This window comes from Oncorhynchus mykiss, chromosome 18 (genome assembly GCF_013265735.2).
Source record: "Oncorhynchus mykiss isolate Arlee chromosome 18, USDA_OmykA_1.1, whole genome shotgun sequence".
Lineage (NCBI taxonomy): Eukaryota > Metazoa > Chordata > Actinopteri > Salmoniformes > Salmonidae > Oncorhynchus > Oncorhynchus mykiss.
Window position 1 is genome coordinate 13,655,833 of NC_048582.1, and position 72,089 is coordinate 13,727,921.

Genomic DNA, 72,089 nt, shown 5'->3' on the forward strand with positions numbered 1-72,089 from the left:
TGGTCTGCGCGAGGAGGTCCAGACAGACTTGGCATGTCGGGATGACAACATATCCTTGGACACTCACCTCGATGGCCATCCATCTGGATAACTTTGTTCGGGTGCCCAGATGTCCACCTCGCCACTCACCTCCATCCTTTGCCTGTCCTGAGGCAGAGGCTGAACCCAAGGAGTTAGGGGCCACACATCTCTCCGTGGCAGAGCGGCGTTGCCAGAGACAGCTTGGGCTTTGTCCCTATTGCGGCCAGGAGGGGAACCCGCTAGAGCAGAGGGGCGGCCCCATGATCTTCCGTCTCCCAGGGTTGACGTGAATATTCCATTATTATCGTTATCCTGCCAAACCCTTTCTGGTTCCTAATTCACTGGCTGGCTGTCCCTCAAGTGCTATCTATACAGCTCTAGTGGACTCCAGTGCTGCTGGGAACTTCATCAACCAGGCCCTCGCCTCCTCCTTGAACTTAAACTCATAACCGCTCTCCTCTTCTCCTTTTCCTGTCCAAGCCCTAGATACACGACCATTGGGATCCGGCACAATTATGCACATCACTGCAGCACTCATCCTCACCGTGGGACCCACGCACCAGGAAAGTCTTCCCTTATTCATCACCACCGCACCCCATACGTACACAAGTGTCGTGTCTTTGGCTATGCCGGATTAAGTGATATAACATGCTATTCTATCAAATAATTTATCCGTAATTAATATCACCTGATTGAGCTAATCATGTAAATGTAATTACCTAGAGAGTCGGGCACCACGAAATAATATTTCTAGAGCTGTTATCTTCCGAATAAACTCTTAAAGACCTAGTAATATTTTACATCAGTAGCAGTCAATATTAATCCTCATCTTAATTCAGTCTCATCTGAAAGTTGTAAATTCTTGGTTATCTGCACAAACCCTTGCTAATAATTTGAATCAGCAATACAAAATTGGGTTTAATTATTTATTTACTAAATATCTAACTAATCACACAGAACTACACATAATTAAATCATAACTTGATTACAAATTACGTCATAAAGGAAAACATCCCAAGCGGGCGGTACAGATATGACAGCTTGTTACACAAAGGAAAAGGGCTGGGCTTGAGTGAAAGAGTGGGAAGACTGAGGGACACAGGGAGAAGCTGTGCTATCGTAAATACAGTATCTGATGCATTCTAAATTACCGCCCATTTGGAAAAGGAAAATGCAATAAATATTTACTCTGAGCTGCGCTTCGGTAGGTTGGTAGTAGATGGAAGGTTGTGTTGCCAAACCGAGTCCTTTGAAGAATGTCTCTGGTTGTCAGTTGAATACGTTGTAGTAACGTCATTGGGTGATAGACGGGATACTCTGTCTGTTCCTTCCTAACCCTCGTTGCATCTGCTGTTGCTAACTCAACGGCTAGGAGGTATCACTTCTGTAGTGAATAAGAGTTCAAAGTTCATACCATACGCAACCAAGCTCACGCTGATGTTGGCTTCGTTCTGTAGTTATTATCTGAACCATTCTGACATTGGACCGTCGTCCTCACATCATTGGAACAGGAGGTTCTATTGTCATCAAGGGCTTATATAGGAAGGGAGAGGAGGGCGTGTTTGAAAAGTTTAATGGCCCATGTCCCTTCACAGGGGCGGGCCTCTGATTGAGCAGAGCCCTTGTCTTATGAAAACCCAAATCTCACATTTTAGAAGCTAAAATCACATTTCATCCCATCAGGAATAATTTCATATTCAAACATTTACATTGAACAACAATTCCATGTGAATCCGATAGCTCTGATGTGTAGACTTTCCACTGTAGAGTTTATGTCATCTTATCATTGATGAGAATGTCTCAGATGACAACCGATCTGACATCATATTCATTAAGTACCACCGCATATGTTCCATTTGTCGGATTACCAGAATAGAGTTAATTTCCCCCCACCTTCTGACGTTCCCAGAATCTCTATGTTAACCAAGGGTTTTGCAAATGTAACCTCATTAGGGTAGAGAGAGGAAAAAGGGGGGAAGAGGTATTTATGACTGTCATAAACCTACTCCCCAGGCCAACGTCATGGCACAAGGTAATCCTTGGCCTTCTGTGGACCCAACGTCACAACCCCACCATCTCATGGTCGAGGATGAAAATAACCACCTGGGGACCGGGATGTTGGAGGACCTGCTTCCCTCTTCCATGCCAGTTGAGAGTCCTGTATGTGCCCATCAATCGGACCTCCTGTATCGTTGGAAAGTAGATGTGGACATCTGTCAGGCTCTGCAGAGGGAACCTGCTCCTGCCACCTGCCCTCTAGAATGCATCTACGTCCCAACGGGGGTGAGAGAGTGGTTGTTGACCTGGGCACATATATCTTTCGCCACTGGACATCCAGGTATCACCCGCACCATCCAATCCTTCTCTGAGAAGTACTGGTGGCCCACCATGCCACTAGGTCTCTGCAGAGATGTTTGTAGTTGTTGAACGCTGTCAAACGCCGAAAGCTGAACTAAAGACTGTTTAAAAGCAGTGTTGAAAAAATCATATTTGATAGACTGTTTAAAAGCAGCGTTTTTATATGACAGTGTTTTTATATACTTTTATTTTATTTTGAATCCTGCGGCTCTGTTGGGCTAAATTGTTGTGAGCGCTGCTATCGGTCCCTGGATCAGGCCAGATTCCGTATAGGGGGAGAGAAGGCGAAAGCCCAGCTAGCCTAGCTGGCTCGGCGGCCTCAGGTGGAGGCCGCTATTGAACGTTTCCAGTGTTGCAGGAGCTGTGTTTACTTTGCTTCGGGACAATCTGGACCACGCTTACTTTCAATGTTGCAACCTACATATGCTACTGGGGAACCCACGCCCACCTACTTTTCTTATCTTCCACCCCAGTAGCTGGACGCCGCTCTGGTCTGGTGGAGGTTTCGCCGCTGTGTTGGCTCTCCACAGCCGACTGGCCGGTGCTAGGCAGGGTTTTATCCCCGAAGGGGTCGCCCCCTTCCCTGGAGAACATAGCTGTTCTCGACCCAACCAACCAGCCATGGGGCCACTGTGGAAGTTGAAGAAGGTGTCCTCTGGAAACGGGGGTCTCCATGGAGATGTTGAGCCCGGAACTCACACAGACCAAAAACAGCTTTGCCTCCCTGGATCCAGAGGTTCCGGCGCCTTGGTCCTTGGTGACTTCCCAATCAAGATCGGATCCAGAGGTACCTGCATCTTCGTTCCCGGTTCTCGGTAAATCTAGAATCGGCTTCCTATTTCGCAACAAAGCATCCTTCACTCATGCTGCTAAACATACCCTCGTAAAACTGACCATCCTACCGATCCTCGACTTTGGCGATGTCATTTACAAAATAGCCCCCAACACTCAACAAATTGGATGCAGTCTATCACAGTGCCATCCGTTTTGTAACCAAAGCCCCATATACTACCCACCACTGTGACCTGTACACTCTCGTTGGCTGGCCCTCGCTTCATACTTGTCGCCAAACCCACTGGCTTTAGGTCATCTACAAGTCTTTGATAGGTAAGGCCCCGCCTTATCTCAGCTCACTGGTCACCATAGCAGCACCCACCCGTAGCACGCGCTCCAGCAGGTATATCTCTCTAGACACCCCCAAAGCCAATTCCTCCTTTGGCTGCCTGTCCTTCCATTTCTCTGCTGCCAATGACTGGAATGAATTGCAAAAATCACTGAAGCTGGAGACTCGTTCAACTTTGTCTCCTAAACTATGTTATTTTCTCAAACTCAGAACCATAAACAAATCCTTATATCAACAGGCATATATCAATTCCACCTCCTTGACAAGATCACAGAGACACATTGACTGGCACACAGACATTGTGGAGCCAAGAGATACATGCTTGACCTCTCCCCTCTCTGCGGCCCAAATAACTTAGTCTTGACAGAGACCAGATAACTGCAAACCCCGCCACAGTATTGTACAAAAATAAACATTCTGATGAGAAGTAACTTACAAACATATGATGAATATACAGTGCCTTGCGAAAGTATTCGGCCCCCTTGAACTTTGCGACCTTTTGTCACATTTCAGGCTTCAAACATAAAGATATAAAACTGTATTTTTTTGTGAAGAATCAACAACAAGTGGGACACAATCATGAAGTTGAACGACATTTATTGGATATTTCAAACTTTTGAAACAAATCAAAAACTTAAAAATTGGGCGTGCAAAATTATTCAGCCCCCTTAAGTTAATACTTTGTAGCGCCACCTTTTGCTGCGATTACAGCTGTAAGTCGCTTGGGGTATGTCTCTATCAGTTTTGCACATCGAGAGACTGAAATTTTTTCCCATTCCTCCTTGCAAAACAGCTCGAGCTCAGTGAGGTTGGATGGAGAGCATTTGTGAACAGCAGTTTTCAGTTCTTTCCACAGATTCTCGATTGGATTCAGGTCTGGACTTTGACTTGGCCATTCTAACGCCTGGATATGTTTATTTTTGAACCATTCCATTGTAGAATTTGCTTTATGTTTTGGATCATTGTCTTATTGGAAGACAAATCTCCGTCCCAGTCTCAGGTCTTTTGCAGACTCCATCAGATTTTCTTCCAGAATGGTCCTGTATTTGGCTCCATCCATCTTCCCATCAATTTTAACCATCTTGCCTGTCCCTGCTGAAGAAAAGCAGGCCCAAACCATGATGCTGCCACCACCACGTTTGACAGTGGGGATGGTGTGTTCAGGGTGATGAGCTGTGTTGCTTTTACGCCAAACATAATGTTTTGCATTGTTGCCAAAAAGTTCAATTTTGGTTTCATCTGACCAGAGCACCTTCTTCCACATGTTTGGTGTGTCTCCCAGGTGGCTTGTGGCAAACTTTAAACGACACTTTTATGGATATCTTTAAGAAATGGCTTTCTTCTTGCCACTCTTCCAGAAAGGCCAGATTTGTGCAATATACGACGGATTGTTGTCCTATGGACAGAGTCTCCCACCTCAGCTGTAGATCTCTGCAGTTCATCCAGAGTGATCATGGGCCTCTTGGCTGCATCTCTGATCAGTCTTCTCCTTGTATGAGCTGAAAGTTTAGAGGGACGGCCAGGTCTTGGTAGATTTGCAGTGGTCTGATACTCCTTCCATTTCAATATTATCGCTTGCACAGTGCTCCTTGGGATGTTTAAAGCCTGGGAAATCTTTTTGTATCCAAATCCGGCTTTAAACTTCTTCACAACAGTATCTCGGACCTGCTTGGTGTGTTCCTTGTTCTTCATGATGCTCTCTGCGGTTTTAACGGACCTCTGAGACTATCACAGTGCAGGTGCATTTATACGGATACTTGATTACACACAGGTGGATTGTATTTATCATCATTAGTCATTTAGGTCAACATTGGATCATTCAGAGATCCTCACTGAACTTCTGGAGAGAGTTTGCTGCACTGAGGGTAAAGGGGCTGAATAATTTTGCTCGCCCAATTTTTCAGTTTTTGATTTGTTAAAAAAGTTTGAAATATCCAATAAATGTCGTTCCACTTCATGATTGTGTCCCACTTGTTGTTGATTCTTCACAAAAAAATACAGTTTTATATCTTTATGTTTGAAGCCTGAAATGTGGCAAAAGGTCGCAAAGTTCAAGGGGGCCGAATACTTTCGCAAGGCACTGTATATTCTTCCCATTCTTGTTTTGTCACATAAACTGAAGTTAGGCGATCTAATAGAATTTTAGAAACCAGGAAATGGCAGAGAGCGATTTCTGCAGAGTGCATCTTTAACATTTCAGAATATGGATTAATGATGAAAATAACTGATTGAACCAACGTTGTTTCCACGCCATTTCAACCAAAAAATTAAATGTGATGACGTTGAATTAATGTGGAACACTGATTGGATTCGAAAAAAGTTATTTAATATTTTTTGCACCCAACCTTTAACCTTAATCCAATGACATGGCTAAATGTTTTGATTTCACATCAGTTGACAACTCAACTAAATGTAAATCAAAACTAGACGTTGAACTGACGTTTGTGCCTAGTAGGAAGGGTTCCAATCACAAGCGAAAACATTTATATGAAAGTACACACTGGTACGACATAATTTATTTAAATGCCAGACGAAACTGTAAATAAAGTGTGGTAGCCCTAACCATAATATAACCATTGTCTCATAACTGTCTGAAGATGACAACAAACCAAGACAAATTACCGCCGTCCCAGGAGTTCCTTGGCTAGGACAGTCCCTCCTCCGGGGTTAGGGTTAGGAGAGACAGACTCAGTCCTGGTGCCAAACCACAGGTCCCCGGCACACCGTCTCGCCAGGGAGCCTGGTGATTGATCCTGGAAGGGATGAGCTAGCATTCTAATTGGTGGATAGTACCGCGCCAGGCCAGACAACAGCAACGATGGGGGACGGACACACATGGAGTATTTAGGACCACACGGTGACAAACAGACTGGAAAGTAATAATGCTAGCAGCACAACACCTTGGAGATGCAGCCCAGTGCGGACAGTGGAAAGATGACTTCAGAGGGCTGAGTTCCACTAAGCCAGCCAGCACTGGAAGTGCTGGCTGGCTTAGTGGAACTCAGCTAAGTACTTCTATATGAGGATAGCTCTCCCTGAAAAGTCATCAGGATTACACCTCCAACTGGGTGTCATTGGCATAGTCTCTGCTACAGTTCTGCTCTCTCATCCTTAAGAAAATACTGTAGATCAGGCCTGGGCAATTATTTTCCATGGAGGGCCACATTAGAATATATTTTTGCCATCGCGGGACAGAATCATATTACAGGATTATACATTATGTGTATGACTGTTGACAGATATATCTACTGTAAATCACATCCAGATATGCTACTTATTTTACTGTTTTAACATGCACAGAAATAAACCACGTCCATGTTCTCCTTTGGTAGGAATTTTCATTATTTAACATGCAATGAACTACATGGAGGGAAAAGTACACTGTGCATTCAGCACCACGGACAGAACTCTTGTTAACGGGTATGCACAAAAACACAAGAAAAGAGAGAGAGCTCAACATTACATTTAAATTACTCAAATAAGTGTGAGGAGTGAAGTCTCTGAGGGGCATTGACTAGAGCAGTGAAGTCAGGTATAGTTTCTGACGTCGCTATGCGCAGGATTGCTGAGAGGTGAGAGTCAGTAAGAGATGATCTGTGCATTGACTTGTTATATTTCATCACTGAAAATGTCTGTTCACATACATAGGCTGACCCAAACAGTACAAACATCTTCTGAGCAGAACTCCTAATCTTTGAAAAGTTTTGTTAATCGAGATATGCATAGAACCTTGTCAGTGACATTGTTTTGAATAGTTCTCCAATCACTGCATCAGACTGAATATCGATAAGCTCAAGTTGCAGGTCAGTGGGAGAGTTATCCACATTGAAGGTGAAAGGAGAGGAAACCAACAGCGTGTAATTTTCCAACACTTTGAAATCCTCAAAACGATGAGAAAACTCACTATTCAAAGCACGCAGCAGCAGCGATGTATACTTCTCCCGCTGGTCATCTGATAGGGAACAGACTAGTAATGTCATCTGATAGGGAACAGACTAGTAGTGTCGGAAGGTGGGTGAGATTGTTGTCATCTGATAGGGGACAACTGGTAGTGTTGGAAGGTGGGTGAGATTGTTGTCATCTGATAGGGAACAGACTAGTAGTGTTGGAAGGTGGGTGAGATTGTTGTCATCTGATAGGGAACAGACTGGTAGTGTCGGAAGGTGGGTGAGATTGTTGTCATCTGATAGGGAACAGACTAGTAGTGTCGGAAGGTGGGTGAGATTGTTGTCATCTGATAGGGGACAACTGGTAGTGTTGGAAGGTGGGTGAGATTGTTGTCATCTGATAGGGAACAGACTAGTAGTGTAGGAAGGTGGGTGAGATTGTTGTCATCTGATAGGGAACAGACTGGTAGTGTCGGAAGGTGGGTGAGATTGTTGTCATCTGATAGGGAACAGACTGGTAGTGTCGGAAGGTGGGTGAGATTGTTGTCATCTGATAGGGAACAGACTAGTAGTGTCGGAAGGTGGGTGAGATTGTTGTCATCTGATAGGGGACAACTGGTAGTGTTGGAAGGTGGGTGAGATTGTTGTCATCTGATAGGGAACAGACTAGTAGTGTAGGAAGGTGGGTGAGATTGTTGTCATCTGATAGGGAACAGACTGGTAGTGTCGGAAGGTGGGTGAGATTGTTGTCATCTGATAGGGAACAGACTAGTAGTGTCGGAAGGTGGGTGAGATTGTTGTCATCTGATAGGGAACAGACTAGTAGTGTCGGAAGGTGGGTGAGATTGTTGTCATCTGATAGGGGACAACTGGTAGTGTTGGAAGGTGGGTGAGATTGTTGTCATCTGATAGGGAACAGACTAGTAGTGTTGGAAGGTGGGTGAGATTGTTGTCATCTGATAGGGAACAGACTAGAAGTGTTGGAAGGTGGGTGAGATTGTTGTCATCTGATAGGGGACAGACTAGTAGTGTCGGAAGGTAGGTGAGATTGTTGTCATCTGATAGGGAACAGACTAGTAGTGTAGGAAGGTGGGTGAGATTGTTGTCATCTGATAGGGAACAGACTGGTAGTGTCGGAAGGTGGGTGAGATTGTTGTCATCTGATAGGGAACAGACTAGTAGTGTTGGAAGGTGGGTGAGATTGTTGTCATCTGATAGGGGACAACTGGTAGTGTTGGAAGGTGGGTGAGATTGTTGTCATCTGATAGGGGACAACTGGTAGTGTTGGAAGGTGGGTGAGATTGTTGTCATCTGATAGGGGACAGACTGGTAGTGTAGGAAGGTGGGTGAGATTGTTGTCATCTGATAGGGAACAGACTAGTAGTGTTGGAAGGTGGGTGAGATTGTTGTCATCTGATAGGGAACAGACTAGTAGTGTTGGAAGGTGGGTGAGATTGTTGTCATCTGATAGGGAACAGACTAGTAGTGTTGGAAGGTGGGTGAGATTGTTGTCATCTGATAGGGGACAACTGGTAGTGTTGGAAGGTGGGTGAGATTGTTGTCATCTGATAGGGGACAACTGGTAGTGTAGGAAGGTGGGTGAGATTGTTGTCATCTGATAGGGAACAGACTAGAAGTGTTGGAAGGTGGGTGAGATTGTTGTCATCTGATGTGCAAAAAGGCCCTTCCCTTGTAGTTTGGAATTCAGTTAATTCATGAGGGCCATGATGTCCACGTTGATGACACAAACAGCCAACCATTCTTTATCTTGCAGTTGAGGGAAACCCACAAATTGTCCATTAATTTGCAAAAAATCTCCAACTCCATGTCCCACACCTTTTTAAGCATCTTCCCCAAACTCAGCCATCTCACGTTTTTGTGGTAGGGGAGATCTGCATGACCCGACTCTGTCTCTTCCAACAGTGAGACAAACTGGTTTAAAGATATTGCTCTTATGAAGTTTACCACTTTAGTGACTGTATCCACAACATGGCTCATTTTCAGAACACATATACAGAGCACCTCCTGGTGAATAATGCAATGCAGGAAAATTATTTTCTGATCTGGGTTCAGCTCAGCTACTTGATTTTGTCTCCTTTTCAAAAGGGGGGCACCCGTCAGCAGTCACACGGGATAACTTTCAAAACAGTCCCAGCTTTGCCACACACTTATTAAACTCCTCCAATAAATCTTTCCCTGTGGTTGTGCTCTTCGTTGACTCCACTGAAGCAAGTTCCTCTGTAATTTCAAAGTCTGGGGTTTTGCCTCGTAAGAATATCAACAACTGCGCCGTGTCACATGCATCACTGCTCTCATCCAGGGCCAAGGAGAATTAGGTGAATCCTGTACCTTGTCTTTCAACTGTTGTTCCATATTTTCTGCGATGTCCTCAACACGCCGTGTCACTGTTCGTCTTGACAGGGAAACATTTTCAAACAGCTCTTTCTTGTCGGGGCAAAGTATTGCTGCAGAGTCAATTAAACATTCTTTAATGAATTCACCCTCAGCGAATGGGGTGAGTACATAGCAATTTAGCAATTTTGTGGGACAGTAAATAGTTATCTCTTGCAATCTCATTGTTTGCTGAATGCAGTTTTGTGAAAAGTCCTTGCTGCTTTTGCAACTAAGAAAGCAACTCTTTCGATGCACTTGCCCTCTGCCCAGAAGACATATTCCTATATTTCTCTGCATGCTTCATCTAGTGTCGGGACAAGTTGTAGTCTTTCAAGACAACGATGCTCTCTTTGCACACTAAACACACAGCCTCCCCTGATACCTCAATAAAAACATATTTCAATGTCCACTCTTGCTGGAACACCCGACATTCATTATCTACTTTCCTTTTCTTTGAAATCTTTGAAGAACTCCTTTTTGCGCAATTTCTAGCTAGCTACTATTTGTAACTGTGACGTGTGTGTCAGTCACTGTCTGTCCTCGTGCAGTTGTTATTTATATGTACCTTCAAAATGAATGTCCAAACAAGCAGTGGGAGTAAATTCATTACACAAAGGCGAGTACTCATTGGGCTTTTCATTTGTGTAACAAATACGATTTTCAAAACTTTACTATCACAAAATATTTATGTGATCTGAGCATGATTCTGCTGGCCGTATTGAATCAGGTCGTGGGCTGCATACGGCCCCCGGGCCAGCCTTTGCCCAGCGCTGCTGTATATCATACCTTATTTGCACTCTGTCGCCAATAAGACTTAAATACATTACGACAACGCTGCATGGCAAATAATTGTGCAGAAGTACCAGAGATAGCCCAAAATAGAAATGACAGAAAGAAATGACAGAAATATTGCTATACAGTGGGGCAAAAAAGTATTTAGTCAGCCACCAATTGTGCAAGTTCTCCCACTTAAAAAGATGAGAGAGGCCTGTAATTTTCATCATAGGTACACTTCAACTATGACAGACAAAATGAGAAAAAAAATCAGAAAATCACATTGTAGGATTTTTAATTCATTTATTTGCAAATTATGGCAGAAAATAAGTATTTGGTCACCTACAAACAAGCACGATTTCTGGCTCTCACAGACCTGTAACTTCTTCTTTAAGAGGCTCCTCTGTCCTCCACTCGTTATCTGTATTAATGGCACCTGTTTGAACTTGTTATCAGTATAAAAGACACCTGTCCACAACCTCAAACAGTCACATTCCAAACTCCACTATGGCCAAGACCAAAGAGCTGTCAAAGGACACCAGAAACAAAATTGTAGACCTACACCAGGCTGGGAAGACTGAATATGCAATAGGTAAGCAGCTTGGTTTGAAGAAATCAACTGTGGGAGCAATTATTAGGAAATGGAAGACATACAAGACCACTGATAATCTCCCTCGATCTGGGGCTCCACGCAAGATCTCACCCCGTGGGGTCAAAATGATCACAAGAACGGTGAGCAAAAATCCCAGAACCACACGGGGGAACTAGTGAATGACCTGCAGAGAGCTGGGACCAAAGTAACAAAGCCTACCATCAGTAACACACTACGCCGCCAGGGACTCAAATCCTGCAGTGCCAGACGTGTCCAGGCCCGTCTGAAGTTTGCTAGATGGCATTTGGATGATCCAGAAGAAGATTGGGAGAATGTCATATGGTCAGATGAAACCAAAATATAACTTTTTGGTAAAAACTCAACTCGTCATGTTTGGAGGACAAAGAATGCTGAGTTGCATCCAAAGAACACCATACCTACTGTGAAGCATGGGGGTGGAAACATCATGCTTTGAGGCTGTTTTTCTGCAAAGGGACCAGGACGACTGATCCGTGTAAAGGAAATAATGAATGGGGCCATGTATCGTGAGATTTTGAGTGAAAACCTCCTTCCATCAGCAAGGGCATTGGAGATGAAACGTGGCTGGGTCTTTCAGCATGACAATGATCCCAAACACACCGCCCGGGCAACGAAGGAGTGGCTTCGTAAGAAGCATTTCAAGGTCCTGGAGTGGCCTAGCCAGTCTCCAGATCTCAACCTCATAGAAAATCTTTGGAGGGAGTTGAAAGTCCGTGTTGCCCAGCAACAGCCCCAAAACATCACTGCTCTAGAGGATATCTGCATGGAGGAATGGGCCAAAATAGCAGCAACAGTGTGTGAAGACTTACAGAAAACATTTGACCTCTGTCATTGCCAACAAAGGGTATAAAACAAAGTATTAAGATAAACTTTTGTTATTTACCAAATACTTATTTTCCACCATAATTTGCAAATAAATTCATTAAAGATCCTACAATGTGATTTTCTGGATTTTTTTTCTAATTTTGTCTGTCATAGTTGAAGTGTAATTATGATGAAAATTACAGGCCTCTCTCATCTTTTTAAGTGGGAGAACTTACACAATTGGTGGCTGACTAAATACTTTTTTGCCCCACTGTATGTCATTGATACGGTTGATAATTCTGCCTCAGACTGGAAACACACCAAGTGGACAAGTCAATAGTATCTTCATTTGTGGGAAAAGGGACATTTGGTGTATTCTCTTCCCCTGTATGGTGAGTTCACCCATTTCACCGTCAGTAAGGGCTAACTGCCTCTACCACAAGGATGTCTGGCTTACCACAGCAACCCATCTTTGGGATAACTGTAGCATAACATTGATGGGCCTCACCACATCCATGTGTCTTTGGGATAACTGTAGCATAACATTGATGGGCCTCACCACATCAATGTGTCTTTGAGTGTATCAAACTCCAGTAGCAGAGCAGCTGAGGATCAACAAGATGAAATACGGTACCACAGAATCACCACTGGAACATCCTAAATTGGCCCTGTGTCTGACAGAGACTACTGTGGCTGTGTTTGGGTTCGTGGTTGAGATGGGCGATGATCTAATGTTGTGAGCTCAGAGAGAGAGACTGGAATGAACTTACTGCTGTCTCAGCCTCCCTCCGCTGCTCTCTCTTCTCTGTCTCTTCTCCTCTCCTCTTAGTCACCTTTCCTCTCCTCTCCTTGCAGTCTTCTCTCCTCTCCTCTCAGTTCTCTCCTCTCCTTTCTCCTCTGCCTCCTTTCCTTTCCCTTCTTCTCCCCTCTCTTCTCAGTCTCCTCTGTCTCCGCTCCTCTCAGTTTCTTCTCCTGTCCTGACCTCTCCTTTGATCTCTTTTCTTCTCCTCTCCTTTTCTCCTACTCTCCTCCCCACAGTCGGCCTCAATGAAATTCCCTGCAGCCTCCCGTGAGGCCTACTCAAAGTCATCGGGAGAAGTTTGATGACCAGACCGCACTTTAAAACCCAGCAGACGAAGGGAGGATGATGCTCCTGTTGCAATTGAGGAGTGAAATACCACCCTCTTCAGCGAACGTCCTGATAAACGATCTGTCGACACACTGGGATCCTGGAAGCGTGCGGTGGACTGCTTGCCCCGGGGACTATTCCTAAAAAGAAACGCATACTTCCAGATCCCTCCAACGCCCTCGCAAAATAGGTCTCCTTCTTTCAGACACTCATTGATGGAGAGGTAGCGAGGCCAGTTGCCAGGTAACAGGAAGCCAGTTTCCAGGTAACAGGAAGCCAGTTTCCTGGTAAAGGGTATAAGTGTAACCCAAGAGCCATTGGGACCCCTGGCATAAAAATAAGATAATATAGGCCCTATTCAAATGTCTAGAAACGGAGAGGTAGAAATGGAACACGCTCGTAAATTTCCTGAACAGACTGGAAGATGGCGCAGAACCTCACAGAGAAAGACCTGGAGCACCGGGGGGAGAGAGTGGTTGAATCAGTCCAAACCACCTGTAAACAAGTTTTCTTCAACCCTCGAATCACAACAATGGACCGGTCTGCTGCCAAACCAGATCTTAAATGAGCCACACAGAAACAAGAGTTATTAGCAAGAGCCTTGGGGAGGTAGAAACAGTGATTCCAAACAGTACTGAAATCATTAAGACTACTCTTGTTCCAAAAGGGTTCATTGGCTGACCTCATAGAAAAACCCTTTTTGGTTCCAGGTAGAACTCTTTACACAGAGGGTTCTAGATGGAACCCAAAAGTGTTCTACCTGGAACCAAAAAGGGTTCTTCAAAGGGTTCTCTATGGGGACAGCCGAATAATACTTTCCCCCTAAGAGTGTATATTAAACCTCTGAGACATGGTAGGGTCTGTAGTCCAAGGTTTGTAGACCTAGGTCTGTAGTCCATGGTCGGTAGTCCAAGAGAGGAATACATACAGTACATTCCAGGAACTCTACTTATACAGTATATCTTAAAGGTTGAGTATATCCTGTGAATATGCCTCAAAGGAACTAAAGATCGACAAAGCTCAAGCTGTAAAACTTTAGAGACTCAATCGCTACTCTGCTCTGAGACTCCAATAAAAATGTATTTTGACATGACTGTCTTACACACTGATAAGACTATATATATATATATATATATATATATATATATATATATATATATATATATATATATATATATATATATATAATTGTGAGTTGAAGCAATTCCTTGTGAGAGCCTAACTTGCCTGGGGTTGAGGCCCCCGGAGGACGCCAGGAAATTAAACACCATCACTTGTCAGAATTTTTTCAATTTCTTCGAGGAGAAGGAATTCGTTTCCACAGTCATGTGTGCTGAAGAGAGCTTAATCTCAATGTGATGGACAATCATGGGAATGGTGCCTTTCAGGAAACAAACCCACTCAAACAAAGGTTTAATTCCACCATAGTGAGCAGCAATAGTAAATGACACAGGCAGACACAGGAAGTCACCTAAGTGGAGCGTTTGAAAAAGTAAAGTTAACTTGATTACTGCACACTAAGGGCAAGGATCGTAGCAAATTCTTAAATCCATCTTTATTATGTTTGTTCAACTTCGATGGCAGTGATAGAGAGTATAACTGAGAGCAACACCTTTCAGTCTAACTGCTGTTTGTTCGAAAAATGAAAGTGTGGAAAACCCTTATCTCCTCTCAGCTAGAATGTTCCTTCCGAGCCGGATATCATACAAACAACAGCCTTGTTCGAATTTGATAATTGAGACACTCTGGACCCCTCATGTGTGTCTCGTCTGAACACAAGACCTAAACCAGTTCAGACAGAAAACCAAAGAGCAGAGCATTAAAATACAGAAACCAGACATAATCCAACCTGTGGTATAATTACAATGATTCTCTGAACGCATCAGAGAGAGACGTCTGTCTGCCGTCATCATGTCACGATGCAGTAACCCCTCAACTATTTCAACCATCGCAGCTGTGAGCAATTATGAAAATGATATTTGATGTTTAGATTATTTCTACAGACAGAGCACTGCTAATCCTCTCCTGACTGTTCCAAGAACTGCTGCTCCAGTGGTCCGTCACAACCAAAACATGTTTGCTCCAAGAAAAGTCCCCGACCTCTCGACTCCCACGCTAAACGGGTGTAGAAACGAACCTCTGCGGACGCACCACATCTCCAAGAGGAAAAACTGAAGAAAAGATACAGTGGTAAAGTAGAGTAGTAAATGAACAACTTGATTCCCACTGTCAAAGAAGACCAACGCATCTGACATCTGACGTTTACAAGGCATCTGAAAGTCTTTACATGGTCTGAAAACAGAGTTAGCAGCAGTAATTGCAGTGTTACAGTACCTCATAACTAGTGTAATATAATTTTGCAGTTACCCCCGGAATAATGTCTATGTAATATGGTTGCATACCTTTGCACCCCAGTATCTCTACTTGCACATTCATCTTCTGCACATCTATCACTCCAGTGTTTAATTGCTCAATTGTAATTACTTCACCACTATGGCCTATTTATTGCCTTTACCTCCCTTATCTTACCTGATTTGCACACACTGTATTTAGACTTATCTATTGTGTGACTGTATACTTGTTTATTCCATGTGTAACTCTGTGTTGTTGTTTGTGTCGCACTGCTTTGCTTTATCTTGGCCAGGTTGAAGTTGTAAATGAGAACTTGTTCTCAACTGGCCTACCTGGTTAAATAAAGGTGAAATAAAAACATAAAATTAAAATAAATCTATGAGCGCTTGGCGTCAACATCACAACTATTATAGAGATACTCTAAGACCAGATCAGCAGTATAATGGCTATAAAACAAGTCTCAGTTCCAGGCACCATAAACGTGGTTATTGGAACCACCAGTGAAGTGTGGCACAGACCTTACATATGGCTCATGGCTATTAAATACATTATGCTCTTGATCATGAGTTTAAGGCATTAGACACACAGGGGATAAATAACTAGCAAAAATGCCATAAAGAGTAATTCCACCTGTTGTCTGTCTTTTGGATGGTGGCCAACAACAGACTTTGTGCTTTCAGTGTACATGATCTAAAGCAACAGTTCTCAATGCCAGTCCTGAAGCGTCTGCAGGTTTTGTTGAAGAAATGCATTCAAATCTGTAAGTGCAACAACAATGCTTGTGACTTTGATGGCATCACCCGTAAACCTGGTTACTGTGCAACTGCATAGGCTTCCAGGTTGGATGGGCATTGTGTCAAGAAGCAGTGCGGCTTGGTTGGGTTGTGTTTCGGAGGACGTATGGCTCTCGACCTTCGCCTCTCCCGAGTCCGTACGGGAGTTGCAGCAATGAGACAAGACTGTAACTACCAATTGGAAACCACGAAATTGAGGAGAAAAAAGGGGTAAAAAAAAACATTTAAAAAACTGCATAGGACCCTAAAAAGTTGTCAACAGTGTATGTTTGTGATGACTAGCACCCCTAAAGGCCTTATCAATGTGTGTGTTTGTGATGACGTCATAGAAATATAGAATTCTGAGAATCAAAGGTATGGATAGTCAGTTCACACTCCCCTAATCACACATGATCACTGCCTTTTCATTCCTCTTCTCACAGTGAAACATTCTAGAGACTCGACACATCACCTGACATACAGCTGTATTTAAGGAGAACAAAGCTGAGGGAACCTCCCTCCCCACTCTAAACAAACACCATATGTGTCTGTGGTGCTCACTGCTTTATCCAGCCCTGTAGCATAATGCAGTACCACCACCTCTAACTCACTCACTCACTCACTCACACAACCAGGCCTCTTAAAGAACAAGTGTTTCATTTTCCAGAACAGGAAAATACATGTTTTGACATCAACACTGTGGTGTAGGGCTATGGTGTATTTTGGAGTGATATTTTGGTGACAACTTAATTATGAGGAATCAATCATCAACGTTCTCGGTAAAATCACACACACAACATTCTGTAAATGTAATCACTATTCCAGCTGTCTCACTTCAGAGGTGATTTCTCTACTCTTTTGAGGTGGCTGAAAAAGCTGTCATGTGTCTGCCCCATGTTTGACTGACAGAAATACTATACCAGGGTGCCTTTGCGCAAAGTCCTTTAAATACTAGAGTCCTATGAAACTTGATTACCTTAGACTCTGGAAAGAGAAACACTTCTATTTCAGTTTTATCAGAATGGAGAACTCACCTGTCCACTCAAGCTGTTCCAGCTTCACCACATTCACTAGCTAACTCAAGATATCCTCACTTATAGCCCATGCTCTGCTGTAGGAGTGGTTATGTTGTTAGATCATGCACATACTGTATAGTTCAGACCATATCACAGGTCCACCAGTTGAGTGTTTATATGGCTCTGAGGTCAGCATGGAGAGATGGCTGTAGCTGAAAAGGAAAGTCATTAAAGCACAAACCAGTTGTAGAGACCAGAAGTGGTTTTAACTAACTGAAATGAAGTGTGTCGATGAAACACAAAGATACTGTGTATAGTTTAACGCTGTAGTTCCCAGTCAGCTGATACAGAATGTATAGATCACAGGAGGCTGCTGAGGGGAGAACGGCTCATAATAATGACTGGAACAGAGCAAATGGAATGACATCAAACACATGGAAACCATGGAAACCATGTGTTTGATGTATTTGATACCATTCCACCTATTCCGCTCCCACCATTACCACAAGCCCGTTCTCCCAATTAAGGTGCCACCAACCTCCTGTGGTATAGATTATACTGCTATGTGACAATAGCCTCAGATACTCCACAATCTACTATCGCTACGGCAACACACTGCTTGCCAGCCTCCCGAATTAAAGGGAAGTCTTTTGCATTGTTGCTTTTGTTGACACATGCCTGAAGTGAAAACACAGGCAAGGAAAAATCAGACTGGCCAGGCAGTCATCCATCTTTGTGATTTAACGCTAGCTGCTTGTTCGCCAAATACACAGGAATTCCTCTCTTTAAAAGACACAGAGAAGAGAGGAGACCAGATTCAAGGGGAGAGAGCTAATTTACGAGTTGAGTCATCATCCGCACAATATCAATCACTTCACAAGGGCTTTTTCTTAAATCCAGTTCAGCTCAGCTCAGCATGAGTCCTGCAGGACAATAAAAGGGAGGCATCTTTTCAATTAGCCTCTTCACAGGTTTGATGTTGACCTGACATCACAGAGGGTGTAGATGAGAAGACCTTCCAGAAAGGTACTTGAGTCTGCAGCAGAGTCAAATATAATTTTAGTCATTAGTCATATGCTCTTCTCCAGAGCAACGTACAGTAGTGAGTGCATACATTTTCATACTTTTCTGTGTACTGGTCCCCCATGGGACTCGAACCCACAACCCTGGCACTAAAAGCGCCATGCTCTACCAACTGAGCTACATAGGAGGGCAGAGTGAGACGCAGACCCTCACTGAGTGTTCCGATTGTTTACAAAGAGCCAGTGATGGGAGAGGAGGTGAGGTGGAGGGGGCATGTTTATGAGCTTCAGTTTCTCTGTGAGATTCCACAGGTCTGACTGCTGTTTCCGGGTCTCCCTCTTTCCCCTCAGCAGCATAGCGTGGTCGGGTAACAGGACGGGGGACAGCTTCAATATAGCAGTAAGGATCAGGGGCACATCATGGTCCTATTAGCCTGTGTCTGTGGTGAGCCCCGCACCACTTCCAACACAGCAGGGTCTTCATAGGGGAGAAATCTTATAGAATGACTATGGCCACTTTGATGGTAAACCCCAGTTCAGACTGAAAACAGGACATGCTTCCATATGGTCCATAACACCACAGGAATATTCTATCAGCCATTCCGCTGTTCTTTCACATGCTAACTAACGCTCAAGTTCTTCCATGTTTGCAAAGAAGACACCAGACCAGACTATGCATGTGTCCTCTCCCTTCCCTTTTATTGCCAACTGGGGATGTTGTATGTTAATAAATGGTTGGAAATAGCTGTACACTTTAACCATAAAAGTGTGCACAGGTGCTTGATGAAATAGCAATGTATCTCTTGGTACAAACAAGATTTCCAAACCACAACAACAGCAATTAATAATGGCTTAGCTAACACTTAGCATTTTATTTCTTCAAGTTCATTTCATGAAACCATGTGTGATGTCATTTCTACTGCTCCTTTCCCAGTCCTTGGCATCTTCAGGTATGAACTGGGAAAGGATTACTAATGCAGTGTAGCACCCATCAATCCTCCTCAATGGCTCACAATTAAACCCCACAATGGCTTTAAATGAAAGCTGACATATGAAAACAGGCCGGGATCCTCATCATCAGAAGCATTATTCTCTAATGTTTCCACCCTGGGCTGGTTTTAAATCATCACAGGCCATTTTGTAATGGAGATGATTCTCTTTATTGAGAAGGGCAAGAGCAGAACCCCCGTGGCTCTGTTCTCTCTGTTCAGAGGAGTCACCTTTTCCATTAGAGAAAGAGATAGACGTTGCTGATGGGCAGTGGGTCTGGAGCTCAGTGAGATAGGAGGAGAGAGAAAGTGAGAGGGGGAGAGAGACAGAGAGAGAAGCTACAAGCTCAGAACTACAGTAAGAAACAAGTTGGCATGGTAGATATCACTAATCACATGATCTCTCTCTCTCTATCCTTATAGCCAGTCATATTTCTTCCACAGATGCCATTCGTCACTGGTCTTGGGATATGTCCAAAAGGAACAAATTGACAAAGGCCTGCAACCTGGACTGAGGGGTAGATATAACATAGTAAATGAAAATCCTGGACGCTCAAATTAGTATGATATGTTACGTTTGGTATGATATGTATTCATTTGTGGTTGTCCATCATCCATTTTGTAGGATATGATACAAATTATAATATGTATGATATGTTACGAATTACAATTTGTATGATATGTTACAAATTACAATTTTTATGCTATGTTACGAAATTGCAATTTGTATGCTGTTACAAATTGCAATTTGTTGTGGTTAACGTTAGCTATGTGGCTAATGCTAACGTTAGCTAGATGGCTAATGCTAACGTTAGCTAGGCTAGGAGTTAGGATTAAGGGTTATACGTTAGGGTTAAGGTTAGGAGTTAGGTTAAAGGGTTAAGTTTCGGGGAAGGGTTAGCTAACAAGCTATGTAGCTGCAAAGTAGCTAAAAAGTAATAAGTAGTTGCAAAGTCACTAATTAGCTAAAATAAAGTTGTCCGTGACGAGATTCGTTCACGCAACCTTTCGTTTTTGCCATCCAGTCTTATGTAAACATACCAAACGTAACATATATTTCTAATTTGAGTGTCCCGGATTTCTGTTTACTATGTTACGTCTAGTCTATGAGAACAGCCTGGACAACGGCATCCTCAGAACACAGGAGGGCATGTCCATCGAATCAGCCCTTAGGGAGTCCAATCTATCTATCTACCTTTAGACAAAATGTTGTTGTTCATGGTACTGCTGTTGATGTGTTATTAGTAGATGCCCGTGTGAATGTGAAAAACAAACTGATATAGAAAGCTACTTGACACAGGTCAAAGCCTGTTCACTACTCATTGCCAATATAATGTAGGATGTGCACATTGGCACGGAGTGATTCTGCTGTCAGGTAAAAATGTTGTTTGAGATACAAGATATCTACACTAATGTTACACACTACACTAGATCACTCCACACATCCTGTTTCTCAGAGGAAGAGCAGACTGCAACCATCAGGAAGAGCCTTGGCCACTCCTTGCCACCATGCTCACAACACCCAGCTCACCGAATGACACTGAACAGATACTATGGAGGGGGAAGAAGCATGAAGGAGCAAGAGCTGTCAGAATGCCGTTTTTTTTTGTGCTCGGGTGTATCCCGTGAAACAGTAGGGGGTGTGGATCCCAAAACCTTCGCCACACATGCCTTAGATCGGCAGGCCCACGTGAGGTCACAGCCCCCGGCACATGGCGAGGTTCCTAGGCACGTCACGAAATGTGCTAAACTTTTGGGTCAGAGTGACGAGCCCCCTGAAAGAAAAAAAGGCTTATTTTATTTTTCTTTCCCTTGTTGTTTTTCTTATTCTAATATTAGCTGAAGCTGATACATTCAAGGGCTGTAATGGAGACCAGAGCCAAGCGTTGACAGCACAGGAGAGGAGGGGAGGCGGAAGGGACAGGATTCAGGCTTCTCATCCAGCGGTAGATACAAACAATGTGGTCGATCCAAATCACACAGATTCCTCAAACACGTGAAATATCTCCTGACAGTTCTACTCATGTGGCCATAGTCAGAGTATAGTTAGTCTCATTGACTACCCTATAACTTACTGAAAGGGTATTTGAGAAACAGCCGAGGGATCCATAACAAAGACTGAAGGGCCAAACGCCAGCCAACATTTATCTCAGTGGGAGACATTCATTGTTTTCCTTTCAAGGTCAAAATTCTCCTAGATGAATCACCACACACGCACGCACGCACGCACGCACGCACACACACACACACACACACACTCAAAAACACACTCTCTCTGGTTCTCCCAGCAGCCTTAGCAAATCCAACTTTGATCTGGAAGCTGAGCTCCCACAAAGTTCAGCAAACTTGCTGTGGGATGATTCAGAGCTTGGATCAGGATAGGGGCTGGAGAATCTCGACATTGTCCACAATCTCTCACCCCCTGGTTGATGACCCTGGATCCAGTCAGCTTCCAGCTGAGCCGTTGCTGTGGTAACAGACTGTTGTGTTTTGAAGGCCTTGCATTTTCCAACACCCAGAGAATGTATTCTTTATGATTGTGATGTTGTGTTCTCCCGCATGCCTCCCCTGTTGTTTCTGTTTAAATCAGATGGAGGGGGGCGGGGGGAGACATCTATCTGGCTTGAATGTGTTGTCATGTATACATGAATCTATAGAACAACTCACATGTGAAAACATGATTTTCATGTGAAAACAAGTGTTTGTGGAACACTTCACATGTGAAATTAATGTGTTTTGATGCAATGTTGTTTCCACATCATTACAATTAACTTAAAATGTAGAATGGTTTCTAGTTTCTAACCGACTCATGCAAAATAGAAGCATCCAGTCTGTCGCTATTTGCAGTCCAGCCAAGGTGCATGTTCCTAATGAAGGCTCAAAGTCTGAACTGTTTTTAATAATTATAGTGGGCAAAATGTATAGCAGTTCTTTAAGAATGTACCCTTAAATTAGCCTTATGAAACTTGAATTATTGAAATTAGACATACATATGTGACAGTGAATATGCTCAAAGTGTTTTCATAAACATCTCTATTTATCTGCACAATAATGAGGAAGACTGGTGAACAGTTTGGATGGAACGTTCCACTGCCATAAGAAATCCTTATTTTAGAGGAAGAGTTTGGCGCCACCACATGGTAGTTGAAGGTAGACACAGAGGCTGCGTCAAAATCAAATCATAATGTATTTGTCACATGCTTCGTAAACAACAGGTGTAGACTAACAGTGAACTGCTTACTTATCAGTACCGGTGCCTGGGTAAAATAAAATCGTTGGTGAAGCCAAGCCCCCCCCCAAACAAAAGAAAGACATATTTCAACATATGTTGTAATAATTGCTTGTTTGCTCTATAACCTGTTAATTAATTGTCCTTGCGACCGTGATATATAAGCATAAAGACCGAGACAACTCAACCACACCTTTGTCTTATCACAAAACCGTATAGCTCTGTCCAATGAAGTCCAATGAAGTCCACAAAGCATATTGCGTGTACCGTTACATGACCTGCAGCATGGTCAAGCAAGTTCATGTTTACAACATTTTCGGACCACAGAGAGTTACCACAAGTCGCAAAGAAAACAGGAGCTGCCTCCTGAGCGGCACAGTGGTCTAAGAATGCAGGCTGGCCGGGCGCAGTGCACGCTGACACGGTCATCAGGTGTATGGTGTTTCCTCCTACACATTGGTGCGGCTGGCTTCCGGGTTAAGTGGGCATTGTGTCAAGAAGCTTGGTTGGCTTGGTTGGGTTGTGTTGTGTTTCGGAGGATGCACGGCTCTCGGCTTTCACCTCTCCTGAGTCCATACGGGAGTTGCAGCGATGAGATAAGACTGACTACCAATGGATTACCACAAAATTGGGGAGAAAAAAGGGCTCAAAATTTAAAACGGGAGCTGCCTCCACTATTCCAGCAAAACTTCAACATTTGAACACCATCAAATCACATCTGCTGAGTCTAATACAGTGTCAACTAAAATATACCAAAACAATTTAATCCAATCAATGTAAACTAAATATGTTGTGGCTGCCAATGATTCTGATTTCTGTGTGAGTAAAAGCAGAAAAACATGTTGACTCACCCTAATGGTTACTTAGAAAAAAGCCAATTCCATCATCCTCTCTTTCATGTTGAGGAAACGGTCTATCACTCTGTCATACAGTACATGCTTTCATTTTTTGTTGTCCTAGGCTACCTGGCTTCCATTCGTGGGGCAACATTAGCGAGTTAAAACATTCGCCTTCTAACCCATCTAACGTTACTGCAGTTACATATTGAATTTCCATCCTCTCAGGCCAGGGGCACAACAATGTATGAATTAATGGTTGGATCAGAATCGCCATTATAATCATCGGCTAGTACGGAGGTCCAAATCCCTATCTCCATCCATGCCTAATGTAGGAAAGGGACAATTTTAGCTAGCTAGCCACTGGAGGACAACAACACAACGAAACGCAACAATTCAGTTTTCTGTCAATGACGTATGCTGTCAATGGAATTTGATAGGAGTGAGCCAAAATCCGAGCTGGCCTTGCTTGTGTAACAGTATAACTTTAAACCGTCCCCTCGCCCATACCCGGGCTCGAACCAGGGACCCTCTGCACACATCAACAACAGTCACCCACGAAGCATTGTTACCCATCGCTCCACAAAAGCCACGGGCCCTTGCAGAGCAAGGGGAACCACTACTTCAAGGTCTCAGAGCAAGTGACGTTACCGATTGAAACGCTATTTAGCGCGCACCGCTAACTAAGCTAGCCGTTTTACATCCGTTACACTTGACACTTTTTTTTTTTGGTGGGCCAGGACCACTCACTGTTGAGCTCGCTTAGCTCAACGCTTGTTTTATACTTTTTGGTCAAGGGAGGCCAGATGCACGCTGGCTTCACTTGCCTTCAATGCTACGGGCAGCAACAATGTCGTACTCCTTTGGACCAGACAGAATGAGATAGACACGTAGAGAGACAGAGGGCGCTGTTTTGCTTGCTAGGATGCTTTCTCCTGTGAGATACATTTTTTTTTATTTTGGGGGAAGCCTGGCTTCCCTTGGCATCCACGAACACAAAATAGTGATAGAAGGAATAAATTCACAGTGTCATACATACTTAAATGATTTGAGACTTACTAATGGTGTGAATGTGCTACATTAAGGTACCAGTAAGGAGATATCCTAACTGTCATATATAGTGACAATATCATTCATTGAGAAAAACCAAATCATATGTAAATAAGAATTTGTATAAACTTCACATCAGACTTTGTTTGACAGGCACAACGCAGATATACAGTACAGTATGAGCATCATAATTCCTGGTAACATCAACATCACCCCTTGAGGTCACAGCTACATTTCCATCAACATCAACTCTCCATAATATGATACCACAGTCATCCTTTATTGTAATCTTGTTTTTCCTAGGTCTAGTTTAGGCTAGTATAGATTGGATACATCACAGATGAATGCGGCCCACGAGCCCATTCAATAAGGCCCACGAGCCCATTCAATCTGGCCCACGAGCCCATTCAATCTGGCCCACGAGCCCATTCAATCTGGCCCACGAGCCCATTCAATCTGGCCCACGAGCCCATTCAATCTGGCCCACGAGCCCATTCAATCTGGCCCACGAGCCCATTCAATCTGGCCCACGAGCCCATTCAATCTGGCCCATGAGCCCATTCAATCTGGCCCACGAGCCCATTCAATCTGGCCCACGAGCCCATTCAATCCGGCCCACGAGCCCATTCAATCCGGCCCACGAGCCCATTCAATCTGGCCCACGAGCCCATTCAATCTGGCCCACGAGCCCATTCAATCTGGCCCAGAATAATTTATTTTATCTTCTGATTTGTTTTATTATTATCTTAAACGACATTGAAATGACTCAAACCAAATCTAAACTGTGTTGAAATGATAATGGACCTACATTCAGTCTCTTCACTCTGTCCAGCTTGATACAAGTCTAACAAAACCTAGGCAGTCAGGGAGCATGGACAATTCTAAAAGCACTGGGCAGAGGACTATTTCTAGCAAATGTTGACTGCAAGGAAGTATAATATCTAAAATACAATGTGTGTCATCGCTGTTGGCTCACCTGACAGGTAGTCTCCATCCTGAGTCTTCTGTGAGCCGGATGGCACTGCAATCGCTACTCCTTCCTCCTTCAAGGAATCACCTTTATTCACCAAATACATTTGCATGTACAGGAATTTGACTCTGTGAAATGGTGCTGCCACAGTAAACAGAATATACAGACAGTAAACAAACATAAAATATGCACTATATATACAGTGCCTTGCGAAAGTATTCGGCCCCCTTGAACTTTGCGACCTTTTTCCACATTTCAGGCTTCAAACATAGAACTGTATTATATAAAACTGTATTTTTTTGAATCAACAACAAGTGGGACACAATCATGAAGTGGAATGACATTTATTGGATATTTCAAACTTTTTTAACAAACTGAAAAATTGGGCGTGCAAAATTATTCAGCCCCTTTACTTTCAGTGCAGCAAACTCTCTCCAGCAGTTCAGTGAGGATCTCTGAATGATCCAATGTTGACCTAAATGACTAATGATGATAAATACAATCCACCTGTGTGTAATCAAGTCTCCGTATAAATGCACCTCCACTGTGATAGTCTCAGAGGTCCGTTAAAAGCGCAGAGAGCATCATGAAGAACAAGGAACACACCAGGCAGGTCCGAGATACTGTTGTGAAGAAGTTTAAAGCCGGATTTGGATACAAAAAGATTTCCCAAGCTATAAACATCCCAAGGAGCACTGTGCAAGCGATAATATTGAAATGGAAGGAGTATCAGACCACTGCAAATCTACCAAGACCTGCCGTCCCTCTTAACTTTCAGCTCATACAAGGAGAAGACTGATCAGAGATGCAGCCAAGAGGCCCATGATCACTCTGGATGAACTGCAGAGATCTACAGCTGAGGTGGGAGACTCTGTCCATAGGACAACAATCAGTCGTATATTGCACAAATCTGGCCTTTATGGAAGAGTGGCAAGAAGAAAGCCATTTCTTAAAGATATCCATAAAAAGTGTTGTTTAAAGTTTGCCACAAGCCACCTGGGAGACACACCAAACATGTGGAAGAAGGTGCTCTGGTCAGATGAAACAAAAATTGAACTTTTTGGCAACAATGCAAAACGTAATGTTTGGCGTAAAAGCAACACAGCTCATCAGCCTGAACACACCATCCCCACTGTCAAACATGGTGGTGGCAGCATCATGGTTTGGGCCTGCTTTTCTTCAGCAGGGACAGGGAAGATGGTTAAAATTGATGGGAAGATGGATGGAGCCAAATACAGGACCATTCTGGAAGAAAACCTGATGGAGTCTGCAAAAGACCTGAGACTGGGACGGAGATTTGTCTTCCAACAAGACAATGATCCAAAACATAAAGCAAAATCTACAATGGAATGGTTCAAAAATAAACATATCCAGGTGTTAGAATGGCCAAGTCAAAGTCCAGACCTGAATCCAATCGAGAATCTGTGGAAAGAACTGAAAACTGCTGTTCACAAATGCTCTCCATCCAACCTCACTGAGCTCGAGCTGTTTTGCAAGGAGGAATGGGAAAAAATGTCAGTCTCTCGATGTGCAAAACTGATAGAGACATACCCCAAGTGACTTACAGCTGTAATCGCAGCAAAAGGTGGCGCTACAAAGTATTAACTTAAGGGGGCTGAATAATTTTGCACGCCCAATTTTTCAGTTTTTGATTTGTTAAAAAAGTTTGAAATATCCAAAAAATGTCGTTCCACTTCATGATTGTGTCCCACTTGTTGTTGATTCTTCACAAAAAAATACAGTTTTATATCTTTATGTTTGAAGCCTGAAATGTGGCAAAAGGTCGCAAAGTTCAAGGGGGCCGAATACTTTCGCAAGGCACTGTATACAGGGCATTCGAAAAGTATTCAGACCCCTTGACTTTTTCCACATTTTGTTATGTTACAGCCTGTTTCTAAAATTGATTAAATAGTTTCTCCCCTTATCAATCAACACACATTACCCCATAATGACAAAGCAAGAACAGGTTTTTAGAATTTTTTGTAAATGTATTAAAAATGAAAAACTGAAATATGTACTTAGTTCTTTGTTGAAGCACCTTTGGCAGCGATTACAGCCTCGAGTCTTATTGGGTATAACGCTACAAGCCTGTATTTGGGGAGCTTCTCCCATTCTTCTCTGCAAATCCTCTTAAGCTCTGTCAGGTTGGATGGGGAGCGTTGCTGCACAGCTATTTTCAGGTCTCTCCAGAGATGTTTGATTGGGTTCAAGTCCGGGCTCTGTCTGGGCCACTCAAGGACATTCAGAAACTTGTCCCGAAGCCACTCCTGCATTGTCTAGGATGTGTGCTTAGGGTCATTATCCTATTGGACGGTGAACCGTTGCCCCAGTCTGACGTCCTGAGTAATCTGGAGCAGGTTTTCGTCAAGAATCTCTCTGAATCTCTCTGAATCTCTCTGAATCTCTCTGTACCTCAACCCTCACTAGTCTCCCAGTCCCTGCCACTGAAAAATATCCTCACAGCAGCCACCACCATGCTCACCAAGCTGCCACCACCATGCTTCACTGTAGGCATGGTGCCAGTTTTCCTCCGGACTTGACGCTTGGCATCAGGCCAAAGAGTTCAATCTTGGTTTCATCAGACCAGAGAATCTTGTTTCTCATGGTCCGAGTCCTTTAGGTGCCTTTTGTCAAACTCCAAGCGAGCTGTCAAGTGCCTTTTACTGAGGTGTGGCTTCCGTCTGGCCACTCTACCATAAAGGCCTGATTGGTGGAGTGCTGCCGGAGATGGTTGTCCTTCTGGAAGGTTTTCCATCTCCACAGAGGAACTCTGGAGCTCTGTCAGAGTGACCATCATGTTCTTGGTCACTTCCCTGACAAAGGCCCTTCTCCCCCGATTGCTCAGTTTGGCTGGGCGGCCAGCTCTAGGAAGAGTCTTGATGGTTCCCAACTTCTTCCATTCCATTTAAGAATGATGGAGGCACTGTGTTCATGGGGAGCGTCAATGCTGCAGAATGTTTTGTTTTCTTCGTTCTCCTTTCAGACCCCCTCTGACATGCCTGCTTTCTTCCTCAGCCTTTCATACCTCCTCGATCTCTTCCTGGCGAACCCTCTCATCCTTGCTGTCCCGTAGCGTCCTAGCCTGACCTTCTTTTGTTGCCTTGTACTACCACATATGTAATTGGCAGCTGCAGCTTTCAGCTTGTGCTGTACAGGCCCTTTCCTGCAGTCAATGACCAAAAGTGCCCTCTTTGGCCTCATGGGTGTTTGGTTTTTTTGTTTTGTTTAAGGATGAAAAATCAGGTGTTTCTATGTCAAACAGTTTTGTTATATTTCAGGCTTCTGTGAAGTATATAAAGTCTAAAATTAGGATGCAAACTCAAAATGGAATACATTTCAATTCTTTATCTGGTATTGTACAGGTGTCTTTAAAAAAAAATACATGACCATGTGTGTGTGGTGTATACTTTTGTTTCAAAGTAGATTGTTACCAAGAATCCCTCTATGTGACCCTGATTTTTCACACTGCAGTAAAATGTTAATACATTTTAAGTGCGTTAAAGACCGAACTTGGCCCACGCCTAATGTCACGACTTCCACCGAAGGTGGCTACTCTTCCTGTACGGGCGGCACTCGGCGGTCGTAGTCACCGGTCTATTAGCTGCCACCGATTCCCTTTCTTTTCTGTTGGTTATGTCTGTATTGGTTTCACCTGTTTCTTGTTTGGGGTTTGGTTCAGGGCTATTTAAGCCTTCTATGCCCACCTGCTTTTGTGTGGGCTTATTCTCGGTTCTGTTTGTAGATGGTTGTGTTTGGTTATTGTTTGGACTGTTTAGTGTCCTGTTTTGGGTCGGTCTTTATTTTTCGCCTGTTGTTTTGGCGTGACCTTTCCTTACTGGAATAAATACGGATTTCCCTGAACCTCTGCTCTCTGCGCCTGACTTCGCACCCACCACTCCTAGCTACGTGACACCTAAGCTGCACTGTTTAAAGCTATTTTCTGAGGTTTTTTTCTAACAAAAAAATACTGAACAGTTTCAAAGAGAATAATCAGTTTTATTCAAAACAGTTACATTTAAAAAAATATATATTTACAAAAATGTGCATAGCCAAAAAATCCTTGGACAACAACTTCTGAGGGAATTCACAGTAACAATACATTGATAGAAAATGGTGTGTATTATACTGTATATTATATGACAATAGTGTGGTACATAAAACATTTTACAACAGGTTGAAGGGAGGCACAGTGATGCCGAAACGTTGGTAAATACCCATTAAATTGTTGGGAGATGATGCATGCAGTGTGCCACTTCCTTTATTTTGATAGTTCATTGGACAACACAACTTCTAAGGGAATTCACAGTGAATATACGTCATACAAAATGTTGTGTGTATTATACTGTATATTATAGGACAATAGTGGAGGTATATGAGATATTTTACAACAGAGGTTGAACTTGCAGCCCATCAGTTAGATGTCTGTGGAACAAGGTGGAAATGACAGATCAGTGTCCTGTTGTGTGTATGATTCTACGTTATCACTGTGCTCGCCTCGCCATAGACTGAACTTCCTAGTGTGAAGAGGGATCCCAACACTAGAGATAGATTTCAAAGTACTTGACATCATTTTCTTGACAATTGATGTTCTTGCGGTGAACAGAATGAAAATCTGCAAGCCCTGTGGATCAAAAACACAAAGACATTATCAAGGATTTTCAGGAACACACAAGGACAAGCAAAAGGACAAGCAAAAGGTATCATTTCCATAAAGAGCAGATCAATTTATTTATGTTTACTAGGTGTCTAATTTTCAATTATGTCTGGATTCTGTGGTACAATAGTACACTAGTATTTCTAGTTGACATTTGATTCTTCAGCAGACGCTCTTATCCAGAGTGACTTACAGTAGTGAGTGCATACATTTACTACCTGAGTGGTGGTGAGAACACAGAAGGAGATGTTGAGTATGGTGTACATGGTCTGGTTCTGTGTAATGAGCAACAGATAGCCCAGGATCCAGGAGAGACCGAGCACCACAGCCAGAGAAAAGCTACTGAGGAACTTCTTCTTCATCGATGTGTGTCTTGTACTGGGAAACATAACCAACATACTTAGATTGCTGTAATAGACTGCTGTAATAGATTGTTGTAATGCTGTGGTATAAGAACAGTATGCTTCCATTGACTGAGTGGGTTAGTGCACGGTGCTTATTAAATTGTATGATTTGATTACTAATGACTGAATTAACAATAACAAAATAATAATAAATTTTATTTATAACAGCTTTTCATTGAAATACAATGAAAAATAAACAAGCGCGTTAGTAGGCATTTAAATCAAGACATCTTAATGACTACAAGTTTGTACTTTGTGCCTCCAAAATGCCCCAATTAATGTTACCTGGTTAAATGTGGGTTGGTCTTGGCTGTTGTAACTGTAAAACATACCAACACCACTGTGTTGAAGATAAGCATGAACGCCACAGGGATCAGGAACCCCCAAAACATTGGCAGCTTGAAGTCAAAGTTCCCCTTTGGATCGAGGGCAGCAAGCCAGCAACTGAGAGGTCAAATGAATGAATTAGAGAGTGGGACAATGTGACAGACAAAACAGGATGCCAGCGATTTGAATAATGTGGTATAAAGTAAATGTGGTGGGTGGTATAAGTAAACAAGAAACCTTTCCAACACAATGGATCGTTCTTCTTGTTTTTTACAACTTTTGTAATTGTTCTTAACCATCTTTAAAAGCATGCAATACAAACATTGATAGGGAAAAGCTTTTACAGTATTAGTTATAACATTTTATACAGCAATTGCCCCACATTGATATTGGTAGTACAGTACAATTCAGTACAGTTCATTTGAGAGATATTCATCACCTCCAGCTCGTGGCTTCAGCCAATCAGACTGTCCCCATGTACCCCACACACTGCCCATGCAGTGGTTTACAAAAAAATAAATACGTTGAGCCGGGTCGCTCTCTTTCAAGTACAGTATAGTACAGTACAACACAGTACAGAGTAGTAGTACAGTAGTAGTATTGACTCACAATTCCTCCTGCCTGTATCCCAGTGGACCATCCACTCTGTAACTAATTCCTAAGGTGAGGGCCACCACAACTGCAGGCAATCCTAAAGGAGAGAATGATGTTGTTATTTCCTGGTAGATTTGCATGCAGCCATATACATAGTATATACAGTGCCTTGCGAAAGTATTCGGCCCCCTTGAACTTTGCGACCTTTTGCCACATTTCAGGCTTCAAACATAAAGATATAAAACTGTATTTTTTTGTGAAGAATCAACAACAAGTGGGACACAATCATGAAGTGGAACGACATTTATTGGATATTTCAAACTTTTTTAACAAATCAAAAACTGAAAAATTGGGCGTGCAAAATTATTCAGCCCCTTTACTTTCAGTGCAGCAAACTCTCTCCAGAAGTTCAGTGAGGATCTCTGAATGATCCAATGTTGACCTAAATGACTAATGATGATAAATACAATCCATCTGTGTGTAATCAAGTCTCCGTATAAATGCACCTGCACTGTGATAGTCTCAGAGGTCCGTTAAAAGCGCAGAGAGCATCATGAAGAACAAGGAACACACCAGGCAGGTCCGAGATACTGTTGTGAAGAAGTTTAAAGCCGGATTTGGATACAAAAAGATTTCCCAAGCTATAAACATCCCAAGGAGCTGCCGTCCCTCTTAACTTTCAGCTCATACAAGGAGAAGACTGATCAGAGATGCAGCCAAGAGGCCCATGATCACTCTGGATGAACTGCAGAGATCTACAGCTGAGGTGGGAGACTCTGTCCATAGGACAACAATCAGTCGTATATTGCACAAATTTGGCCTTTATGGAAGAGTGGCAAGAAGAAAGCCATTTCTTAAAGATATCCATAAAAAGTGTCGTTTAAAGTTTGCCACAAGCCACCTGGGAGACACACCAAACATGTGGAAGAAGGTGCTCTGGTCAGATGAAACCAAAATTGAACTTTTTGGCAACAATGCAAAACGTTATGTTTGGTGTAAAAGCAACACAGCTCATCAGCCTGAACACACCATCCCCACTGTCAAACATGGTGGTGGCAGCATCATGGTTTGGGCCTGCTTTTCTTCAGCAGGGACAGGGAAGATGGTTACAATTGATGGGAAGATGGATGGAGTTAAATACAGGACCATTCTGGAAGAAAACCTGATGGAGTCTGCAAAAGACCTGAGACTGGGACGGAGATTTGTCTTCCAACAAGACAATGATCCAAAACATAAAGCAAAATCTACAATGGAATGGTTCAAAAATAAACATATCCAGGTGTTAGAATGGCCAAGTCAAAGAGAATCTGTGGAAAGAACTGAAAACTGCTGTTCACAAATGCTCTCCATCCAACCTCACTGAGCTCGAGCTGTTTTGCAAGGAGGAATGGGAAAAAATTTCAGTCTCTCGATGTGCAAAACTGATAGAGGCATACCCCAAGCGACTTACAGCTGTAATCGCAGCAAAAGGTGGCGCTACAAAGTATTAACTTAAGGGGGCTGAATAATTTTGCACGCCCAATTTTTCAGTTTTTGATTTGTTAAAAAAGTTTGAAATATCCAATAAATGTCGTTCCACTTCATGATTGTGTCCCACTTGTTGTTGATTCTTCACAAAAAAATACAGTTTTATATATTTATGTTTGAAGCCTGAAATGTGGCAAAAGGTCGCAAAGTTCAAGGGGGCCGAATACTTTCGCAAGGCACTGTATATACCACACATACATCCTCTAAAGACATTACATCACTATACAAGTAGCTTTTAAGTTCTATTTCAGGCTTATTAGAGCCTGAAAATATCACCTAGCATTAGTTTTAGTTCAAGGAGCCCAGGTCTAATGTCAGCCGAAACGACTAAATACTTAATGTTTCTCCATGCTGTCCTACCCCATCCGATGGCCACGGTATAGGCTGTGAAGTGTGATGGGCTGGTGGCCAGGCTGTTTCTGATCATTAGGAAGACATGTGTGGCGTACAGCGTGTTCCAGGTGAACGTCCCCAACAGGAAGTACTGCAGCAGGACTGCCACTGCAGTACAGGGCCCTCTGTCCCGCTCTGTGTGTGTGTCGGACGGGGGGAGAATGTTGTCCTCCTGTATTTTAGGTTTGCCCAGCTGTTTATGAGGGTTGCTCACTCCCAACATGAAGAGGAGGGTGAAGATCAGGAGACACACGCAGACGCTCACTAAGAGGACCGTTGGGTTGGTTTTGCGTGATTTCCTGGGGACAGGTGATAGACAACACTATGTTAGGGAAGTTATATGTGTAGCTATGGATGTGTTGGTTCATTAATAGTGGGTTTTATAATGGTTTCATCTATCAAGTCCTGTTGGATCAGACAAAGGGCTTCTTTACACTATTGATCATTCTGAATTGCTTCTGGATCCCTGTAGGATCTTACCGGGTCACCAACTGGAATGTTATTGTATATTTTGAATTGGTTCTGGACACTGTAGGATCTTACCGGGTCACCAACTGGAATGTTATTGTATATTTTGAATTGGTTCTGGACACTGTAGGATCTTACTGGGTCACCAACTGGAATGTTATTGTATATTTTGAATTGGTTCTGGACACTGTAGGATCTTACTGGGTCACCAACTGGAATGTTATTGTATATTTTGAATTGGTTCTGGATCCCTGTAGGATCTTACCGGGTCACCAACTGGAATGTTATTGTATATTTTGAATTGGTTCTGGACACTGTAGGATCTTACCTGGTCACCATCTGGAATGTTATTGTATATTTTGAAATGGTTCTGGAACCCTGTAGGATCTTACCTGGTCACCATCTGGAATGTTATTGTATATTTTGAAATGGTTCTGGAACCCTGTAGGATCTTACCTGGTCACCATCTGGAATGTTACTGTATATTTTGAATTGGTTCTGGAACACTGTAGGATCTTACCTGGTCACCATCTGGAATGTTACTGTATATTTTGAATTGGTTCTGGAACCCTGTAGGATCTTACCTGGTCACCATCTGGAATGTTATTGTTAAACTCAACCCTATGATGGACATGGAGCATCCCAATATGGTGATCCAGTTTAGCTCATCAGCGTATTTAAAGTCCCTCCTGAACGACTGCAGAAAGAAAATAAAAATATATATTTCAACACTAAGTTTGTCACAGTCAGAAATATTTGTTGAGGATAGGCCAATGTCTCATCCTGCGCTCTGCAGAATATCAGATCTCATCAATGACTGGAGAAGGGTTTAACATCCCCATGGCTTAGGCTACCACATCCTTATGATTTGCAAGTCTATTTTTTCGTAAGCTCAACGTGACTGCAAGAGACAGGTTGGAATGTCTGACTGAAATACTGGACAAATAAAAAAAAATCTAAATTGGTGGTGGTGTTTGAATGTGTTGATGGTTTGGTTGCGGGACAAAGGTCCAAAATGGAGGACTGTCCTGCACAATCTGGGACATGTGATCACTCTATTCCCATGGTGAATGGCTAGGCCCACTACTGTGTGAAACCACACACTATTTCAGGTATATTACCGCAACAATCGATATGGTGAAAACAAGGTGTGAGGAGGTACAGAAACTCACATCAATACCTTTGTCTGATAACAATGTAAATCTAAGAAGTATATAGCTAGCAATCAATATAGCTAGCAATCAATAGGAAACTGACTGAACCACTAAAAAACTCCCCAGCTTTCCAAATGGATGTTAGTTGTGAGGGCCGAGATGCCCGTTCATTTACTTTTGTTAGCTACATGTCGGGGTGCTATTCACAAGGATATATTGTTCTGTCTCACGATTCAAGCATGAAACTGCACAGAGGATCGGCTGCATGGCTATATTGACGAAAAACAGATTCCATGAGATCGAATGGTGGACAAACAAAACAGACTTTGTTGACTTTCTGTGTAATGAAAATAAAATGTGTCTCCTTGCCTATGTAAATTACATATTTGGGAAACTGAACACAAGAATGCAGGTAAAATACAAAAACATTCTACAGTCGAGTGACTGAATCAGTGCATTCAGAAAAAAATATTTCTTATTGGAGAGAAATCTGTTTGACTGTGATCCTGCCTCAGTTGACATGCCGGTAAGTGAAATCGAAAACAGATTGTGCCGTCATATGACCGAATGCTGCAGACAAAGCATTTTGGTTCCTGACCCAAAGGGATTAAATATCATGCCGTCTCGCTCTGAGTATTGAAACTCATGATACCCCTTTGACAGCTCATATCTGTGTGAGGCTGGAATTAGTGTTCTAGTTTGCATTAAAACCAAATATCGATCCAGGTTAGAGGTGACAGCAGAGATGAGGTGAACACTGGCAACCACACCACCTGATTTTGAGAACATCCGACACGACATGCATCATGTCTCTTATCTCACCATCTCATTAGTGATGGTGAGATAAGAGACTTTATGTCAGACCAATTTACATTGACTGTCATAGCCTCACATTAAATGTATGTGATGGTGAGTTGAGAAAACAATCATAAATACTGTTAGAATGTTTTGCAATTGACTGCCATAGCACCATAGACCCAACTAAAAAAAACTAAACATTGCTCTTAATTACAAAAAGAAATTCACATGGTTGGGGTCACAAGAACTTTCAGATATCAAAATGGGGTCATGTTTCAAAAAGGTTTGTGAACCCCTCCATAGGTCAGCGTGTGGTCAGTAAAAGGGAGATGAAGGCAGCTAGCTACTCACCATCAGCACAGCAAAGTTAGTGGTGTGATTACAGAAACATTGCAGGCCGTCTGCTGAGTGGTTGACTTTGGAGCAGCCAAAGGTGCTCCAGTCTTTCAACGTGTAGTTCCATGACACGCAGGCAAAGTCATAGAGGGAGGTGTTGGGAACAGCCTGAGAAGTGAGAACAGACACAAACTCACTGTAAATCCTTCAGCAAAAGACATGCACTGATAGTATTCCTCATTCAAAAAAAATTATAAAGTCAATTGTGAAGTATGAAAGGTCATCACGCAAATGTGGAAAGAAGAAGTTTCAATTATGATACATCATATTATATACAATGCAATATTTGCTTCCTTGTTCTTAATGGCAGATAAGCCATTAGTCATCTTAATTATCAATCAAGTACAAGGGAGGAACAAAAATCCACAGCCACTAGCCTAGTCTTAGTCTAAAATTAACTTTAAAAAAAATCCTCAGCAATCTACACAAAATACCCCATAATGACAAAGGAAAAACAGGTTTTAAGAAATGTTTGTAAATGTGTAAAAATTAAACGCTGAAATACCTTATTTACATAACTATTCAGACACTTTGCTATGAGACTCGAAATTGAGCTCAGGTGCATCCTGTTTCCATTGATAATCCTTGAGATGTTTCTACAACTTGATTTACCATGTGTGGTAAATTAAATTGATTGAACATGATTTGGAAAGGCACACCTGTCTATACGCGGTCTCACAGTTGACAGTGCATGTCAGATCAAAAACCAAGCCATGAGGTCGAAGGAATTGTCCGTAGAGCTCCGAGACAGGATTGTGTTGAGGCACAGATCTGGGGAAGGGTACCAAAAAAGTTCTGCAGCGTTGAAGGTCCCCAAGAACACTTCCATTCTTAAATGGAAGAAGTTCGGAACCACCAAGAATCTTCCTAGAACTGGCCGCCCAGCCAAACTGAGCAATTGGGGGAGAAGATGGTCACTCTGACAGAGCGCCAGAGTTCCTCTGTGAAGATGAGAGAACCTTCCAGAAGGACAACCATCTCTGCAGCACTCCATCAATCAGGCATTTATGGTAGAGTGGCCAGACGGAAGCCACCCCTCAGTAAAAGGCACATGACAGCCCGCTTGGAGTTTGACAAAAGGCACCTAAAGGACTCGGGCCATGAGAAACAAGATTCTCAGGTCTGATGAAACCAAGATTGAACTCTTTGGCCTGGCACCATGCCTACGGTGAAGCATGGTGGTGGCAGCATCATGCTGTGGGGATGTTTTTCAGTTGAACGGAGCAAAGTACAAAGATAGCCTTGATGAAAACCTGCTCCAGAGCACTCAGGCCCTCAGACTGGGGCAAGGTTTCAAATTCCAACAGGACAATGACCCTAAGCACACAGCCAAGACAATGCAGGAGTCTTTGAACGGCTGTAATCGCTGCCAAAGGTGCTTCAACAAAGTACTGAGAAAAGGGTCTGAATACTTACGTAAATGTAATATAAGTTTTTTTAATGTTTAATACATTTACAAACATTTCTAAGAACCTGTTTTTGCTTTGTCATTATGGGGTATTGTGTGTACGTAGATTGATGAGGTAAAATAGCAATTTAATACATTTTTTAATAAGGGTGTAACGTAACAAAATGTGGGAAAAGTGAAAGGGTCTGAATACTTTCCAAATGCACTGAAGATAATGGACAACTTCCCATTATATTTCGCAGATAGATTTGGACCACGATGTGTTTACTTATTCCAAGAGAAATCTTACTGTGGGCTTGAAGAGCATCTCAACATGTAACCCAGACACTTGTCCCAGGTTAGCAGAGATGACCCTTCTGCTGGTTCCTGGAGAAGCTCTGAAAGCCTTGGACCTGAAGAACCGGTCGTTTTGGTAGAGCACAAAACCAATGGAGTGGTTTGTGTTTTTACTATGCAAAACTGAGTAGAGTGAAATTGAATGAGAGAGGGTAGAGGGAGAGAGAGAGTGGGGAGAGAGAGATTGCTGTTCATATCAGAACGTATACACGAGTAGCTTGACCTTGCCTTGTAGAACTATCATGGAAGCCTAATTATTTCTCAATAGTTTACCTATCCATATGTCATATGACTCATCTTTATTGGACAATCTAAATATTTGGCATTGCTGACCTGATTTTGGCCACCACAAAGAGCAGTTAAGCGCTCTCGGTGAAAGCGTATAAGGAAATTAAATATTGAGGATCTACACTGTTAGCATACCAGCATTGACTCACCTGGTGGGAATTTGATAACAATCTGGACATCGGTCGCACCTCCTTCATCAGCTATCAGTTCAGAGGTATTGGTGTTGAGATGAATTCTGTTGGCCACAAAATTACCAGATCTTCCTGTAGACGGAGATTAAACTGATTTAGCAATTTAAAGCAGAACAATATAGTGTTACTTCTGTACCACAGGAGGCTGGTGGAACCTTAATTGGGGAGAATGGGCTCATGGTAACGGCTGGAGTGGAATCAGTGGAATGGTATCAAATACATCAAACACGCGGTTTCCATGTGTTTTATGCCATTCCATTCGCTCTGTTCCATCCATTATTATGAGTCGTCCTCCCCTCAGCAGCCTCCACTGTATCTGTTCTTGTCTGTAGTACACCAATTCAAATCCATTCCAAACCTTATTGACAGCAGAGGAGAAACATTTAAAAATGAGGTGATAGAACTAGACTGTCAACACAGATATAAACTTTCACTTTAAATGCCAGTATGTAGGTTCACTAGCAGTCCCACCCACCAGTCAGAGCAGTAAACTGGATCCCTACTGTGTCACTTGGTACTTGGACAGACTGGACTGCCACGTTGGGCCGAACCACCGAGGACACATTATTGTTCTGGTCCAGGGAAAACATCTCTAGGGTCTCTGTGAGGCTGGGAGAGAAACACAGAAAAACATTAGTTTGCATGCACCATGCAGAGGCACACGTACACACATAAACTCAAACATATGCAGAAACGCAAACCACCACACACACACACACACACCACACACACCACACACACACACCACACACACACACACTCCTGTACTTTTGGACAGCGTCTCTCTCCTGTGTACTCTCCTCACTGGCATTGAGCAGCTGACTGATGGTGGTTACAGCTGCCACTGTGATGTCCTGCAACATAATCAAAACCAGGGGATGAACCTCAAGTGTTCAAGTCACTGCAGTAACAACCTCACGTTTCTCTCCAGAACATGTCATAGTTCACGACTTGATTTCAAAACATGTTATACCTCTGTGATATTTGCAGACTGAAGCAGTGTGTTAGCTATCTGAGCTGCTGTGGTGATGTTGTCAGCTGACAGCCGCTTTGGTTGGGAGGTCAGGATCTGAGTACTGAAGGCTAACTTTCGTAAATGAGATGAACTGCTGGAGATCTGAACAGGAATTTTAGTATTGTTTGTCAACAGAACATTGTATAAGTGGCAGCAACATGCTGAACTGTGAGTGCATTTGGATATTATAGTTGCCAGTACTAACTATGTTGCTCAGTTGGTAAAGTATGGCCCTTGAAATACCAGTGTTGTGGGTTCAATGCCCACAGGGGACCAGTATGAAAATGTATGCACCCATTACTGTAAGTCAGTCTGGATAAGAACATCTACTAAATGCAATGTGAAACACAAGAAAGAAAAGTTCCTAAAACTGTTAAGCAGAATAAAGGAGCAGAATACATGATCTGAAGGTAGAAGCCAGTTGTTACTGATCTTCAAACTGTAAGATCCACTCCTCATAATGATGACTGTAACTGACCTGAAAAATGCTAAATTGAGGCTGGTCATAAATCAAGATTATAAAAAAATATACCTATTGACTTACATTTCCTAGAATGTCATTGAGGGTTAATTCACACTCCAGCCTGTTAGGAGCATCAAACTGTGGAGATCCAGTGTTATTTGAACATTCTGCTAAGGCTACTGGTAAACCAGCTGGAGGAACCAAGATAGTAAAGATTTTGTGTTACCTAATACAACATTAATTAAGACTGTAACATTTTTGTCATTTTAGGTGAATAAAAGTAACATACCACTGGTTGTCTTCTCATCACATGACTCTTCTGAATAAGCAGACCAGCCAACCACCGTTCTTGGGAAGGAGAATCCATCCTTCCTGGTGGAATTGCAGAAATACCCTATTGAAGTAAAATGCATTTCAATATGGACCAAATGTATGACTGAACATGAAATGTATATTCTGAATGTGAAATCCAAGGAGTAGTGTTGTGGACTGTGAATATGAGATCCAGGTTTAGGTATAGTAGCGGAGTGGTGTGTACTCTGAATGTGAGATGCAGGGTTATGTGTAGTATTGTAGTGGTGTGTACTGTGAATGGTAGATCCAGGGTTAGGTATAGCAGTGTAGTATTGTGGAGGAGTCTGAATGGTAGATCCAGGGTTAGGTATAGTAGTGTAGTATTGTGGAGGAGTCTGAATGGTAGATCCAGGGTTAGGTATAGTAGTGTAATATTGTGGAGGAGTCTGAATGGTAGATCCAGGGTTAGGTATAGTATTGTAGTGGTGTGTACTGTGAATGGTAGATCCAGGGTTAGGTATAGCAGTGTAGTATTGTGGAGGAGTCTGAATGGTAGATCCAGGGTTAGGTATAGTATTGTAGTGGTGTGTACTGTGAATATGAGATCCAGGGTTAGGTGTAGTATTGTAGTGGTGTGTACTGTGAATATGAGATCCAGGGTTAGGTGTAGTATTGTAGTGGTGTGTACTGTGAATATGAGATCCAGGGTTAGGTATAGTAGTGTAGTGGTGTGTACTGTGAATATGAGATCCAGGGTTAGGTATAGTAGCGGAGTGGTGTGTAGTCTGAATGTGAGATCCAGGGTTAGGTGTAGTATTGTAGTGGTGTGTACTGTGAATATGAGATCCAGGGTTAGGTGTAGTATTGTAGTGGTGTGTACTGTGAATATGAGATCCAGGGTTAGGTATAGTAGCGGAGTGGTGTGTAGTCTGAATGTGAGATCCAGGGTTAGGTGTAGTATTGTAGTGGTGTGTACTGTGAATATGAGATCCAGGGTTAGGTGTAGTATTGTAGTGGTGTGTACTGTGAATATGAGATCCAGGGTTAGGTGTAGTATTGTAGTGGTGTGTACTGTGAATATGAGATCCAGGGTTAGGTGTAGTATTGTAGTGGTGTGTACTGTGAATATGAGATCCAGGGTTAGGTGTAGTATTGTAGTGGTGTGTACTGTGAATATGAGATCCAGGGTTAGGTGTAGTATTGTAGTGGTGTGTACTGTGAATATGAGATCCAGGGTTAGGTGTAGTATTGTAGTGGTGTGTACTGTGAATATGAGATCCAGGGTTAGGTGTAGTATTGTAGTGGTGTGTACTGTGAATGTGAGATCCAGGGTTAGGAGTAGTATTGTAGTGGTGTGTACTGTGGATGTGAGATTGAGGGTTAGGTATAGTAGTGTAGTGGTGTGTACTGTGAATGGTAGATCCAGGGTTAGGTATAGTAGTGTAGTATTGTGGAGGAGTCTGAATGGTAGATCCAGGGTTAGGTATAGTAGTGTATTATTGTGGAGGAGTCTGAATGGTAGATCCAGGGTTAGGTATAGTAGTGTAGTATTGTGGAGGAGTCTGAATGGTAGATCCAGGGTTAGGTATAGTAGTGTAGTGGTGTGTACTGTGAATGGTAGATCCAGGGTTATGTATAGTAGTGTAGTGGTGTGTACTGTGAATGGTAGATCCAGGGTTAGGTATAGTAATGTAGTGGTGTGTACTGTGAATGGTAGATCCAGGGTTAGGTATAGTAGTGTAGTATTGTGGAGGAGTCTGAATGGTAGATCCAGGGTTAGGTATAGTAGTGTAGTATTGTGGAGGAGTCTGAATGTTAGATCCAGGGTTAAGTATAGTAGTGTAGTATTGTGGAGGAGTCTGAATGGTAGATCCAGGGTTAGGTATAGTAGTGTAATATTGTGGAGGAGTCTGAATGGTAGATCCAGGGTTAGGTATAGTAGTGTAGTATTGTGGAGGAGTCTGAATGGTAGATCCAGGGTTAGGTATAGTAGTGTAGTATTGTGGAGGAGTCTGAATGGTAGACCCAGGGTTAGGTATAGTAGTGTAGTATTGTGGAGGAGTCAATGGTAGATCCAGGGTGAGGTATAGTGTAAGTGTGTGGATGTACCCTCTGAACAGGTGTCTCCGGTCCACTCATCAGGACAGATACAGACTCCACTCTGCAGCTCACCACCATTTATACAGACCAGAGGAGGGGTTGTGGTGATAGAGGTGGTGTTGGAGGTGGTGGGGAGACTGGTACTGGTGATAGGGATAGAGGTAGGGTAACCAGTAGTTGGAAGACCAGTAGTATTTAGGGTTATAGGGTCATCAGTTGTTGGGTTTTTTATGTCAATGGTGGTTGGAATGGCAGAGGATGTGATGAGATCCTCCTGTGGAAAGGAGACTTTAAAAAAGATAATTAACTCTGTAAACAACATAAACAAGGATACATAGTGTCAGTTCCTATAATCATAGGAGATGATCCATGCTGTTCCAGTTTCATTGTGTCTGCATCAGTGTAGAAATGTTTTCTACTGTACTTTATGTGAGAAAGAAGTCATTATCACTGCCAATAAACGGCTGATAGCAAAGGCTACTCTGTTATCAACTGTATTTAGGACCTGACTGTAGTCTATTCACAGTATGTAAACAACAACTTAACAATACATCTAAATAGTGTTGGTATAAAAATAAAGTCTGAAACAATGTCTTCACTGATGCTACTGTATCCCTTGCAGCAAACAGACAAAATATCAATCATTCATTGACTATAAAACTTCAAAATTCATAAACCAAACTGTAAAAACTGTTAGGTCATATATTGGCAATAATCATTTGTTAAGTTAAATGCATCATACATTTTTGCACATCTGAATTGAAAGCAATTTTCCAACATAATTCTCAATCACAGAAGACTCTTAACAACAACATCATAAGAGATGACATGGAAAGGGATGCTGGCCCATGTTGACTCCAATGCTTCCCAAAGCTATGTCCTGTTGAAGGACAGCCATCTCTGTAGCACTCAGGCCTTTATGGTAGAGTGGCCAGATCCTTGATGAAAACATGATCCAGAGCACTCAGGACCTCAGATTGGGGTGAAGGTTCACCTTCCAACAGGACAATGACCCTAAGCACACAGCCAGGACAATGCAAGAGTGGCTTCAGGACAAGTCTCTGAATGTCCTTGAGTGGCCCAGGCAGAGCCCGGACTTGAACCCGATCGAACATCTCTGGAGAGACCTGACAATAGCTGTGCAGCAAGGTTCCTCATCCAAACTGAATGCGAGAAACTTCCCAAATACAGGTGTACCACACTCATATCCAAGAAGACTCGATGTTGTAATCGCTGATGCTTCAACAAAGTACTGAGTAAAGGGTCTGAACACTTATGTAAATGTCATATTTCATTTTTACATTTTTCATAAATTAGCAAAAATGTTTTTGCTTTGTCATTATGGGGTATTGTGTGTAGATTTAATCAATCTAAAACATTTTCGAATAAGACTGTAACGTAACAAAATGTGGAAAAAGTAAGGGGTCTGAATCTTTTCTGAAAGCACTGTGTGTCATGGAAAGTGCATGTGTTCTTAAACCACCCTGAATGGATCAAATATATAGCAAGTCTTACCTGTAGCAAAGACAACCATAATCCATAGCTCTTTCATTTCTGCTGTTTCCAGTCATCCGGTGTCATCAGACTGCACATTATTAGACCGTCTGTGGGTCTTATGCTGCTCTCCTCCTGTCACAGAGACTGTAGTGACGTGCAGATACCAGTTAATGATTTACTATTGAAATTAAGGGGGAAGTACTGTACAGTGGCTCCAACACAACTCACATTGCCAACAGGATCAGTAAAGACACACACAAGTAGATCAGCTACATGACTGGATGAATAAAATGGTTACACATGGATGGATACTGTGAGGACCAGTTAACCAATAGCATTACCCTTCTCTATGCAACACATTATTGGTTGCAGCTGGGAAGGTACAGTACATGTTTTGGTAAACAGAAACGTTTTTCCACTACAGCATGTGTAATTCGATCTCCTGATCAGAGGGGAATAGTTTTAAACAATGGAACTGGGTTGGAGTGTTGGAGGTCTGGATTAGAATGTGAGGACACTAGAGGGTAGACTTCTCTAGAACATGGTTTCCGAAACTATAATTTAGAAACAAATTAATTGTTGAGTACTGTCACAGCCAGAAGACGATTGGCCACCTCTCATAGCCTGGTCCCTCTGTAGGTTTCTTCCTAGGTTCTGGCCTTTCTAGGGAGTTTTTCCTAGGTGCCGTGCTTCTACACCTGCATTGCTTGCTGTTTGGGGTTTTAGGCTGCGTTTCTGTACAGCACTTTGATATATCAGCTGATGTAAGAAGGTCTTTATAAATACATTTGATTTGATTTGATTAAAATGTGCATTGACACCGGCACACAACCATATGGACTCAATCTGTCCACTGCTCTTGTCTTCTCGGAACCCTTTCCCTGTTCCTTTACAGTTCTGGATGGCTCCTCTCATTAAGGCCACATCATGCCCTGACCTAATCATGGGTATGTCCCAATAATATCACCTTCCTCCTGAAACCATTCACTACTTCACCCACATATCTAAAAGCATTCATACATTTTTAAGATTGATAATATAGTCTAGCCATCTATCTGAAATTGTAGTAATCATGGCTTGTAAAACTGACCATCCTACCAATCCTCGACTTTGGCGATGTAATTTACAAAATAGCCTCCAATACCCTACTCAACAAATTGGATGCAGTCTATCACAGTGCAATCCGTTTTGTCACCAAAGCCCCATATACTACCCACCATTGCGACCTGTACGCTCTCGTTGGCTGGCCCTCGCTTCATACTCGTCGCCAAACCCACTGGCTCCATGTCATCTACAAGACCCTGCTAGGTAAAGTCCCCCCTTATCTCAGCTCGCTGGTCACCATAGCATCTCCCACCTGTAGCACACGCTCCAGCAGGTATATCTCTCTAGTCACCCCCAAAACCAATTATTTCTTTGGCCGCCTCTCTTTCCAGTTCTCTGCTGCCAATGACTGGAACGAACTACAAAAATCTCTGAAACTGGAAACACTTATCTCCCTCACTAGCTTTAAGCACCAACTGTCAGAGCAGCTCACAGATTACTGCACATGTACATAGCCCACCTATAATTTAGCCCTATCAACTACCTCTTTCCCAACTGTATTTAATTTATTTATTTATTTTGCTCCTTTGCACCCCATTATTTTTATTTCTACTTTGCACATTCTTCCATTGCAAAACTACCATTCCAGTGTTTTACTTGCTATATTGTATTTACCTTGCCACCAAGGCCTTTTTTGCCTTTACCTCCCTTCTCACCTCATTTGCTCACATTGTATATAGACTTGTTTATACTTTATTATTGACTGTATGTTTGTTTTACTCCATGTGTAACTCTGTGTTGTTGTATCTGTCGAACTGCTTTGCTTTATCTTGGCCAGGTCGCAATTGTAAATGAGAACTTGTTCTCAACTTGCCTACCTGGTTAAATAAAGGTAAAATAAATAAAAATGGTTGAATTACCGACTGGGGAGCCCTAATTGATTATGAAAGAAACTCTCACTCAGATATCATAATAAAAACTGCAAACATTTCTCTCCACCCTACGGCAACATGTGTACTGTGGAATCGCAAGAAATTAGTTGTTAAAGTGTAAACATTTTCTCTGCACCCCATGGCAAAATTATTAGATTTGCATTGTGGGTGGGGGTATTTGTTCTGAACTGACTCGCCTAGTTAAATAAAGGTAAAAATAAATATTTAAAAGAGACTTGCATCCCTCCGCTGGCTTGCCTCTGAAGCTAAGCTGGATGGAAGACCAGATGCTTGCATCCCTCCGCTGTTGGAGGGCCAGTAGGAGGCACCCTCTGGTCTAAATATCCCAGGGTAATGATTGGGGACATTGCCCTGTGTTGGATGTTGTCTTTCAGATGGGATGTTAAATGGGGGTCCTGACTCTCTGTGGTCACTAAAGATCCCATGGCACTTATTGTAAGAGGAGGGGTGGTAACCTAAATACCCAATCTGGCTCTCATACTGTCAAAGTCATCCCCAGCTTACATTCATCTCCTCTCCCCTGTAACTATTCCCCAGGTTGTTGCTGTAAATGAGAATGTTGTCTCAGTCAACTTAACTGGTAAAATAAAGGTTAATGGCTAATGGTGTTAATGTGATACACTGCTGGGTACCTAAGGAGTAGGGATGCACAATTCTGGGGACTTTCAATAAATTCCCTGCTTTTCCAGAGATTCTGGATTTCCTGCTCATTCCCCCAACCAGGATTCTAGGAAAACAATGTAATTTATTGAAAGTTCCTGGAATTTTGCAACCCTACTAAGGAGATATCCTATCTGTCATATATAGTGACAATATTGAGGTAGAGAATAACCAAATCATATGTAAATAAATCATATGTAAATAAGAATTTGTATAAACTGTACATCAGACTTTGTTTGAGGAGCACAACGCAGATATACAGTACAGTATGAGCATCATAGCTCCTGGTGACATCAACATCACCCCTTCAGATCACAGCTACATTACCATCAACATCAACTCTCCATAATATAATACCACAGTCATCCTTTAGGCAAAATGTATTGAAATACATCTATTGTAATCTTGTTTTTCTTAGGTCTAGTTGAGGCTAGTATCGATTGGATACACTATGACCGGATCCGGCCCGTGAGCCCATTCAATCCGGCTCAGATGTATACCCCAAAATTCCACCAGAGGTCTCTTCACAATCACCTATTCCAAAACAGACTATGGGAGGCGCACAGTATTACATAGAGCCATGACTACATGGAACTCTATTCCACATCAGGTAACTGATTCAAGCAATAGAATAAGAAAAACAGATGTAAATAAACCTTATGGAACAGCTGGGACTGTACAGAGACACACACACACACACACACACACACACACACACACAGGTACAGACACGAACTAGCTCACGCACTCTATACACATGTACATTGTAATATTGTTGTATGGTAGTATTATACATTTTGCATTGTATATACAGTGGGGAGAACAAGTATTTGATACACTGCCGATTTTGCAAGTTTTCCTACTTACAAAGCATGTAGAGGTCTGTAATTTTTATCATAGGTACACTTCAACTGTGAGAGGCGGAATCTAAAACAAAATCCAGAAAATCACATTGTATGATTTTTAAGTAATTAATTTGCATTTTATTGCATGACATAAGTATTTGATACATCAGAAAAGCAGAACTTAATATTTGGTACAGCTACCTTTGTTTGCAATTACAGAGATCATACGTTTTCTGTAGTTCTTGACCAGGTTTGCACACACTGCAGCAGGGATTTTGGCCCACTCCTCCATACAGACCTTCTCCAGATCCTTCAGGTTTCGAGGCTGTCGCTGGGCAAAATGGACTTTCAGCTCCCTCCAAAGATTTTCTATTGGGTTCAGGTCTGGAGACTGGCTAGGCCACTCCAGGACCTTGTGATGATTCTTACGGAGCCACTCCTTAGTTGCTGTGGCTGTGTGTTTCAGGTCGTGGTCATGCTTGAAGACCCAGCCACGATCCATCTTCAATGCTCTTACTGAGGGAAGGAGGTTGTTGGCCAAAATCTCGCGATACTTGGTCCCATCCATCCTCCCCTCAATAGATGCAGTCATCCTGTACCCTTTGCAGAAAAGCATCCCCAAAGAATGATGTTTCCACCTCCATGCTTCAAGGTTGGGAGGGTGTTCTTGGGGTTGTACTCATCCTTCTTCTTCCTCCAAGCACGGCGAGTGGAGTTTAGACCAAAAAGCTCTATTTTTGTCTCATCAGACCACATGAACTTCTCCCATTCCTCCTCTGGATCATCCAGATGGTCATTGGCAAACTTCAGACGGGCCTGGACATGCGCTGGCTTGAGCAGGGGGACCTTGCGTGCACTGCTGGATTTTAATCCATGACGGCGTAGTGTGTTACTAATGATTTTCTTTGAGACTGTGGTCCCAGCTCTCTTCAGGTCATTGACCAGGTCCTGGCGTGTAGTTCTGGGCTGATCCCTCTCCTTCCTCATGGTCATTGATGCCCCACGAGGTGAGATCTTGCATGGAGCCCCAGACAAAGGGTGATTGATCGTCATCTTGAACTTCTTCCATTATCTAATAATTGCGCCAACAGTTGTTGCCTTCTCACCAAGCTGCTTGCCTTACTGTCCTGTAGCGCATCCCAGCCTTGTGCAGGTCTACAATTTTATCCCTGATGTCCTTACACAGCTCTCTAGTCTCGGCCATTGTGGAGAGGTTGGAGTCTGTTTGATTGAGTGTGTGGACAGGTGTCTTTTATACAGGTAACGAGTTCAAACAGGTGCAGTTAATACAGGTAAAGAGTGGAGAACAGGAGGGCTTCTTAAAGAAAAAACTAACAGGTCTGTAAGAGCCGGAATTCTTACTTGGTTGGTAGGTGATCAAATACTTATATCATGCAATAAAATTAATTACTTAAAAATCATACAATGTGATTTTCTGGATTTTTGTTTTAGATTCCGTCTCTCACAGTTGCAGTGTACATATGATAAAAATTACAGACCTCTACATGCTTTGTAAGTAGGAAAACCTGCAAAATTGGCAGTGTATCAAATACTTGTTCTCTCCACTGTATGTAGTGGTGTAATAATGTTATATGATGTACTGTTTTATATTTTGTTTTATGTGTAATGTAAGTGTCTTAATGTGTTAGGATCCCTAATAAATACAAATATATTTATATATTTAAATATATACATTGCAATTATTCTCGAATAAGTGGCAGTTCATGTGCAAAGGATGAGCATTTAAATTAAAATAATTATCAACTGTGTGTAGTGAATCCATTTTGTCTTTCCCGCTCTTTCTCAGTCCCCACCCATTTCCTTTGTCTACCAAGCCTTCATATCGGCTTTGTCCGCCAGGAACTTTTTCTTTGTATCATGTAGTAACCCAAATATCTACTGTTTGTTTGTTATGTATTCTGTGTGATTATTTAGTTAGTTAATTAATAAATAATGAAGCCAACTCGTATATATCTGATTCATGATTTAGGCTAGGAATTGTGACGTTCAGTAATGAGAACTGATGAGGTAATAATAATTTATTAATAGAAGACTGTAATTGATCAGATATTAAAATATCTGAAGAGTTATATTCGGAAAATTTAAATTCAGTAAATCTCAACATTTTCAGTAGTGCCCTGACTTCCTAGTTAATTAATGTTTACATGATTAGTTTAATCACGTAATAATTAAACCTAGAGAACTGATTTGATATAAATAAGTCATCACATTTAATGATAGTCCAGACATGACATCCCACATATGCTGAGCACCTGTTGGCTGCTTTTCCTTCACTCTGCGGTCCAACTCATCCCATACCATCTCAATTGGATTGAGGTCGGTGATTGTGGAGGCCAGGTCATCTGATGCAGCACTCCATCACACTCCTTGGTCAAATAGCCCTTACACAGCCTGGAGTTGTGTTGTGTCATTGTCCTGTTGAAAAACAAATGATAGTCCCACTTAGCGCAAACCAGATGGGATGGCGTACCGCAGCAGAATTATGTGGTAGCCATGCTGGTTAAGTGTCCCTTGAATTCTAAATAAATCACCGTCAGTGTCACCAGCTAAGCACCCAAAGACCATCACACCTCCTCCATTCTTCACGGTGGGAACCACACATGCAGAGATCATCAATTCACCTACTCTGCATCTCACAAAGACACGGTGGTTGGAACCAAAAATCTCAAATTTGGACTCATCAGACCAACGGACAGATTAAGCTGTCTAATGTCCATTGCTCGTGTTTCTTGGCCCAAGCAAGTCTCTTCTTATTATTGGTGTCCTTTAGTAGTGGTTTCTTTGCAGCAATTCAACCATGAAGGCCTGATTCACGCAGTCTCCTCTGAACAGTTGATGTTGAGATGTGTCTGTTACTTGAACTCTATGAAGCATTTATTTGGGCTGCAATTTCTGAAGCTGGTAACTCTAATGAACTTATTCGCTGCAGCAGAGGTAACTCTGCGTCTTCCTTTCCTGTGGTGGTCCTCATGAGAGCCGGTCTCGACATAGCGCTTGATGGTTTTTGCGACTGCACTTCAAGAAACTTTCCAGATTGACTGACCTTCATGTCTTATAGTAATGATGGGCTGTCATTTCTCTTTGCTTATTTGAGCAGTTCTTGCCATAATATGAACTTGGTCTTTTACCATGTAGGGTTATGTTCTGTATACTACTCCTACCTTATCACAATACAACTGATTGGCTCAAATGCATTAAGAAGGAAAGAAATTCCACAAATGAACTTTTAAGAAGGCACACCTGTTAATTGAAATGCATTCCAGGTGACTATGAAGCTGGTTGAGAGAATGCCAAGAGTATGCAAAGCTATCATCAATGCAAAGGGTGGCTACTTTTAAGAATCTCAAATATAAAATATATTTTGTTTAACACTTTTTTGGTTACTACATGATTCCATGTGTTATTTCATAGTTTTGCTGTCATCGCTATTATTCCACAATACAGAAAATAGTCCAAATAAAGAAAAACGCTTGAATGAGTAGGTGTGTCCAAACGTTTACTGGTACTGTATATACAGTACCATTCAAAAGTTTGGACACACCAACACATTCAAAAATAATATATAGATTATTTTTTACTATTTTGGAATCAATATCTTTTTTGCTCCTTGTTCACTTTGCTGCGCTCTTTCCTGACCTGATGAAGTGGATGAAACAGCCCTGGGTGAGATGTTTCAGCTTTCTCCTTGCTTGCTACAGTTAGTATTTGGTCATGCCGCACCTGAATTTTCCATCGGTCAGACCTGCGTGGCAGGAGGAGAGCATGTGCTTCAGATTGGCTGGTCGTCCACAGTGTGCAGCTGTCTGGGCTGTCTGCCAACCCCCACGTGTGAAGGTTTGTTGCTGTTGGGAAAACAATGTACACAGAGCAAAGCAGAAACTTAATCCGCTGCCCTTCCATGTTCCAGGTGAGTGACCTCTTTCTCACGCACCCCCAGGATGTCAAGCTGCTATGTATTTTCACGGCTACAACTCTTGACATGCCTGAATTCTTCCTCAGCCTTTCATTCCTACCTCTGCACCACAGCACTTTTTGGAATCTGCCTTCTTCCAGCTTGACCTGGTTGTGCATCGCAGACTCAGCCTGTCTTGGTTTACCGACCCAACAATGTCACCGTGTTGCAGCTGTTCCTCCGCCTCCCTGAGCGCTCTGCTGGTTGACCACTTGCGACCACTGACCTCAATCTCTGCCTGACGAACCCGCTCATCCTTGCTGTCCCGCAGCATCATAGGCTGATGTGCTTTTGTTGACTCATAGTCCTCTACCACAGATGTAATTGGCAGCTGCAGCTTGCAGTCTAAATCTATTTTCTGAGATATTGTGTAAAATAATGTTCTCTCGCTATGTCTACTGAAACAAACATCCGCTTAAAGAGAATAATCACAGATTTATTTAAAAACAGTAACATTTTAGAAAGAACAAATATTCAGGATATACAGCATTTGTGTCAAAAAAATCATTGAGGGAGGCACAGTGATGCCGAAACGTTGGTAAATACCCATTAAATTGTTGGGAGATGATGCATGCAGTGTGCCACTTCCTTTATTTTGATAGTTCATTGGACAACACAACTTCTAAGGGAATTCACAGTGAATATACGTCATACAAAATGTTGTGTGTATTATACTGTATATTATAGGACAATAGTGGAGGTATATGAGATATTTTACAACAGAGGTTGAACTTGCAGCCCATCAGTTAGATGTCTGTGGAACAAGGTGAAAATGACAGATCAGTGTCCAGATGTGTGTATGATTCTACTTTATCACTGTGCTCGCCTCGCCATAGACTGAACTTCCTAGTGTGAAGAGGGATCCCAACACTAGAGGCAGATTTCAAAGTACTTGAAATATTTTTTCTTGACAATTGATGTTCTTGCTGTGAACATAATGAAAATCTGCAAGCCCTGTGGAGCAAAAACACAAACACAAAAACATGATCAAGTATTTTCAGGAACACACAAGGACAAACAAAGGTAGTGTTTCCATAAAGAGCAGCTCAATTTATTTATGTTTAGTAGGTGTCTAATTGTCAATCGTCTGGATTCTGTGGTACAATAGTACACTAGTATTTCTAGTTGACATTTGATTCATTCAGCAGACACTCTTATCCAGAGTAGTGAGTGCATACATTTACTACCTGAGTGGTGGTGAGAACACAGAAGGAGATGTTGAGTATGGTGTACATGGTCTGGTTCTGTGTAATGAGCAACAGATAGCCCAGGATCCAGGAGAGACCGAGCACCACAGCCAGAGAAAAGCTACTGAGGAACTTCTTCTTCATCGATGTGTGTCTTGTACTGGGAAACATAACCAACATACTTAGATTGCTGTAATAGACTGCTGTAATAGACTGCCGTAATGCTGTGGTATAAGAACAGTATGCTACCATTGACTGAGTGGGTTAAAGCATGGTGCTCATTAAATTTGATGATTTGATTACTAATGACTGAATTAATAATAAAATAATACATTTTATTTTTCACAAGTTTTAAATTGAAAGACAGAAAAAAAATGTACAAGCTTGTTAGTAGGCATTTAAATCCAAACTGATCTTTGTGACTACAACTTTCTACTTTGTGCCCCCCAAATGCCCCCATTAATATTACCTGGTTAAATGTGGGTTGGTCTTAACTGCAAAACAAAGCAACACCACCGTGTTGAAGATTAGCATGAACGCCACAGGAATCAGGAAACCCCAAAACATTGGCAGCTTGAAGTCAAAGTTCCCCTTTGGATCGAGGGCAGCAAGCCAGCTACTGAGAGGTCAAATTCATGAGTTAGAGAGTGGGACAATGTGACAGACAAAACAGGACGCTAGTGATTTGAATAACGTGGTGTAAAGTTAACATGGTGGGTGGCATAAGTAAACAAGAAACCTTTGAACAAAATTGATAATTAAAATAATAATAATAATAATGTTTGAACTTTTTATATTGTTCTTGGCCAATTATTAGCATGCATTATAAACATGCATATGAACATTGATCAGGATAACATTTTACAGCATGAGTTTTATAAAGCAATTGCCCCGTTTTAATTTAAATTCAACCTATTATAAGATAACCACAGAAGAGGAAGTGAATTGCAGTTCAGCACAGCACTCAGGTGTAGTAGTATAGTACAGTAAAGTATAGTATAGCACAGTATAGTACAATACAGTACAGAAAAGTAAGACAGTAGTAGTACAGTATAGTATAATACAATATAGTACAGAGAAGTAATACAGAATTAGTATAGTACAGTATTGACTCACAATTCTTCCTGCCTGTAACCCAGTGGATCATCCACTCTGTAACTAATTCCTAAGGTGAGGGCCACCACAACTGCAGGCAGTCCTAAAGGAGAAAATGTTGTTGTTATTTCCTGGTAGATTTACATGCAGCCATATACAGAGTATATATATATACCACACAAACATCCTCTAAAGACATTACATCACTATACAAGTAGCTTTTAAGTTCTATTTCATGCTTATTAGAGCCTGAAAATATCACCTAGCATTAGTTTTGGTTCAAGGAGCCCAGGTCTAATGTCAGCCGAAACTACTAAATACTTGATGTTTCTCCATGCTGTCCTACCCCATCCGATGGCCACGGTATAGGCTGTGAAGTGTGACGGGCTGGTGGCCAGGCTGTTTCTGATCATCAGGAAGACATGTGTGGCGAACAGCGTGTTCCAGGTGAACGTCCCCAACAGGAAGTACTGCAGCAGGACTGCCACTGCAGTACAGGGACCTCTGTCCCGCTCTGTGTGTGTGTCGGACGGGGGGAGAATGTTGTCCTTCTGTATTTCAGGTTTGCCCAGCTGTTTATGAGGGTTGTCCACTCCCAACATGAAGAGGAGGGTGAAGATCAGGAGACACATGCAGACGCTCACTAAGAGGACCGTTGGGTTGGTTTTGCGTGATTTCCTGGGGACAGGTGATAGACAACACTATGTTAGGGAAGTTAGATGTGTAGCTATGGATGTGTTGGTTCATTAATAGTGGGTTTTATAATGGTTTCACCTATCAAGTCCTGTTGGATAAATGGGCTTCTTTACACCATTGAGAAGCACCCAATATTTTTTATTGGTTCTAGAACCCTGAGGGATCTTACCTGGTCCCCATCTGGAATGTTATTGTATATTTTTAATTGGTTCTGGAACCCTGTAGGATCTTACCTGGTCACCATCTGGAATGTTATTGTTAAACTCAACCCAATGATTGACATGGAACATCCCAATATGGTGAGCGCTCAGGGTATTTAAAATCCTTCCTGTACGACTGTAGAAAGAACATTAAAAATATGTTTCTGTCACAGTCATATAGAAAGTAATTGCCTCATGTGTCTGGATCCTGCTAATGATGTATAAGATATGTCAGAGTGTGGTCAGTAAAAGGGAGATGAAGGCAGCTAGCTATTCACCATCAGCACAGCAAAGTTAGTGGTGTGATTACAGAAACATCGCAGGCCGTCTGCTGAGTGGTTGACTTTGGAGCAGCCAAAGGTGCTCCAGTCTTTCAACGTGTAGTTCCATGACACGCAGGCAAAGTCATAGAGGGAGGTGTTGGGAACAGCCTGAGAAGTGAGAACAGACACAAACTCACTGTAAATCCTTCAGAAAAAGACATGCATTCACAGTATTCCTTATAAAAATAAATATATAAAAAGTCAATTATATAACAGGTCATTAATAAGCAAATGTGGGAAAGAAGAAATTACAATTATCATAAATCATATTGTATACAATACAACATATACTTACTTCCCTGTTCCTTATGGCGGATAAGCAACAATGGATAACTTAGATCAAGGGTAGGCAACCCTGGTCCTGGAGGGCTACAGGCACGTCATGTTTTTTATTTAAACGACCTGGAAGACCAGGTGTGTTTACTTTAGGCAATCACTGAACTGATCAATTAGCTTAGTTGGTCAGATGTAGTGCCTAGAAATACCTGCGGCACTCCAGAAACTGTGCTGCCTATCCCCTGACTTAGAATTTGGACCACTATGTGTTTCCTGATTCCAAGATAAATCCTACTGTGGGCTTGAAGAGCATCTCAACATGTAATCCAGACACTTGTCCCAGGTTAGCAGAGATGACCCTTCTGCTGGTCCCTGAAGAAGCGCTGAAAGCCTTGGACCTGAAGAACCGGTCGTTTTGGTAGAGCACAAAACCAATGGAGTGGTTTGTGTTTTTACTATGCAAAACTGAGTGGAGAGAGACATCATTAAAACACTACATAGGCATAATGACATTTGAAATTTATATATCCCTTTGAAATCTTTGTGAGTGTGTAAACATCTGTTTCTAATGCCCATAAAACCCTTGGAATTGATGTGTGTGTGTGAGAGAGAGCGAGAGAGAGAGAAAAAGAAAGAGAGAGATTGTTGTTCATGTCAGGACTTCATATACATGAGTAGCATGACCTTGCCTTGTAGGCTTATTGTGGAAATGACTTCTCAATAGTTTATTGACTAGCCAAATGACTTCTCAATAGTTTATTGACTAGCCAAATGACTTCTCAATAGTTTATTTATCCATATGTCATGTGACTGAACTTTACTGGACAATCAATATTTTTATCACTGCTGACATGTTTTCTGAGACCACAAAGAGCAGTTAAGCTCTCTGTGATATCGGTACAAGGAAAATTAAGCTTGAGTTTATACACTATGTTTGTATACCAACATTGACTCACCTGGTGTGAATTTGATAACAATCTGGACATCGGTAGAACCTCCTTTGTCAGCTATCAGTTCAGAGGTATTGGTGTTGAGATTCTAAGAACACAGGATGAGATGTTACTATCCTTTGTGCAAGCACTTCCAAGAGTTAATGAACAGTGAGCCTGGTGAAATTTGGGGAGCGCATCATCAGTAGTGTACCTTTGGTTCCTAGGGTGTTTCGGCCTTTCACACTATACACCCTCCCCAAAGGCGGCCAGCGACAGGGTGATCAATCCTACGCTTGCGTCCCATTCCCAATTAGTCATAGGAGTTGTTGATGATAGCCAACATCCCATGGGACTATGCATGGCAGGGGCATCCTCCTCCCTGAGTCAAGCATTGTTGACCGCATACCTCCTGGCCCTCTCACTTCGGGGCCCAGCTGGGGTCTTTCCTCTTCATCCAGAGCCACTGACTGCTGCCTTCTGCCGCCTCCGATACAGCTTTGATTGCCGAACGCTGGCTCTGGCCCTTAATTCCAAGGTCTCTAAGCAGTCTGGTTGTAGATGTTGCCACAAAACCTCTGCAGCCCACCTCCACTGGTCGGACTTCTGTGTTCCAGCCATGATGCCGTGCTTCGGCAGCTAGATCGGCATAGCGCAGATGCTTTCGCTCATAAGCCTCATCTACTGAGTCCTCCCAGGGTACTGTGAGCTCAATGATGAAGACCTTCTTGAGTGAACGGGACCAGAGCACCATGTCAGGTCTTAGGGTGGTGGTTGCGATCTCCGGAGGAAACACAAGTTGCCGGCCAATGTCAGCTAGCATTTTCCAGTCGCGGGCCAAGCGCAGCTGGTCTCGCTCTAATGGTGTCGAGCCGCGCTTCGGTGGTTTAGCCCCTTCGCGGACAAAGTTTGTCCGTAAGGGCTGTGATGCTGATGGGGGTGGTAGGGAGTTGGTGGCAGCTCGCTTGTCCTCCAGGGCGGACGCAAGGTTTTTAAGGACTTGGTTGTGACGCCAAGTGTAGCGTCCTTGAGTGAGACTTGTTTTACACCCTGTGAGAATGTGCCTGAGGTTGGCTGGCATGGAACAGAGGGCACAGTCCGGATCTTCACCATACCATTGGTGAAGATTAACTGGTGTTGGAAGGACGTCATATGTTGCTCTGATGGAGAAGCTCAACCGCCTCGCTTCCATGGCCCACAGATCCTTCCAGCTTATCTTCCTCTTCTCCACACTGTCCCATCGAGTCCACTGTCCCTGTTTGGAAAGAGAGACTGCCTTGGCCCACCTTGCAGCCTCCTCCTGATGGCGTACTTCCTGCACTACCATCTTCCTCCGCTCTGGTGCAGTGGCCTTACTCCAAGCAGCACGGCTAGTTAGCCCAAGGCCTCCTCTCCCTTGCTGAACATGACCCACAATGTCAGCATGTCTGAGGGCTGCTGTTGCCTCCTGGACTGCTTTTCCTGGCCTCCATTTGCGCCCAGTTGCCAAGGTCGGCGCGTTGTTGCTCACCACTGGGTCTCGAGATTCATTCAGTGTCATCTGGAGCCTGGTTTTTGAACACTTGAATTCCTCTGTTAGACTGGTGAGGGGCAGCTTGAGGACACCATCTCCATAGAGGCCTATGGTGGTAAGGCATCGTGGAACTCCGAGCCACTTCTTTAAGTAGCCTGTGACTCCTCTTTCCATCTTCTCCACTGTTGAGATTGGAACCTCATACACTGCTAAGGGCCACAACACCCGGGGTAGGAGACCAAACTGCAGACACCAGGCCTTTAACTTTCCAGGTAGCTGGGTGTTGTCGATGGACTGTAGGCTACTACTGATGTCTTTGCGCAGCTGTTGCACCTGGTCTTTGTCCTTCAGGCTTGCATCATACCACCTTCCAAGGCTTTTTACCGGCTGCTCAGACACTGTTGGGATTTGGTCATCTCCGATGAAGAATTTCAGGTCAGAGAGTACTCCCTTCACAATCGAGATGCTGCGTGACTTGGATGGTTTAATCTTCATACGGGCCCAGCTGATGTTCTCCTCGAGTTTTCTGAGCAGTCTCCTGGTGCATGGGACAGTGGTGGTCAATGTTGTAATGTCGTCCATGTAGGCTCTGAGTGGAGGGAGGCGGAAACCAGAGTCGACTCGCTGTCCACCAGCAACCCATTTTGAGGATCTGATGATAACCTCCATTGCCATTATGAATGCCAACGGAGAAATGGTACATCCCGCCATTATACCTACATTCAGGCACTGCCATGAGGTGGTGAACTCTGAGGTGGTAAAGCAGAACTGCAGATCCTGGAAGTACGACTTCACCAGGGTTGTGATGGTGTCCGGTATGTGGAAAAATCTGAAGGCAGACCACAGGAGTTCATGGGGCACAGAGCCAAATGCATTGGCGAGGTCAAGAAAGACTACATGGAGGTCCCTTTTTTCCACCTTGGCCATTTGGATCTGGTGCCAGATCATGCTGGAATGTTCCAAGCAGCCAGAGAACCCTGATATTCCTGCCTTCTGTACAGATGTATCGACGTACGCATTCCTTTGCAGGTACTCGGCCATCCTCTGGGCAATGACCCTAAAGAAGATTTTACCCTCGACATTCAGTAAGGAGATTGGGCGGAATTGGCTGATGTTCACTGCATCCTTCTCCTTAGGGATCAGGACCCCGCCTGCCCTACGCCACACTTTGGGTATTATCTTATTTTTCCAAGCTGTTCTCATAAGCCTCCAGAGGAACCTCAGGACGTCTGGTGCGTTCTTATACACTTTGTACGGGACTCCATTTGGCCCCGGGGCTGATGCTGTTCTTGCCCGTCGAACTGTGTTTTCCACCTCTTTCCATGTCGGAGGGCTGGTCTCAATATGATGTTCCGGGGGTTCAATGGGTGGGATATCTGATGGGATGGCCAGATGTTCATGTCGCTTTGAGTCAAAGTTTGTTGTTCTCAGGTGCTCCTCTAGGTCTTTCTTGGTTGTTTTTAGAGCTCCACTTTTTTCCTTCGTGAAGAGACTTTTAAGGAACTTGAAGGGATCTTTATAGAATCGAGTTCTAGTTTGTTCTTTCTTCCTTCTGCGTTTCCGTAGGTTCTCTGCTCTGCGGAGGGATGCCAACCGGGTTTTGATATCAGCCTGAAGTGCCTCTATGCCCTCCTTTTCCACTTCCGAGGCCTTCTTCCACTGTTTCTTAAGCTGTCGCCTTTCTTGAACGAGGCGCTTGATTTCTTGTTGCCTCCTGGAAACTGGTGGGGTTGGAACCTTTCTCCCGCCTTTTGCCTCTTCCACTCCAAATCTTTCTGTCCCGTACTCATAGATAATGTCCCCCATTCTCTCCAACTTCTTCTCCACTGTGCCTCGAAGTTTCTCGAGGGTCAAGGTAAGGTCAGTATTCACTGTTTCCCACAACTTCTTGTCACTGGCGCCAGGCCACTTCACATACGGCCTGTGCCCTGGTAGTCTCCTCTCGACTGCAGGTCTGGGAGGCTCGGTGAGTTCCACTCCTGTTGTTGGTTCCACCTCAGTTGTTACTTCGGTGCTTGAGTTTACGTCCTCCATGACAGTGGTGCTGATGCACTGCAAACTATGGTTTGATGAATTCTGTTGGCCACAAAATTACCAGATCTTCCTGGAGAAGGAGATTAATATGAGATACAATCCATACCAAACCTTACTGACCAGCAGAGGAAACATTTAAAAAATGAGATGATTTACCCAATCTGTCAACACAGATATAAACTATCAATTTAAATGCCAGTGTGTAGGTTCACTAGCAGTCTCACTCACCAGTCAGAGCAGTAAACTGGATCCCTACTGTGTCACTTGGTACTTGGACAGACTGGACTACCAGGTTGGGCTGAACCACCGAGGACACATTATTGTGCTGGTCCAGGGAAAACTTCTCCAGGGTCTCTGTGAGGCTGGGAGAGAAACACAGAAAAACATTAGTTTACATGCACCCATACAGACATGCACTGAGGCACACGTACACACATAAACTCAAGCATATGTAGAAATACACACCACCACACACGCACGCTCACACACACACGCACGCTCACACAGACAAACACACTCCTGTACTTTTGGACAGCGTCTCTCTCCTGTGTACTCTCCTCACTGGCATTCAGCAGCTGACTGATGGTGGTTACAGCTGCCACTGTGATGTCCTGCAGCATAATCAAAACCAGGGGATGAACCTCAGGTGTTCAAATCAAATTTCAACTTCAGTAACAACCTTACGTTTCTCTCCAGAACATGTCATAGTCACGACTTGATTTCAAAACATGTTATACCCCTGTGATATTTGCAGACTGAAGCAGTGTGTTAGCTATCTGAGCTGCTGTGGTAATGTTGTCAGCTGACAGCTGCTCTGGTTGGAAGGTCAGGATCTGAGTACTGAAGGTTAACTGTAGTAAATCACCTGAACTGCTGGAGATCTGAACAGGAAGAGACAAGGATTTTTATTCATTATATTTGTTTTATTGTTTTTCAACAAAAGATTGTATAAGTGGAAGCAACATCCTGAACTGTGAGTGCATTTGGATATTATAGTTGCTCAGTTGGTAAAGTATGGCCCTTGCAATACCAGGGTTGTGGGTTCAATTCCCACAGGGGACCAGTATGAAAATGTATGCACTCATTACTGTAAGTTGCTTTGGATAAAAACATATTCTAATTGTAAAAATAAAATGTGATGTCAAACACAAAAAATAAAAAAATAAAGTTCCTAAAACTGTTAAGCAGAATAAAGGAACAGAATACATGATCTGAAGGTAAAAGCCAGTTGTTACTGATCTTCAAACTGTAAGATCCACTCCTCATAATGATGACTGTAACTGACCCAAAGAAAGAAGAACGCTAAATCAAGACTTCAATCAGGATAATAAAAAATATGCTTATTGACTTACATTTCCTAGAATGTCACTGAGGGTTAGTTCACACGGCAGTTCATGAGAAGGACCAAACATTGGAGATCCAGTGTCATTCAAACATCTTGCTGAGGCTTCTGTTAAACCGGCTGGAGGAACCAAGACAAAAAGAAACTCAAGGTTTTGTGTTACCTAACACAACATTAATTAGGACTGTAACATTTTTGTAAGATTAGGTGAATAAAAGTAACATACCACTGGTTGTATTCTCATCACACAACTCTTCTGAATAAGCAGACCAACCAACCGTTGATCTTGGGAAGGAGAATCCATCCTTGATGGCTGAATTGCAGAAATTCCCTATTGAAGTAAAATGCGTTTCAACATGGAATGCAAACATGAAATTTACATTCAGAATGTGAGATCCAGGGAATATTGTTGTGGATGTAATGTGAGTTCCAGGGTTAGGAATGTTTTATATTTGTTATTTAACCTTTATTTAACTAGGCAAGTCAGTTAAGAACAAATTCTTATTTTCGATGAGGGCTTAGGAACAGTGGGTTAACTGCCTTGTTCAGGGGCAGAAGTACAGATTCTTACCTTGTCAGCTCGGGGATTCGGTTACTAGATCAACGCTATAACCACTAGGCTACCTGCCGTGAGATCCAGGGTTACGTATAGTAGTGTAGTGATGTTTACTCTGAATGTGAGATCCAGGTTTAGGTATAGTAATGTAGTGGTGTGTACTGTGAATGGTAGATCCAGGGTTAGGTATAGTAGTGTAGTATTGTGGAGGAGTCTGAATGGTAGATCCAGGGTTAGGTATAGTAGTGTAGTATTGTGGAGTGTAGTCTGAATGGTAGCTCCAGGGTTAGGTATAGTAGTATAGTATTGTGGAGGAATCTGAATGGTAGATCCAGGGTTAGGTATAGTAGTGTAATATTGTGGAGGAGTCTGAATGGTAGATCCAGGGTTAGGTATAGTAGTGTAGTATTGTGGAGGAGTAAGAATGGTAGAGCCAGGGTTAGGTATAGTAGTGCAGAATTGTGGAGTGGAGTCTGAATGGTAGATCCAGGGTTAGGTATAGTAGTGTAGTATTGTGGAGGAGTCTGAATGGTAGATCCAGGGTTAGGTATAGTAGTGTACTATTGTGGAGGAGTCTGAATGGTAGAGCCAGGGTTAGGTATAGTAGTGTGGTATTGTGGAGTGGAGTCTGAATGGTAGATCCAGGGTTAGGTATAGTAGTGTAATATTGTGGAGGAGTCTGAATGGTAGATCCAGGGTTAGGTATATTAGTGTAGTATTGTGGAGTGGAGTCTGAATGGTAGATCCAGGGTTAGGTATAGTAGTGCAGCCTTGTGGAGGAGTCTGAATGGTAGATCCAGGGTTAGGTATAGTAGTGTAGTATTGTGGAGGAGTCTGAATGGTAGATCCAGGGTGAGGTATAGTGTAAGTGTGTGGATGTACCCTCTGAACAGGTGTCTCCGGTCCACTCATCAGGACAGATACAGACTCCACTCTGCAGGTCACCACCGTTGATACAGACCAGAGGAGGGATTGTGGTGGGAGAGTGGGTGGTGGAGGTGGTGGGAGAGGGGAGAATGATACTAGTGATAGGGATAGAGGTAGGGTAACCAGTAGTTGGAAGTCCAGTAGTATTTAGGTAACCAGTAGTTGGAGAGTCAGTAGCTGGAGAATCAGGCGTTAAAGGGGCAGTAGTAGTTGGGGTAGTTTTGTCAATGGTGGTTGGAATGGCAGAGGATGTGCTGAGATCCCCCTATGGAAAAGAGACTTTATAAAAGATAATTAATTCAGTAAACCACATAAACAAGGATACATAGTGTCAGTTCCTATAATCATAGATGATCCATGCTGTTCCAGTTTCATTGTGTCTGCATCAGTGTAGAAATGTTTTCTACTGTAGTTTGAGAGAAATACATCTTTATCACTGCCAATAAACGGTTGACAGCAAAGACTACTCTGTTATCAACTGAATTTTTCAGTTTTTGATTTGTTAAAAAAGTTTGAAATATCCAATAAATGTCGTTCCACTTCATGATTAATTCCCACTTGTTGTTGATTCTTCACAAAAAAATACAGTTTTATATCTTTATGTTTGAAGCCTGAAATGTGGCAAAAGGTCGCAAAGTTCAAGGGGGCCGAATACTTTCGCAAGGCACTATATGTCTAAGACTGGAGGTACAGTAACTAGCGTACTATCCCTTGCAGGACAGATTATGGCAGCCAGCTCCATAGATCAGGATGAGATATAAGAGGATGGGTTTCTAAAGGCAGCAGAACAGGTCAACATTAAACCCTGGAGTCTCAGATAGACAACTCAAGTCTTAATCTGTCCACAGGCTCCAGAGGCAGGAGATGAGATAATGGAGGTGAGGGTTTACCAGGTAGATGACAGGACAGCCTATTGGCCCTAATGAAGACTCAAAGGCTGAACTCATTTAAAAAAATAATAATAATAAAGAAACACTTTATTGAACTGTCACTTTTTTCCCTATAACAGTGGGCAAAATGTATAGCAGTTTTCTAAGAGTGTACCCCTAAATGAACCTTATGAAACAAATTAACCTTGAATTATTGAAATTAGACATACATAAGTGACAGTGAATATGCTCAAAGTGTTTTCATAAACATCTCTATTTATCTGCACAATAATGAGGAAGACTGGTGAACAGTTTAGATGGAACGTTCCACTGCCATAATAAATCCTAATTTAGAGGAAGCGTTTGGCGCCACCACAAGGCAGTTGAAGGTAGACACAGAGGCTGCTTCAAAATCAAATAACATTGTACTTGACACATGCTTCTAAACAACAGGTGTAGACTATCAGCAGCGGTGCCTGGGTAAAATCACTGGGGAAGCCAAGCCCCCCCCCCCCCCCCAACAAAAAAAAGCCATATTACAACCTGTGTTGTGATAATTGTGCTATAACCTAATTCATATGCTTTGCGACCGTGATATATAGGTCTAAAGGCCGAGACAGTAAGACAAAAGTGGCAGAATAAATTCAACCACACCTTTGTTTTATCACAAAACCAGATAGCTCTGTCCAATGAAGTCCACAAAGCATATTGCGTGTACAGTAACAGACAGTTAGTTACATGACCTAGCATTGTCAAGCAAGTTAATGTTTCAACATTTTATGACCACTAAACAACTATTGAATTAGAACCAGTGTTACCACAAGTCGCAAAGAAAACGGGAGCTGCCTCCACTATTCCAGTACCATTTCAACTTTAACATTTGATCATTGAATCACCTCTGCTTTGTCTAATACAGTCACAACAAAAAGATACCAAAACAATTTAGTCCAATCAACGTAAGCTAAATATGATGTGGCTGTCTTAGTTCTGATTTCTGTGCGCAAGTAGAAAAACATGTTGACTCACCCTACTTGTAGAGAAACGCCAATGCCATCCTCCTCTCTTTCATGTTGAGGACACGGTCTATCACTCTGGCATACAGCAGTACACGCCTTTATTTGTTTGTTGTCCTAGGCTACCTGACTAAAATGCTTGTTCGCTAGCCTAACTTCAATTCGAGGCAACATTAGCCTTCTAACGTTACATCTAATGTTACTGTAGCTACATATTGAACTTCCATCCTCTCAGGCCAGTGGCACAACAATGTATGAATTAATGGTTGGATCAGAATCACCATTACGGAGGATAAATAAAACAACAAGTCCAAATCCCTATCTCCATCCATGGCTAATTTAGGAAAGGGCATTTTTTTTTGTTAGCTAGCCACCGGGGGACAACAACACAACGAGATGCAAAAATGCAAGTTTATCTGTCAATGACGTATGCTGTCAAAGGGATTTGAAAGAAGTGACGCCAAAATCCAAGCTTGCTTTCCGTGACACTTTTTTTTTGTGAGCCAGTATGGAGCCAGATAGCATTGTTAGGATAGAAAGAAAATCCATATGTAAATTGTTAGGCTCATAAGAAATGTGTGAAACGTAGACGTGAAATTTCATCTGTGAATATATGAACACCACGTTGCGATTACAGACTAACATTTTAGGCTTGAACAAATCTGACATATATATATAATCTGACATATACCTTTCAGAGTTTTGCCAGTTTCATCTGAATTTATGAAATTGCTTCTTCCAATTATTGATAAACATCCACTTGTTAAGAAACTAACTGTTAGAACTGTTAAGGCTCCATGGATTGATGAGGAATTGAAAAACTGTATGGTTGAAAGGGATGGGGCAAAAGGAGTGGCTAATAAGTCTGGCTGTGTACATCTGACTTGCTGACTTACTGCAAATTGAGGAATTATGAGACTAAACTCAACAAAAAGAAGAAGAAACTTTATTATGAAGCCAAAATCAATGACATAAAGAAATATGTAGTACTTTAAATTCAATTATTGGCAGAAAAACAAATTCATCTCCATCTTTCATTGAATAAGATGGCTTATTCATCACAAAACTATTTGAAGTTGCCAATTTTTTTTATTGATTATTTAATTGGCAAAGTGGGCAAACTTAGGCAGGAAATGCCCACGACAAACAGTGAGCAATTATGTTCATGCATAAAAAACAAATAATGAAATAAAAGCAGTGCAAGTTTGAATTTTGTAAAGTTTGTGTGGGAGTATTGTTAACGGCCAATAATGACAAACCTCCTGGTTCATTAGCAACCACAGCTAATGAAGTCACTGAAACCATTAACAAAGAGTTGCAGTCTGTTTTGGAATGGGTGGCCTGTTATAAACTGGTCCTGAACATCTCTAAAACTAAGAGCATTGTATTTGGTACTAATCATTCCTTAAGTGCTAGACCTCAGCTGAATCTGGTAATGAATGGTGTGGCTGTTGAACGTTACCTTAGATTGTAAACTGTCATGGTGAAAACATATGGATTCAATGGTTACAAATATGGGGAGAGGTCTAGCCGTAATAAAGAGATACTCTGCTTTTTTGACACCACACTCCAAAAAGTAAGTTCTGCAGGCTCTAGTTTAGTCTTATCTTGATTATTGTTCAGTCGTGTGGTCCAGAGCGGTAAGGAAAGACCTAGTTAAGCTTTAGCTGGCCCAGAACAGAGCGGCACATGTTGCTCTTAATTGTAATCAGAGGGCTATATAAATATAGATACTATGCGTGCCAGTATCTCTTGGCTATGACTTGAGGAGAGACTGTCTGCATCGCTTCTTCTTTTTATAAGAAACATTATTGTGTTGAAAATCCCAAATTGTTTGCATTGTCAACTTACACACAGCTCTGACACACACTTATCCCACCAGACATGCCACCATGGGTCTTTTCATAGTCCACAAATCCAGAACAAATTCAAGAAAACGTACAGTATTATATAGAGCCCTTATTGCATGGAACTTCCTTCCATCTCATATTGCTCAAATAAACAGCAAACCTGGTTTCAAAAAACAGATAAAGCAACACCTCCTGGCACAACGCCTCTCCCCTATTTGACCTAGATAGTTTGTGCACATGCATTGATATGTAGGCTACGTGTGCCTTTCTAAAAATGTATGTAGTTCTGTCCTTGAGCTGTTCTTGTATGATGATGTTCTGTATTATGTTTCATGTTTTGTGTGGACCCTAGGAAGAGTAGCTGCTGCTTTTGCAACAGCTAATGGGGATCCTAATAAAAACCAAATACCAACAAAAAACGCAACGCCTGTGAGGAGTGCTACGTGAACAAGCATAACACAGTAAAAAAAAAAAACAGAAGTCAGGGAAACCAGAAAGAGGTATTCTGCACATTTTCAAGTCTCCGTTCTCTATTCGTAGTGTGAACTGAGTCCACATGCTCCCGCCGGAGTAGCAATAAGTCTGTGTGAGAAGAGCGACATGGTAGAGGGACATGGTGCTGGTCCGCCTAATTCTCATGTAAGGATTGTGTTGTCAATTATTACTCCTCAGTTGAGTTTACTTCACATTTAGGTAGCTAATGTAAATCTAGATAGCACTAGCTAGCTAATGACACGAAGCTAGCTAACTAACTAGCTTACACAGTCGATCTCTACTCATGGCATATGATATGGCCTAGCTAGTTAGCTCATGTCACTGACAAAATTACACTTTGTTGCGCAAGGAGTAAGCCTGTGTCAAGCTAGCCACTGTTTAACTACCAAATACCGTTATGGTTATTGGTAGCTAGCAAGGAGGAGAACGTTTCCTGTCCACAAGGTTGCCCTAGTCAAGGACTCACATCCAGTACCTAGATATAGTAATAAGTTATTGATTGTCGTTATTCATTTTTCTATTGAGTTATCAAAGAGTAACTAAGTTAGCTCGCTACAGTTCTGACCAGACCGCTCGCATGTTGATTTTGTCCACCCACACCAGACGTGATCAGGACACGCAGGTTGAAATATCAAAACAAACTCTGAACCAACTATATTAGTTTGGGGACAGGTCGAAAAGCATTAAACATGTATGCCAATTTAGCTAGCTAATTTGCCCTGGGATATAAACATTGGGTTGTTATTTTACCTAAAATGCACAAAATCCTCTTCGACAATTCATTCACAGATAAAAGTTTGTTTCTAGTAATCTCTCCTCTCAACCAAGCATTACCAGTACCGACTGGAATGTGGACCTGAGTTCATCTTTCAATCTCCCATGTGGGCATATGCTCCTAAAAACCAATGAGGAGATAGCGCATGGGTATATGCTCCTAAAAACCAATGAGGCGATGGGAGAGGCGGGACTTGCAGCAAATCATGCGTCACAAATAGAACCAAGTTCTATTTTAGCGCCTGGTTATACAGACGCTTGTTGACGCGTGCGAGCAGTTTGGATGCAATGATTGAATAACATGTATGTGTAAATGTATTTTGCAATGCTCGCGCAGCATGTCAGTTGCTTTGCAGCTTCCAGTTTAATTTCCAAAATAAAAGTATAGAGGTTGTTTTAGAACGGAATTAGATAACGACTTTATACCAGTAGATGGCGTAGTATAGGCTTGGGCCTTCAGCAAATGACTTGTGTGAGAATAATACCATAAAGACACAGAAGAGCCTTGTCTAGAATAACCACCTGAGCTGCAAAATAGAAAATAAATATGATTTAGGCTTATTCTGCTCACTAAATATGCAATGCAGTTGTGTTATTTAATGGCCATATAACTGCATAATTTATTTGTATAGCCGCTTGGGACTACTGTGGTGATCATGTGATCAACCGAAGGTTGCAAGATCAAAACCCTGAGCTGAGAAGGTAACAATCTGTCGTTCTGCCCCTGAACAAGGTATTTAACCCACTGTTCCTAGGCCATCATTGAAAATAAGAATTTGTTCTTAACTTACTTGTCTAGTTAAATAAAAATAAAATATTTTTTCCCAGTATTTGGGAGCACAGACTGTAGGCCTTGTATTAGGCATTTTGACTGTTGTATTTGCACATTCCACTCTGTATGGAGGCTTGTTATAGACATTTGCGTTACACAACCCCATTATGCAGAGGCTATATCCATATCAATGAATGAGACAAAAAAAATGTTGATTAAGTCTTGGCTATAACCTGTCTTGAGCGAAATAGCCAAGGGGTCCCAAATGGTCAAGACTATCTATAGCCTATTATTGCCAGATCTGTTTTCCTTATCAGCCACTGCATGTGCTTCTTCAACTATTTTGTAAATGTTTTATTTAGAAACTATTTCTAGAGGGCAGTGAGGGGAGGCCTATTATAAAAACAGTTATAAAACACAGAGTTCTAAAATTATTCCGCAAGACACCAGTACTCAAAATGATAGCCTAAATTGCAATGCCTACAAGTTGAAGGCCTATTTTTTTCAGAAAGATAGGCCTAAATGAAACATTGAATTATTAAAGTGATAGGCTAAAGAACTTTGAAGAATACATTATTTCAATAAACAAATGGATGACTGTTCTATTCTCTTCAATTTAGTTCCTATTGCAACTCAGACAAATGACAGAATTGATGACATACTGATTGACTGAACTGAATGAAGGATTAATTAAATGTTCAAAATGTTGGAATGATGAGTTGTACGCATCATGCATGCTCTGCACTTTTTTGGCTAGTAGGCAAATCAAATCAAATTGTATTAGTCACATGTGACGAATACAACAGGTGTAAACCAACAATGCAGTAAAAAAAAATATGGATAAGAATAAGAAATGTAAAAAAAAAAAATAGTAGATCCCTTTACACTTGTGTGTATGAGGTAATAGTGGTGGAATTGTTAGGTTAGATTACTCGTTGGTTATTACTGCATTGTCGGAACTAGAAGCACAAGCATTTCGCTACACTCGCATTAACATCTGCTAACCATGTGTATGTGACAAATAAAATTGTATTTTATTTGATTTGATGTTGGATGAGGCGGGTTGCAGGAAGTTATATTTAATTTGAAAATGGAAAAAGAGATTTAAATACAGAAAATATTTAGACGGGACAAAGACAAACACGTCTTGCTTGGATTGGAAATCATCTAATTGATTGGCTGCAAGTTCAACCTGTCAATATCTCATAGACAGTGATGCACTGGTTGCATCACTGTCTGGTACAGCAACTGCTCAGCCTCCCACCGCAAGGCACCAGTATATCACGGGGCCAAGCTTCCTGCCATCCAGGGCCTCTATAGCAGGCAGTGTCAGAGGAAGGACCTAAAAATTATAAAAGACTCCAGCCACCCTAGTCATGGACTGTTCTCTCTGCTACCGCACGACACGCGGTACCGGAGCGCCAAGTCTAGGTCCCCTCATGTGCCTGACATCCTCTACACTGTCTAAAGCTATTTTCTGAGAGATTGTGTAAAATAAAAAAAACATTTCTTTCACTAAGAACACTGAAACAAGAGAATAATCAGATTTATTCAAAACAGTCAGCATTCATAAAAAAACATAGGTACATAAAGTATTTACAAACATGTGCATGGTCAAAACATTTTGACATTTTTGGTGCGGACTCCCGGCCGCAAACCTGAACCTATAGGGGAGGTGGGAATCTACTTCGGTGGAGGTTCCGGTGCGGGACGCAGACCCCGCTCCACCTCTGACTCACCCCACTTTGGTGGCACCTCTAGTGCGGGGACCTTCGTTGCCGACCCCGGACTGGGGACCCTCGCCGCAAGCACCGGACTGGGGACCCTCGCCGCAAGCCCCGGACTGGGGACCCTCGCAGCAGGCCCCGGACTGGGGCCCCTCCCAGCAGGCCCCGGACTGGGGACCCTCGCTGCAGGCCCCGGACTGGGGACCCTCGCTGCAGGCCCCGGACTTGGGACCCTCGCTGCAGGCCCCAGACTTGGGACCCTCGCTGCAGGCCCCGGACTGGGGACCCTCGCTGCAGGCCCCGGACTGGGGACCCTTGCTGCAGGCCCCGGACTGGGGACCCTCGCTGCAGGCCTTCGCTGGGGACCTTCGCTGCAGGCCCCGGACTGGGAACCTTCGCTGCAGGCCCCGGGCCATGTATCATCACTGGAGGCTTCGTGCCATGGGATCATCACCAGTGGCTTCATGCCATGGATCATCACCGGAGGCTTCGTGCCATGGATCATCACTGGAGACTTCGTGCCATGGATCATCACTGGAGGCTTCGTGCCATGGATCATCACTGGAGGCGTCGGCCATGGATCATCACTGGAGGCGTCATGCCATGGATCATCACTGGAGGCTTCAGGCCATGGATCATTACTGGAGTGACGCCTGCTGCGTGGAGCTGCCACAGGGCTTACTAGGCTGGGGAGACATACAGAAGGCCTGGTTCTGGGAGCAGGCACAGGACTCACCAGGCTGGGGAGACATACAGGAGGCCTGGTTCTGGGAGCAGGCACAGGACTCACCAGGCTGGGGTGACATACTGGAAGCTTGGTTCTTGGAGCAGGCACCGGATCAGTGCGCCTTCATGGCCCAGTGTGAGTTATCGAGCGTAGAGCCTGCACAACCCGTCCTGGCTGGATGGTTACCTTCGCCTGGCAAATGCAGGGCGCTGGCACAGGACGCACTGGGCTGTGCAGACACACCGGAGACACAGTGCGCAGAGCCGACACAGGATCTGGGCCGAAGAGACGCACTGGAGGCCAGGCGTGCTGAGCCGGCACCATCCGTCCTGGCTGGATGCCCACTCTAGCCCATCCAATGCGGGGAGCTGGAATGTAGCGCACCGGGCTCTGAACGCGCACTGGAGACAACGTGTGCTCCACCGCATAACACGGTGCCTGACCAGTACCACACTCCCTACGGTAAGCACGAGGAGTTGGCTCAGGTCTCCAACCTGACTCAGCCAATCTCCTCGTGTGCCCCCCAAAAATAAATGTTTGCGGCTCCCTCTCGTACCTGCTCCGCTGTGCCAACTCCTCGTATTGTCGCCGCCTCTATCTCCTCCCTTGGACGCCGATACTCTCCAGCCTTTGCCCAGGGTCCCTTGCCTTCCAAGATCTCCTCCCATGTCCATTCCTCCAGAAAACACTGCTCCTCCCGGCCATGCCGCTTGGTCCGTTTGTGGTGGGTAGTTCTGTCACGAACGTCATCAGGGAAATGACCAGACCAAGTGCAGCGTGGTGAGCGTACATTTTCTTCATTATGGGTCCGCGGTCAAACGACCACCACTCATCCCTGTCAAAAGCTCCCTAAAAACCTTTCGGCCTTTCGACCTGGCCCGGGTATCCTGGAAGGATATTGACCTCATCCCATCAGTTGAGGATGCCTGGTTGCTCTTCAAAAGTGCCTTCCTCACCATCTTAAATAAGCACGCCCCATTCAAAAAATGTAAAAGTAAGAATAGATATAGCCTTGGTTCACTCCAGACTTGACTGCCCTTGACCAGCACAAAACATCCTGTGGCACACTGCACTAGCTTCGAATAGTTCCCGGGATATGGAACTTTTCAGGGAAGTCAGGAACCAATATACACAGTCAGTTAGGAAAGCAAAGGCTAGCTTTTTCAAACATACATTTTCATCCTGCAGCACAAATTCCAAAAAGTTTTGGGACACTAAAGTCCATGGAGAAGTAGAGCACCTCCTCGCAGCTGCCCACTGCCCTAAGGCTAGGTAACACTGTCACTGGCCTTGCTTTCCACCTGGCTACCCCAACCCCGGCCAACAGCTCTGCCGACAAATCAGCTGGGCTAGGCAATCTGGACCCTCTCTTCCTAAAATTATCCGCCGCCATTGTCGCAATTACTAGTCTGTTACAACCTCTCTTTCGTATCGTCTGAGATTCCTAAAGATTGGAAAGCAGCCACGGCTCTTCAAAGAGGGTGACACTCTAGACCCAAACTGTTACAGACCTATATCCATCCTGCCCTGCCTTTCTAAAGTCTTTGAAAGCCAAGTAAACAAACAGATCACCGACCATCTCGAATCGCACAGTACCTTCTCCGCTATGAAGTCCGGTTTCCGAACTGGTCACCTCAGCCAGGC

General features: G+C 42.9%; 2 protein-coding genes across 2 annotated transcripts; both read right to left on the reverse strand.

Moving 5' to 3' along the window:
• Positions 1-29,373: 29,373 nt before the first annotated feature.
• Positions 29,374-43,798, reverse strand: LOC110495493 (adhesion G-protein coupled receptor G7-like). The gene is made up of 16 exons (XM_021570770.2): positions 43,684-43,798; positions 42,178-42,456; positions 40,064-40,168; positions 39,856-39,965; positions 39,270-39,413; positions 39,065-39,150; positions 38,772-38,905; positions 38,255-38,368; positions 37,771-37,940; positions 36,029-36,181; positions 34,310-34,422; positions 33,225-33,556; positions 31,353-31,434; positions 30,702-30,860; positions 30,231-30,390; positions 29,374-29,979 (listed from the first exon to the last, which is right to left on the reverse strand). Exons 1-16 carry the CDS (start codon positions 43,718-43,720, stop codon positions 29,773-29,775), a joined length of 2,385 nt encoding a protein of 794 aa, XP_021426445.2. The 5' UTR covers positions 43,721-43,798; the 3' UTR covers positions 29,374-29,772.
• Positions 43,799-51,561: 7,763 nt separating this feature from the next.
• Positions 51,562-56,112, reverse strand: LOC110497005 (adhesion G-protein coupled receptor G7-like). Its single transcript, XM_036951889.1, is given in 11 exon segments — positions 51,562-52,094; positions 52,328-52,487; positions 52,797-52,946; positions 53,444-53,525; positions 53,769-54,100; positions 54,352-54,424; positions 54,427-54,454; positions 54,597-54,749; positions 55,213-55,382; positions 55,874-55,955; positions 56,061-56,112. Coding segments are annotated over 9 exon segments (1,080 nt in total). The 5' UTR covers positions 55,231-55,382; positions 55,874-55,955; positions 56,061-56,112; the 3' UTR covers positions 51,562-52,010.
• Between the last annotated feature and the right edge of the window lie 15,977 nt (positions 56,113-72,089).

Bases quoted from the DNA above. Each gene is read 5' to 3' on its own strand.
- LOC110495493 (XM_021570770.2), bottom strand. From the start codon at position 43,720: ATGAAAGAGCTATGGATTATGGTTGTCTTTGCTACAG. The intron at 38,906-39,064 runs GTACAGGAGTGT...TTTCTCTCCCAG, and splicing joins GAGAGAGACGCTGTCCAAAA to CCTCACAGAGACCCTAGAGA. The intron at 33,557-34,309 runs GTAAGATCCTAC...ACCTGTCCCCAG, and splicing joins ACATTCCAGATGGTGACCAG to GAAATCACGCAAAACCAACC.